We start from the raw sequence: 72,089 nt of genomic DNA on the forward strand, positions 1-72,089 counted from the left end.
TACCAAGGGTAAATCATGCTTGACTAATCTATTGGAGTTTTTCGAGGATGTAACCAGGAAGTTAGACAAGGGAGATCCAGTGGATGAAGTGTACCTCAATTTTCAGAAGGCATTTGATAGGGTCCCACATAGGAGATTGGTGGGTAAAATCAAAGCTCATGGCATTGGGAGGAAGACATTGACATGGATAGAAAACTGGTTGGCAGATAGAAAGCAAAGGGTAGCAGTGAATTGGTGTTTCTCGGAATGGCAGGTGGTGACTAGTGGGGTGCCACAGGGCTCAGTATTGGGACCACAGCTGTTTACAATTTACGTCAACGACTTAGATGAAGGCATTGAGAATAACATCAGCAAATTTGCTGATAATACTGAGCTGGGTGGCAGTGTGACGTGATGAGGATGTTCGGAGAATTCAGGGTGACTTGGATAGGCTGGATGAGTGGGCAGATACTTGGCAGATGACGTTTAATGTGAATAAGTGTGAGGTTATCCACTTCGGGAGTAAGAACAGGAAGGCAGATTATCTGAACGGTGTAAAGTTAGGTAAGGGAGAAATACAAAGAGATCTAGGAGTCCCGGTTCATCAGTCACTGAAGGTGAATGAGCAAGTGCAGCAGGCAGTGAAGAAGGCTAATGGAATGTTGGCCTTTATTACAAAGGGAATTGAGTACAAGAGCAAGGAAATCCTCTTGCATTTGTACAGAGCCCTGGTGAGACCACACCTGGAGTACTGTGTACAGTTTTGGTCTCCAGGCTTAAGGAAGGACATCCTGGCTGTAGAGGAAGTGCAGCGTAGATTCACAAGGTTAATTCCTGAGATGTCAGGACTATCTTATGCAGAGAGGTTAGAGAGACGCTGGAATTAAGGAGATTGAGAGGGGATCTGATTGCAACATATAAGATTATTAAGAGATTGGACAAGATAGAGGCAGGAAATATGTTCCAGATGCTGGGAGAGTCCAGTACCAGAGGGCATAGTTTGAGAATAAGGGGTAGGTCACTTAGGACAGAGTTAAGGAAAAACTTCTTCTCCCAGAGAGTTGTGGGGTTCTGGAATGCACTGCCTCGGAAGGCAGTGGAGGCCAATTCTCTGGATGCTTTCAAGAAGGAGCTGAATGGGTATCGTATGGATAGGGGAATCAAGGGATATGGGGACAAGGCAGGAACCGGGTATTGATAGTAGATGATCAGCCATGATCTCAAAATGGCGGTGCAGGCTCAAAGGGCCGAATGGTCTACTTCTGCATCTATTGCCTATTGTCTGAATGATTTCACTAAATCTCTGCCTTGAAGATGTACATTAGATTGTACGAAGTGTCCAAATGTTGCCCATGAAAACAGAACTAAAATATTTAAATACACATAAGAATTCTTAAAACCATATATTGTTAATCCAATTTTTTTCATGTAATTCATACAATATTACTTATTTAAATTAGCACTAATTCATTGGATTAAGAATAGGGAAAAGACTCAATTTCCTACTTGAGTACATCAGGAAAAGTTTCATAACTCTTTGGCATGAAGTTTGGTAATTCCACTTACGCTCTGGTGGACAGAAGCTGGCAGTTCTGCTTGAAACTGTGGACAGTATTCCACAAATTTGGTTCAACTGATTTTTAACCCTCCTTGATCTTCTTTGACTGTTAAGGCCCTAGTGTTTGCGGAAGCAGGAAAGCTGCCTGTGTTTTAGAGCACACGTTTTTCAGGAATCATAAGATGTTGGTTTAAGGATTTGGAGTATACTGCCTCAGAGCTATTAATTCCAATTTTTACTCAAAAATGTTTGTGACTCAATGTGAAAACACATTTCTTCTTTTAGCATATAAGAGGGGAACAAAGAGTCATAACATTATAATACCTATTTGGATTTTATGTCAGAAAAAGTAGTAACAGCTCTTATGGGGAAATAATTCTTCACGTTGTATATTGATTTTCAGGACTCATGGTGAATCTTCTAGAACAAAGGCTCAAAACAAAAAATTAACAAAAATAATAAATTTGTAGATTGAATCTGCAGGGCAAGTATGAAAAGGAAGATGAAAATAAATATGTGTTACATGTAATTTGAATCCATTGGCCATATTCTAGAGTTTCTCATGGCTACAATATAAATTCATAGTCATTTTATATTCTTGTAAAGAGTTTATTCTAGCATTAACATAGCTGATAGATTGCAACATTTTAGCCCTTTGTTTCTTCCTTGAGCCACCACTGAGTTCTTTAAGCTGTTGTGTACATCTTTGATTCCCCCTGTCAGCTGTGATACCAAGGCCTCTTTCTCCCCTCCCTGGTGCTTTCGTTTGCCTGCAAAACACAAGCAATTGCAAACAGAAATTAACAACATAATATAATATTTAAATATATGTTAAAAATAAATATGGAACTGATCAATATGATTGTCCTGAAGATTCCTTCAGGCTTTCTCCTGGCACACCTGAGATCCTGATGATGTATCTTCTGCTTCAGACAACCTTAAAGATTTTTAAGGAAAAGTAACATATTTTCAAAATTTGCGTCAAATCATGATAATTCCTCAAACTGACTTGGGTTAGTATTTGTTTATACTATTTAAAAAGAATAACAAATAATGTTTGAGATATTTTCCTGATATCAGTTTTGTTGTTGATCGATGGTATTTAACTTCCCGCCCACCATTCTCATCAAATCAACCCTCATTCGATACCCCAGTAAGTAGCTTGGTCCAGGCAGTGAGTTGTGCCAACATTCACCCCCTTGACTTTTCAAGAGTATGTAGGCAGTGAATCTTGCAGAACACCATAAGGAAGTAAAATGTAATGATTGCATGTTATGAAGGCAAATAATACTGCAGATGTTGAAATTTGGAGTAACAAACAAACTGCTGGAGAAACTCATGGACTAGAAGGGCTAAGACAGCCTGTTTCCGTGCTGTAATTGTTATATGGTAATATGATAGCTCTACGTCTAACCAGGCACTTCCGAACAAACCGGCTTCTTTTATCAATTCCTTTATGGTTGATTCTGTCGTTTCGGAAATTTGGAGATTTTTACATCCTAAGGATAAATTGCCAATATTTTATACCAAATATCTTAATGACTGTTGATGACTAAAATTCTTTGAGAAAACTGAAGTTTCATATAAGATTGCAGTTTTAGTGTAAGTATATCACTTGAAATCATACTGCAGGATTATCAAGGTGGCTTTAAAGCCTTGAAGGTGTGAAAACAGCTAATCTGCCTTCTAGTCATGAGTAGCATACCCTGATGAGCCTGTGTAAAGTAAATTGGCCTGAGAACCTGCAACATTGTGGTTTACGTACATAGACCTTCATCTTAAGCAGCCTCTCTATATCAAGAATGGCTCACTGCCACTCTAGTTCTCTGGGTTCTGAAGTGGCTGAACAGGACATTATCCTTCTGCAGATGACAGAGTTGGTGGATCTCAAGGTTGTCTGGGTAGTTGTTAGGTGAACTGCTCCTTCTACTGTTTAGGGAGGGCATCTTGATATCATGGGAATTGCTGGTCCTTGACCGATCAAAATGAAAAAGAAGTATCCAGGGTGATATCTGTATATGAGGGCTGGCTAACTACTTTAAAATTTAGAACTCATTTCAAAGAAACACATTACAATAAAACATTGTTCCAAGATATTTGATTAAAATGGTTTGAATTTATGAATGTTTGAAAATGTAAAAGAGAAATATGGGAAATTAAAATGTTACCTCTGTTCAAAGCTATCGTTCTTTTCAAAATTAAGAGGATTTATTTACAAGATGTCATTCTCTCAGGGCTTTAGTCTTAAGATAATGAACAGGCCAATTTCAAGAAGTATGCCAATGGCATAGGGAACAGGATTTCCAGAATAATTTATTTATTTCAACCGTCCAACTGATTCTCTCATCTGGTGTTGCCACCCTCCTGATTGTTTCTTTCAAGTAGAGCCTTTTGTTTATGCAAACAGAACAGTCACTTCAGTATGTCAAGTCTTTTCCTATCTGGCTTGCTCAAATAGAGCATCACCTCTTCAAATGAGCAATTTCCAAATCCCGCTCATGGCATCGGACTGTTAGAATGTAGAGTACAGAGCAGTACAGCATAGCACAAGGATGGGCCCTTTGCTCCATGGTGTCTGTGCTGATCATAATGCCAATTATTGCCACCTACCAGCACGTAGTCTATATTCTTCCATTCCTTGTGTTTCCCTGGGTTTTACGAAATGCCTCTTAAATGTTGCTATTGTATCTGCCTCCACCACTTCCTTTGCAATGCATTTCACTTTCTACCATTCCCTGTAACCATATAACCATATAACAATTACAGCAAGCAAACAGGCCATCTCGGCCCTTCTAGTCCATATGGAACACTTACTCTCACCTAGTCCCATCGACCTGCACTCAGCCCACAACCCTCCATTCCTTTCCTGTCCATATAACTATCCAATTTTACTTTAAATGACAATATCGAACCTGCCTCTACCACTTCTGCTGGAAGCTCATTCCACACAGCTACCACTCTCTGAGTAAAGAAATTCCCCCTCGTGTTACCCCTAAACTTTTGCCCCCTAACTCTCAACTCATGTCCTCTTGTTTGAATCTCCCCTACTCTCAATGGAAAAAGCCTATCCACATCAACTTTATCTATCCCCCCCATAATTTTAAATACCTCTATCGTTCCCCCTCAACCTTCTACGCTCCAAAGAATAAGACCTAACTTGTTCAACCTTTCTCTGTAACTTAGGTGCTGAAATCCAAGTAACATTCTAATAAATCTTCTCTGTACTCTCTCTATTTTGTTGACATCTTTCCTATAATTCGGAGACCAGAACTGTACACAGTACTCCAAATTTGGCCTTAACAATGCTTTGTACAATTTTAACATTACATCCCAACTCCTATAGTCAATGCTCTGATTTATAAAGGCCAGCATACCAAAAGCTTTTTTCACTACCCTATTCACATGAGATTCCACCTTCAGGGAACTATGCACCATTATTCCTAGATCACTCTGTTCTACTGCATTCTTCAATGCCCTACCATTTATCATATATGTCCAATTTTGATTATTCCTACCAAAATGTAACACCTCACAATTATCAGCATTAAACTCCATCTGTCATCTTTCATCCCACTCTTCTAACAGGACTAAATCTCTCTGCAAGCATTGAAAACCTACTTCATTATCCACAACATCACCTATCTTAGTATCATCTGCATACTTACTAATCCAATTTACCACCCCAACATCCAGATCATTAATTTATTTGGCAACCAACATTGAACCCAGTACAGATCCCTGAGGCACACCTCTAGTTACCGGCCTCCAACCTGACAAACAGTTATCCACCACTACTCTCTGGCATCTCCCATCCAGCCACTCCTCTGGCACCATCCCCGTTTCTAATGGCATTTGAAATATTTCTGTCAGAGCTCCCACTATTTCTACACTAACTTCCCTCAAGGTCCTAGGGATTATACTGTCAGGACCTGGAGATTTATCCACTTTTATATTCCTTAAAAGTGCCAGCACTTCCTCCTCTTTAATCATCATAGTTTCCATAACTTCCCTACTTGTTTCCCTTACCTTACACAATTCAATATCCTTCTCCTTAATGAATGCCGAAGAAAAGAAATTGTTCAAAATCTTCCCCCATCTCTTTTGGCTCCACACATAGCTGTCCACTCTGATTCTCTAAGGGACCAATTTTATCCCTCACTATCCTTTTGCTATTAATATAACTGTAGAAACCCTTTGGATTTATTTTCACCTTACTTGCAACCTCATATTTTCTTTTAGCTTTTCTAATTTTTTCTTAAGATTCTTTTTACATTCTTTACATTCTTCAAGCACCTCATTTACTCCATGCTGCCTATATTTATTGTAGATCTCTCTCTTTTTCTGACCAACTTTCCAATATCCCTTGAATACCGTGGCTCTCTCAAACTTTCCTTTCAACCTAACAGGAACATAAAAATTCTGTACCCTCAAAATTTCATCTTTAAATGACCTCCATTTCTCTATTACATCCTCCCCATAAAACAAATAGTCCCAATCCACTCCTTCTAAATCCTTTTGCATCTCCTCAAAGTAAGTTTCTTTCTACAATCAAAAATCTCAACCCTGGGACCAGTCCTGTCCTTCTCCATAATTACATTGAAGCTAATGACATTGTGGTCACTGGACCCGAAGTGTTCCCCAACACATACCTCCATCACCTGACCTATCTCATTCCCTAACAGGAGATCCAACACTGCCCCTTCTCTAGTCAGTACCTCTATGTATTGCTGCAAAAAACTATCTTGCACATATTTTACAAACCAAACCATCCAGCCCTTTTACAGAATGGGTTTCCCAGTCTATGTGTGGAAAATTAAAATCTTCCACAATCACAACCCTTGCTTACTACAAATATCTGCTATCTCCTTACACCTTTGCTCCTCCAATTCTCACTCCCCATTAGGTGATCTATAATACACCCCTATAAGTGTTACTACACCTTTCCCATTCCTCAATTCCACCCAAATAGTCTCCCTAGACGAGCCCTCTAATTTATCCTGCCAGCGCACCACTGTAATATTTTCTCTGTCAAGCAATGCAACACCTGCCCCTCTTGTCCCTCCGATTCTATCACACCTGAAGCAATGAAATCCAGGAATATTTAGTTGCCAATCACACCCCTCCTGCAACCATGTTTCACGAGTAGCTACAACGTCATATTTCCAGGTATCAATCCATGCTCTAAACTCATCCACCTTTCTTACAATGCTCCTAGCATTAAAATAAATGTATTTAAGAAATTCTCCACCTCTTACTCTCTGTTTATCTCTAACAGTGCAAACAACTTTACTGTCTTCTTTTTCTTCCTTCTCCCATACATCTGTCCCTACACTCTGGTTCCCCTCCCCACTTGTATCTAGTTTAAATCCACTGGAGCCTCTCTAGCAAACCTACCTGCAAGAATATTTGTCCCCCTCCAGACCAGATGTAAACCGTCCTGCCAGAACAGGTCCCATCATCCCTGGAAAACTGCCCAATTATCTATAAATCTGAAGCCCTCCCTCCTGCACCATATCTTCAGCTATCTTACTATTTCTTCCCGTATTAAACCTGTATTAAAAACACTTGCCTTGTAAATCTCCAGAACAAGAATACATAAAATATGGTTTCATGTAACAGTTACTTGTTGGCAGGAATGAATACTTCTTTTATTTTAATGAAAATATAATACAGTGATTTAGTGTACATGATCAAATAAGTTATTTTTTTTCTGGAGTAATATGGTTCATTTATTTGCTCATGAGTTGCAAATAAGGGTTTTATGTTCTTGACTTCGATTCTGCATTGATCAAGTAATGTTTATTTTAAAGAGAGTTCATTATTAAATAGAGTGCTCTTTATTTTTTGCTTTATCTCCTTGAATTCATGATGTTATGTTTCATTTGATGTCAGATTACAAAGAACTTGAGTGAGCTATTCATGAGCAAAAGTCAGCTTAGCTGTATTTTAATTACAATCTTAACATTTTAAAATGTTTTGGTTATTTAAATAATCTGAAGCACATCTTTCATCTACCACTCCAATGGTATTGAAAATGGTTTGGATGTAACAATTGTAGGGCACTTGATATATTAGATCTGAAAATAAGATAATTATTTTGAGGGTCCTGTGTTCACGTACCTTATGAATGTATTTTTCATGCCCAGCACATTCAGAATGCTTTTTAAATATTCAGCGATAAGTATAACACTGTTTAATTACATGAAATGGTATTTGAGGGTTAGGATTTTGAGATTGTAGAAAATGGTGATTACTGTGCCACAACTGCCAGGATCAGTGGCCACATTATTAAGTACTCACTTACACCTGTTTGCTAATCAGCTAATCATGTGGCAGCAGCTCAATACATTATAAACATGCAGACATGGTCAAGAGATTCATTTGTTGTTCAGACCACACTTCAGAATGTGGACAAAATGTGAGCTAAGTGACTGACCATGGAATGATTGGTGGTATCAGATGGTATGGTTTAACTATCTCACAAGCTGCTGATCTCCTGGGATTTTCCTACACAACAGTCTTCAGAGTTTACAGAGAATGGTCCAGGAAACCAAAAATAATATCCAGTGAGCAGTAGTTCTTTGGGCAAAAATGCTTCATTGATGAGTGAGGTCAGAGGAGAATGGCCAGACTGATTCAAGTTGACAGGAAGGCAGCAGTAACTCAATAACCACACATCATAGTGGTGGTGTTTAGAAGGTCACCTTTGAATGCACAACACATAGAACCTTGAAGTGGCTGGACTATAGCAGCATACCTGAAAACTGTGAGCACTTTGAAAATCAGCATTATTACCAAGACAGTGATAAAATGGGAAATATTAGAATGAAAGTAAACTAGAAAGAAATGCAAAAAGGAAAACATATGAATGTGAGAACTGGAGAACTGTGGAAGTGGTAGGGTGCCATTTCTGCAAAAAATGTTACTGTTTTGAAAAAGCATGCCAAATTTACCCAAGCATGTCGGACCGTGATGAAGAAACCACCAGGGAAACTTGTGCTAGTAACTTGTTAGATACGCATTCAGAGCAATGCAACTGAATTTATTCATATTTGGCATTGCATAGAGATCTTTCAGACCTTTCTGAAACTGGCCAGTGCAAGTATGGTGAATGCATGGCACATATTGCCCAGGCTGTGCTGTTGGCAATAAACATTTCAAACTCATAGCTCTCTTCTTTAATCTTTCTTTGTTGGAGTTGCATTGTTTGTTTTTTCCTTATTGAATATTTAGAGGAAGATTATGGAGAAATCACTATTGACTTGAAATATTTCTGACCAGCCCATTTGGTTTCTTGAAATTGAAGCATTCTACAATACCTTTAAATAAGAAATAATGCTTTATTAGCTTTCCTCATTAATCTTTGTATCTTTATAGTAGCCACATGATTTTTATATTTCTTTGTTAGAGCACTGCGAAATTTCACCATTTCAAGAATTATTTTCCGGATGAACAAAACAATTTACTCTTTTTCCAGATCCTTGCTCGCTGACATAACCTGTATTGCCTTAAACTATCCTTATATTCTGTTCAGAACTTATTTGCCTGCCTATCTTTATGACATCTTCATATTTAGCAACCATATTTTGGTGTCTTCAACCAAATCATGTATATAAATTGTAAATCTTGAAGCCCTTTTAAGATTGCTCAGACTTAGTTGTTCTTTTAAGTTTGTATGCATAGTTTTTGAGACCGAGAGGGGAGTTAGAGGTCAGGTTAGTGTTTAGGGACAGTGATGTGGAGGAATTAGCGGTCAGGTTAGAGTTTAGGGACAGGCATGTGAAGGATTTGGAGGTCAAGCTTTCATTCTGCACTCTACGATCAATGTCCAGCAACATGGATGAGTGACGAGGGACATCTGGATTCCAGGCCTTCGCTTCACACTCGAAAGCCAACAATGTAACAAAGAACATTGGTGGCTGTCGGGCTGTCCCAGGTCTGTGGGTTGCAGAGGCACAAGGGCTAGTGAGTTGTCACACCTGTAATTTGAGCTTGTCGCTCAGGGTCCTATCATTGCCTAACCTAGGGGCTGATACCAAAGATCAAATCCCGAATAGCAATCAGAAGTCCGGAATTTGGAACCTATTCACCAAAGCCTGGAGACTGGAGACTGAAGGCCTGTCCTGGGTTGGTGGTCTATCCATGTGTGTGGGTAAGTGGGAAAGAGAAAAGGGGCTTGCTTTGCTGTTTTTAATTTGTTGCTTGTTGTATTCAGTTTGTTTTGTGTTTGTTTTTGTTCTGCCAAGCAATGTAGGCATGCTCTGTTGGCAGCAGAATGTGTGACGACTACCACCAGCACATCCTCAGCTGTGTTGGTTGTAAATGCGAATGACACATTTCACTGTATATTTCAAAGTACATGTGATAAATAAATCTGTATCTAGTATCAATCACTGTGATACACCACTCTTTAAATCTTACCAATCAGCAAATCAATGATTATGACTATTCTGCTTCTAGTTAGCAAGTCAGTCTTGTAGACTCACCAATATGTTAACTCCTATACTCTGAGCTAGTATATTCTATAATAATTTTGATGCAGCTCCTTGCACACTTTCCATCCATACTGGGTTGAGCATTGAGCTATCAACTCAGCCTCGTAAAAAAACAGACACAAGTGCTAAAGAAAAGAAACAACAACAACTTGATGCACAAGATGGATAAAATCTGTCAACTTGAAGAAAGTTACTTTTCATTCTACAATATTATTATCTGATTTTTCTCTTAGTACTGATTGGTACTAAGGTGGAATCCCATATGGTCTTTGTTTCCAGCAGCTACCATTCTTTTTAAAAGAAATAGAGACAGTTTGCTGTTTCTTTCTCTAGTAGTGCTACCTGAGTACTGAATATTTCCAGCATTCCCCTTTATTTCAGACTTACAAAAACTGCTGTTAACTGCATCTTATATCTCATTACTATGTAGTTCATTTCTCCTTTGACTTCACTACATCCTTCTAAAAGCGCAGTGAGGTCATGGACTGTATCTGGATTGTGGAAGAGGTGGTGCTGGCTGGTTTGAGGTAAATTAGGGTGTATAAGTCCTCAAGACCTGCAAGGTGCCTGTTATATTGTAGGTGCAGTCATTCTGGTCACCAACCTACTGGAAAGATATCAATAAGTTTGAAAGAATTTGGATGTTGTCAGCACTTGATGAACTGAATTATAGGGGCAGTTTGAATAGGTTAGGACTTCATTCCCTGAAGTGCAGGAGAATGAGGAGAGATTTCTTAGAGGTATGGAGGGCTGTCAGAGGTTACAGCAGGATATTGATAGGAGGCAAATCGGTCAAATATGATGGTAGAATATAGCATTAATAGAAAAGACTTCTGGCAGTGTGGAGGATCATAAGGATCTTGGGGTCTGAATCCATAGCACATTCAAAGCTGCTGCGCAGTTTGTGTGGTTAAGGCATATGGTGCATTGGCATTCATCAACCATGGGATTGAGTTTAAGAGCAGAGAGGTAATGTTACTGCTATGTAGGACCCTGGTCAGACCCCATTTGGAGTACTGTGCTCAGTTCTGGTCACCTCACTACAGGATGGATGTGGAAACTATGAAAAGGGTGCAGAGGAAATTTACAAGGATGTTGTTTGGATTGGGAGCATATTTTATGAGAATAGGTCGAGTGAACTTGGCCTTTTCTCCTTGCAGGACGGAGGATGAGAGATGACCTGATAGAGGTGTATAAGATGATGAGAGGCATTGATCGTGTGGATAGTCAGAGTCTTTTTCCCCAGGGCTGAAATGGTTGCCACAAGAAGACACAGATTTAAGGTGCAGGGGAGTAGGTACAGAGGAGATGACAGGGGTAAGTTTTTCACACAGAGAGAGGTGATTGTGTGGAATGGGCTGCTGGCAACAGTGGTGGAGGCCGATACGATAGGGTCTTTTAAGAGACTCCTGGATAGGTACATGGAGCTTAGAAAAACAGAGGGCTATGGGTAACCCGAGGTAATTCTAAAGTAAGTACATGTTCCGCACAACATTGTGGGCCGAAGGGCCTGTACTGTTTTCGGTTTCTATGTATACAAAATTATGAGGGGAGAATGCCTTCCCCCCCCCGTCAGGTTTGTGGAGACTAAAATTAGAAATCATCATTTTATGGTAAAAGATGACATTTTCAGGACCTGTGAAGAGGAAACAGTCACACTCACTCGTTGCTGGGTGTCATCCCCGGTGCCTTTCCCACCACACACGGTTTGAACGCTGTATTTAAGGTATATATCTCCGCTTATTTTGTAATATTATTGTGACTGCATTGATTCATCTGTAGTGTGAAGTAAACGTGGTTGGATAGTAAAGATGGTCTGTCCTCATGTTTTAAAAACCCGACTCGCGCTCTGAGACGTCGAGCTCTGTTCACACTGGGGGAAAGAGCGTGGAGCTAATTATCGCATTTTTCTGGTAGATCTCTTTTATTTGTAAATATTGGCAGTCTTCTCCTCGGTATTTTCACAAATTGTTCTAAATTTGATTTCTGACGCACCGAATAAACACGAAAGTGCTAAGCACTGGCCGTTCCTTCTTTCCGGTGTTCCCGCCAACCCCGTGAGGGAAAAGGCACAATCTGAAATGTAATGTTTTAATTAATAGTGGGGAGGGATTAGTAATCAGACGATGAGTGATTTTTGTTTGCGTAAACTAGTCTCCTGTTTACTGATCACTAAAAATAACCCTTCGCATATTTTCAGTAACATACCATTCTGTGCCAATAATTCGGTGAAGCAAGGTTTAAAATGGAGCTGCGACTGGCGCGTTTAGCCAGAGAACGAGAAACCGTTCACGAGAAGTAACTTTTTATGGGAAAGTTTACCATACTCTAATCGCAACTACTACAGCCATATAGACTGTACTGATGCAAGAAGGTATATGCAAATATCTTGGCTTTGCTCTTGGCTCTAAAATATACGAAACTTCGTACGATGCAATTTTTTATGAAGTAAGTTTTCTGGATAGCAAAACGCTTTCGTTTTAACCAAGAAAGTCTAAATTATGTTATTAATCGCTTTAAAATCGTCCGCTTTAAAATTAGCACACGATTCCTTTTCGCGGTTAGTTCCAGAATGTGGGAATTAAAAGGCTGAAGGGTTCCACACACAATGACTGATTTTGCTTTTCTAATTTTATCCTGAAATGTGAAAACGGATGTTGCTCTAACAACTAAATCTGTTCGCCAGACCTTCCAAGTAGCAAATCAGAACTGGACTGTTGAACAAGCAAGGCGCTCCGTTATCCAACAAAACATCAGAGGATTTTGGTGTACCATCATCATTTACTAAGGTATGCACAGTATTATCTTAATGTTGTTAATTTTATCGTAAATTGTTCATGTAAACATCCCAGTCATTTAATTTAATATTAAAATGCAGCAATGATTGGAAATTATTTCAAAGTGTCTTTTTAAATAAAGACGCGTATGTAAATTAGCTACTTTTTCATATTACAGTTGCTGTACAGGTCTTTGTTCAGCAGAGTTGATCAAGGTATCTGATGCTTATGTGGCCGAAACAATATTTTGTGAAGAGAAAATAAACTTAAGTCCTTCATCTTAAGTTTAACTTTGATCACAAATGTTGATTCTGTAAAGTGAAACGTTAAGCTCAAATGCGTGTAAGTGAGCTATCTCTAGCTCATTGCCAAGTGGTACCGGATTTACGTGAGTCTTAGTCCACAAACAGTACACATAATATCAAATGTTACTTGAGACATTGGATCTCAGGCACTCTATAATATACAGGACACTCAGCAATTTCCTAAAATTACTCCAATGCAATGATTGAAATGTGGTCATTGCAAAGGCTCCCCCCCCCCCACGTTCAAAAATTATTAAATACTTTTATAAACAGTTAAAAAAAGGAATCATTAGATTTTAGATTGTTTCGCTTAACATTTCTCAGCGAAAACATGGAGTGGGTTCAAATCAATCAAGTTTAATTATCATTCATCCATACATAGATGCAGGTGAACAAAACTGCATTCCTCTGGGGCCAAAGTTAAAAAAAAAACATTAAAATTAGCAAGTAACATAATTCAAAATAGCTAGCAAAGACGTATATTCACTCAGGAAAAAAAGTACTGTATATATAAACAACACACACAGGTTTGCTCTGTATATATAATCCAAGGCCCTGAGCAACAATTCCAAGGTACCATCTCCTGGCAGTGCGCAGACGTCAATCCAGCCTGTCAATCCACCCCTTGAACACAGGAGGGCAGCACCTATGGGAGAGGCCAGGCCCCAGCCGAGCACAGATATTATGCTGTAATGCAGGGGTGGCCAACCTTTTACATTCCTTGTGGCAATTTTTTCACATGAGTTCAGGTGCACCATACAACTCTTGTACCCCCATTCAATTTGTGTAAAATTGTTAATATAGACATATTTAGCATTTTACATGATACATTGATATAATATAAAACCAAGATAAACATTACTTAAAATAATCAAACACGAGGAAATCTGCAGATGCTGGAAACTCAAGCAGCACACACAAAATGCCGGTGGAACACAGCAGGCCAGGCAGCATCTATAAGGGGAAGCGCTGTCGATGTTTCGGGTCGAGACTCTTCGTCAGGACTAACTGAAAGGAAAGATAGCAAGAGATTTGAAAGTAGGAGGGGGAGGGGGAAATGCAAAATGATATGAGAAGACTGGAGGGGGTGTATTGAAGCTGAGAGCCAGAAAGGCGACTGGCAAAAGGGATACAGAGCTGGAAAAGGGAAAGGATCATGGGACGGGAGGCCTAGGGAGAAAGAAAGGGGGAGTGGGACAGCACCAGAGGGAGATGGAGAACAGGCAGAGTGATGGGCAGAAAGAGAGAGAAAAAAAAGGAGGCGGAAGAAAACTAAATATATCAGGGATGGGATAAGAAGGGGAGGAGGGGCATTGACAGAAGTTAGAGAAGTCAATGTTCATGCCATCAGGTTGGAGGCTACCCAGCCGGTATATAAGGTGTTGTTCCTCCAACCTAAGTGTGGCTTCATCTTGACAGTAGAGGAGGCCATGGATAGACATATCAGAATGGGAATGGGACATTAAAATTCACCATTCAGGGCCCCAGACAGTCCTTCCAGGTGAGGCGACACTTCACCAATGAGTCGGCTGGTGTGGTATACTGCGTCTGGTTCTCCCGGTGTGGCCTTTTATATATTGGTGAGACCCGATGCAGACTAGGAGACCGGTTCGCTGAACACCTATACTCTGTCAGCCAGAGAAAGCAGGATCTCCCAGTGGCCACACATTTTAATTCCACGTCCCATTCCCATTCTGATATGTTTATCATTTTGCATTTTCCCCTCCGCTTCCTACTTTCAAAGCTCTTACTATCTTTCCTTTCAGTTAGTCCTGACAAAGAGTCTCAGCCTGAAACATCAACAGTACTTCTCCTTATAGATGTTGCCAGGCCTGCTGTGTTCCACCAGCATTTTGTGTGTGTTCTTTACCCTAATGAGACTTCTAACAAATATATTTTGTCTTCTTTTGATTTCTTCCTTTTTCTTATTTCACATATTCTTTCTGTAACTCAGACCTAAGCACTAGCTTCAGTTTTCCTTCTATTTCAGTCTGGTGTTGTGTTTTATAGTGTCTAGTAAGATCATGTCATCTATTATGTGAGAAATTGTTTTCACAAACAATGCACAAAGGTTTTCCTGATGGACCTGCTATAAATAAGAACTCATTTTCCCACTGTTCATTGAATCCACGCTTACTATCACTTTCTGCTTTTCTTTTGCACTGTGATGGGTAACTGAATGTAAAAATAAGGCTTAATTTTCAAAAAAGTACAAAACTGCAAAAGTTCACAAAGGAACACAACTCTGCACAACTCTAGCGCATGAGTGTCAATTGTATACTGACTGGCAGAAACCTGCGACGCACCACTGGTGCAGACACCTGGCGCCTCAGGATCAAACAAGTATTGAACAATTATGGAACAACTACAGAACAAAAGTCCTTTCCTAGTTTGACTCATTAGACTTTTTAAAATTGAAAACAGATTAATGTGAAAGAAGATAACATTCGCCAAAAGATGTGCACGAAATAATAAAATCGCTAAAAATAATTGCTGAGTTTTAGATTTATTCTCAGTAAAACCCATTTCTAGTCTTAAGCTACTTGAACTCCTATTATAGATTTTTTTCTACAAATTGGTTTTTGGTTAATACTTTTTGCATGAGTAGGCTTACTTTTTTATTACCACTGGGGTGCAAAGCGCCACTTCTAATGATCCAATGCGCCACAGGTTGGCCATCCCTGCTGAAATACATCCATGTCTTTGCCCCTGGTTTCAGCAGCAGGCAAGCCATAGGCTTGAGGCCTTGCTACAACCAAGGCTATGCAGCTCCCATATTGTCTGTCCCACCACCAGACAAGGGTAACAGGCCTGCAATAACTTGTATCATTACGGTCCAACAGATTATTGCAATTGCAAGTGAAATGGCCCAGACAGTCTCCCATGGTTATACTGCACCAACTTTGATGCTTCAAAGTAGCAACACAGCCTGCAGCCAGGTAAGCTTTCCCTGATATCCCAACTGGCTCCTTTTCCTGGTATCCTAACTGGCCCATTTGACACCATGGCCGGCTCCTTCCGCAACATCCTGGCCGATCCCTTTGATACCTCAGCCATCTCCGCCACTGACACCAGTTCACTGATGGAGTAGCCCTGCAGTGCCCAATGTTCTTGGAGTAGAATTGTCTGTCGATTGTAAAAAAAAACAAACTTTACAAAGAAAAATAACACCTTTGGTTTGCTCCCAAGAGGCCACTGCGTTCACATGCACTGCCATTTTACCAGAAGTCTATGTTAAACATGTTCTCTTTTAACAGATGATATATGAATGGTCTGTTGTATGCTGCATTGTGGCACAGTTGGCATTGTATTTATTTAAGCTAATTGGGTAAAATTTTCTGAATGCTACTGACCACAATGTCAATTCACCACTTAATTCCACTTCTCTCTTAAGCGAACCCCAAACAATTAGTAACTTCATTAAGGTAATTAATTAGTTTATTTAATATGTTTAAAGTGTCTCTCCAAAAGCAGTCAGATTCAAATACTTATTAGATATGTTAAGTAGTATAACATGTAGCATGTCCAAGATGCCAGGATTAATTAATTTCTTTCAGCATGTGGCCCTCTATAGTATGTTAGTGCAGAACAAATTACTGCTGGTCTCCACAAATGAACAGATTTAGAAATGAACAAATGTTAGAAAGTCTAAACTTATTTAATTCAACTTAACTTAAAACAGAGCACAAACTAAGTAAGTGGAAATAAGTGAGCTTGAGCTAGAGATACCTGTGGAAATAAAAGAAAACTTTAGTATTTTGGTTTGAAAGTCTGAAGACTTGGGATTCTCTGAATCAGAAACAGAGTCAGGTTTAATATCACCGGCACATGTTATGAAATTTGTTAACTTTAGGGCAGCAGTACAATGAAATACATGATAAGTATAGAGAAAAAAACTGAGTTACATTAAATATATATATTAATCAGTTAAAATAAGTAGTGCAAAATAACAGAAATAAAAAGTAGTGAGGCAGTGTTCATGGGATCAGTGGCCATTTAGAAATCAGATGGCAGAGGGGAAGAAGCAGAAGTAGAAAGGGTGAAGTTATACTAATATGTAGTATTAAAATATGAAGTGCTGGACAGGAGTACATTCATTGTAGAGGCACTTAAAATTAACTTAATAAACTTCAAGACAACATTCCTGTTGCAGCACAGCACCAGCAACTCCATTTCCTTTCCTTTGACTGCATGGGTTTCAACCAGGTGCTCCATATTGCAAAGCTGTGCTGGTTAATAGGTTCATTTTCTACTGTAAAGTTGCCTCTTGAATATGTATCTAGAAGAAGAATTATCAGGTATTATGGGACTGTGAGAGAGAATAGAGAATTTGAGGAATAGGATTGATGGGATTACTCTGAGATTTGACATAGACTCAATGAACTATATGGTCTCAGTACGTCATAAGAAATTACATGGGAAATTGGAAAATATGGGAAAGAGCTGAATGCAGTGTAGGTACTATATGAATTAGACACAAGATACTGCAGATGCTGGAAACCTAGAGCAATACATGCAATGTGCTGGAGGAGCTCAGCACAACAGGTAGCATATATTGTACAGATGGGAATAAACAGACATGTTTCGAGCTGAGGCCCTTCAGCATGACTGATGACGAAGGGTCTCAGTCCAAAACCTCAACTGTTTATTCCCATCCATAGATGCTGCCTGAACTACTGAGCTCCTCCAGCACATTACAGGTATGAATTAAGCTGAATGAACACAGAATTTTTTATACAGTATATACGGGTAGTCCCCGAGTTACAAACATCCGACTTGTGGACAACTCGTACTTGTGAACCAAGGAAGGAGAACGCAGTCCGCCATTTTAAGTCGTTGCCTTTGATACTGTGTTGAGTGTTTTAACTTTGCATTTGGCTTAAATTTTTCTTAGTAAGGTTCACCCTGACCCTGGCCCCCCCCCCACCTCCGTTCTAGTCAGCTGGTGGCGCAGTGAGATCAGCAAGTTCGATCCAGTGACAGACCGCTCCTGTGCCGGGTGGATGTCGATCCAGTGACTCCCATACCACCCATGCTGGGTTGATGTCGAGCTTGCAACTTAACCTCGTAAAAAAAAACACTGCCACTTCCAGTTTAAATACCCACGTGGAATATTGTGGAGGATCAAATACCCAAACCCAGCACAGCCCCCCCCCCTTGTCCCATTTAGCCTGTCTCAGTGCGGTGGAATTTAGGACCTGGGGAATTCAGTGTGGTTGTCCTTAGGACCCAGCGGACCTCGGGAGCCAGCAGAGGTTGGGACCCACCGCCTGCAGTGTTTCTGTTCCATTGACGGGAAGCAATCACGATTGAAAATAAAGTGGAAATAATAAAGCATTTGGAAAGAGGTGAAACACCTTTGGTCATTGGAAAAGTGTTAGGCTACAGTCGGTCAACGATCGGAACAATTTTAAAGGATAATGGATAAAGTGAGAATAATGGAGCATGTAAAACGCCCTGCCCCAATGAAAGCCACAATTATTACTAAGCAACGCAGCGGGTTAATTATTGGAATACATATATTTCTTAAGTGTTTTATATGCATAGAAAGGTAAAATATATACTATATAGTAAGACAAACGTTTGACAAACTGATGCTAGATAGTACCAGGTGTACTTGTTCTGACTTACCTACAAATCTGACTTAAAAACAGACTCAGGAACGGAACTCGTACGTAACCCGGGGACTGTCTGTATTTCCAGAACCAGAATCCCTTAGGGATTGTAGATTTTGAAGCAATTCATCAAACATTAAAGTTCACAAGGATTCTAATACTCTAGAACAAAATATTGAATGATATGATAAGATATCTATAGGAAGGATATCAATATCATGCTATAATAGATATCAGTGATAAATGTATCTTGAGTAGACATCAACCCAGTGCAGACAGTTCTTCTGTCTTTAAACTTGGATAAAATTTATTTTTGAGTAGTTTCAGTTTTCATTGCTTTGTCAATTATCCAAGCAATTTCCATTCAAAGTCATGAGTTGTTGCCTGATGAGATTCCTCAGAGCACAATATTTTGTGACTCTAGCAGACTGAAAAGTTTATTCAATAAGTCAGGAAAATATCTCAGCCATCATTAGATATTTTCATCGGTAAATTAAGTATCCATTCAACAATATGAATAGTTGCTTTGGTTGACATATAAACATATTTTTGTCAGCTATACAGAGAGTTTTTTACAACCTGGAATTATGTCCAAAGATAGACCTCCATTTGGGTAAATTCTTAACAGATTTAGGTAATATCTGTTGCTAAAAAACTTGAATAGTGGCTAATGGATTGGAAGTTACACCTACAAGGGTCAAGCACCTATTCTTGGAATCTATTGTCAATGGCAATCTCATTGCATTCTGGAAACCAATCACATTATGTCTATTGCAATGCACAAGTAAATACATAATTTTACTGTGATATTCGTTTTTCACTGATCCATCCGTGTAAATTATACCACCAATTCACAATCTCAATCTAAAGGTTTGCTGCATCAACAGTCAATCATTTGAAGAAAGAAAAACATTAGAAGTTAAACCATAAACTAACAGAACAATAGTACAATGTTCAGAATCATTTATGATCATTAGGTTACCTTTGCTTTGGCCACATAAAAATGTCCTTCTTGTTATTTGAAGCTACAGTGCCACCATGAATGATTTTCCAGTTTTGTTTGAGGTAAGTCTAATTTTATTATGTTAAGATGTGATTTAGAAACTACTTGTTGATAAAACAGTCTCTGAGCCATGAAGGAAGGAAATTCCTATGGTTTTGTGTAAACACTTTGCCAGAAAGAATAATAGAGTGGTGAACTTTAAAGGGAAATTTTACCTGGGACATTAAATAAAGGAAGAACCAAAAATATTAGATGTTTGTAAAGTGCAAGAGGATAGCAAAGAGTAGGGACCAAAGTAATCACCAATGTATCCCTTTTAAGTTACATTCTAAAATATACTTGCTGCTTTTTTTTAGTTTACAAGGGAAAGGGAAGATATAAATGTAGTAGTTAAAGAAGAAATATATAAAATATGGCTTTTGATGAGGTATCACATAACAGGGCTCTACAACTCATGTTCCAGATATTATTTGCTTACTTGCTTATTTATTTATTTATCTATTTATTTGTTTATTCATTCATTATTATCTTTTTCTCATTTTCTATTTGCACACTGTGCTGTCTTTTGCACATTGTTTGTCCTTCTTTGTTGTGAATGACTTTTCATTGATTCTATTGTATTACTTTGTCCTTACTATCAATGCCCACAAGAACATGAATCTCAGGATAGTATATGTTGACATATATGTACTTACATAATAAATTTACTTTGAACTTTGGGGAAGTGAAAGTGAGTGAAGTTCAGTGAAGTTATTCCTTTTGGTTCAGGGTCCTTTTGGTTGAGGGGAAATAACTGTCCCTGAACCTGGTGATGTGGGACCTGAGGCTCCAGAACCTCCTTCCTGATGGCTGCAGTGAGAAAAAAGCATGGCCTGGATAATGGGGGTTCTTGATGATAGATGCTGCTTTGCTGTGACAGTGATGGCTCTAGGCCTATACTCATTGGAGTTTAGAAGAATGAGGGGTAATCCCATTGAAGCCTATCAAATATAGAAAGGTATAGATAGAATGGAAGTGGAGAGGATGTTTCCTATAGTGGGGAATCTAGGGCCAGAAGGCACAGCCTCAGAATAGAGGGATGTCCATTTAGAACAAAGATGAGGAGGAGTTTCTTTTGCCAGAGGATAGTGCTGTGGAGGCCAAGTCATTGGGTATATTTAAAGTGGACATTGATAGCTCCTTCATTAGTAAGGGCATTGATGGTTACGGGGAATGGGCTGAAAGCGATAATAAATCAGCCAAGATGGAATGGCAGTGCAGACTAGATGAGCTGAATGGTGCAATTCTGCTCCTATGTCTTAAGGTCTTATGCGCTCAGTGGTGGGAAGAGCTCCATCCATGGTGAACTGGGCTGTATCCATTATGTTTTGTAGGCTTTTCTGTTCAGGGGCATTGGTGTTTTCATTCCAGGCTATGATGCATCCAGGTAATATACTCTGCACAGTGTACCTATAGAAGTTTGTCAAAGTTTTAGATGAAATTCTGAATCTTTACAAACTTCAAAGAAATAGTAGGTTCTGCTGTGCCTTCTTTGTAATGGCAGTAATGAGGAATATTCTGATGTATGCATTTTCACTATCCAGATGTTCCAGGGTTGAGCAAAGAGCCAATGAAATTACACTTGATATTGAGCTATTGTGTTGGTAGGCAAATGCACAGTCACTCCTCAGGCATATGTTTCATCACCAACCTCTGAAAGCAGTTCATCACAGTGGATGTAATTGCTACTAGATGACAGTCATTGAGGCAGGTTACACATTCTTCTTGTGCATGGGTATAATTAAAGCCTGCTTAAAGCAGGTGGGTACCACAGACTTCTGAAATGAGAGTTTAAAGATATCAATGAACACTCCAGCACAGGTCTTTAGTACTGAGCCAGGTACTCCATCTGGTCTGGATGCTTTCTGTGGGTTCACTCTTCCGATGGATGCTCTCACACCAGCCTGAGACATTGAAATCACAGGGTCATTAGGCTGTAGGAATTTGTGAAGGTGCCTCCATGTTTTGGCAGTCAAAGCAAGCATAAAATGCATTAAACTCCTCTGGGAACAAAACCTTACTGTCACGTGTCACTTGGCTCTACTTTGTAGGAAGTGATAATATTCAACCCTGCCACAGCTGTTGATGATCCTTCTATGATTCAAGTTTGGTCCAGAATTGCTATTTTGCATGTGATATGACTTTCTGGATGTTGTACTTGGACCTCTTATATTTTACGTGGTCACTGGATTTGAACTCTACTGATCTGGTTCTCAGAAAATTGCAGATCTTTTCATTCATCTAGGGCTTGTGGTTGGGGAATACCCTGAATATTTTGTGGGGGCACACTTGTTCACAATTGACTTTATATAGTGTTCATTGTTATAAAATTCAAAAAGGAGCCTTCAGTCCACTATGTCCACATTGAACACTAACTACCCATCCAAAATAATACTATTTACCAGCATTTGGCCCATTGCTATACCATGGCAATTCAATTGCTCCTCTAGATATTTCTTAAATATATTGATATTTCCTATTTCTCGAGCCTTTGTTCAGCAACTTAAAGCAGCGTACCCTTGCATACATAAATAGCCAAAATAAGGCTTATTTAGATCTGCTTGCTGAAATTTTAAGGAGCAATAAGTAGAGAATGATCTATTCTGGTCATCATACTTGAAATAATGCAGTCCACATGGTGAGAAAGCTAATTTTTTTTATACTGTACCCAATATTTTGCAAGACGCCTTAAGAAAGAATAAAGGGACCACTTCTGATTCCATGGCGGTTCTACTTGTACCACATTAACCATTCTCCAGAATAACATTTCTGGATGTTGCTGGTGATATTGGTCACTCATAAATCAGCACTATGTGTGCAAAATGCCAGTGGAGGTAGTACAGGTGCTTCATTTCAAGCAGAATGTATCAATAAGGCTTGAAACTCCTTTTATGTTTTGTCGCAGCTTGATTTTCTGCTATTCCTGATTCTTGGTTGAAAAATGTTTCATATGCATCATTCCATGTTCAGCACAGCTTTGTGGGCTGAAGGGCCTGTATTGTGCTGTAGGTTTTCTATTCCAATTACTACTTAATATTATATTACCATCAATATATGTCTTTGCATCATAATGCCTCGAGTTTTTCCATATATTGCTTAACTCCTACCATGATGATTGAATCATCTAACAAGCACGAGTTGACAAAGAAACATTTTAGTGTTGCACGTTTATTTCTGTTGATATTACCACATTTATAAATCTATATTACAGAGAAATACACATTTTGTGGATTTCTTCTTTGGACCATTTAGGTTGTCATCTACTCTTCAGCGCTCTAGAAGGAAATGAAAATTGTTTAATTAGTGCAATAACTTGTGCGCCTTTGAAATTTACTTACACAATATTTACTGACAGAATTTATAAAAGCAATTTGAGTAAGTATTATAGTAGCTCAATGTTAAACAACAATTTGAGTAATTTTTACCATACCTTCAAAGTAATGTCCCGGGTTTTAGTTCTGAGTTTGTTGACTTGAGACTCTGCAATGTCAGCACGTTCCTCAGCTTCCTCCAGCTCATGCTGCACCTTCCTGAACTTGGACAGGTGAATGTTGGCCTGTTCCTCCTACAGGAATATAATATGAGAAATCATCAGATTGCATTCTAGAACATTGGAGAATATAATTTATCACTACAAAAGGAATGAAGTAATTCTTAAGAAGACTATTGCTGAAGGCTATTATGTGAGGACTAATTATTAGGGTAGTAAAGGAATTTAAAGTTTTTCAGGTTTATTTGATCCTTAAGGTGCAACAGTTTTGTTTTTCAAGAAAGAAGAGTGAATATTGGACAAACTACTTCAAGATTTGCATGTATGAGTTTAATCAAGCCTAGTTTTGAGGAAAGTTTCTGCTGATACATTCTGTGCTTTGTATGGAACCTTTTTTGGGGGAGTCATTTTTTTTGAAGAAGTGTCTTTCAGATCAGAGCCCTCTAGCCAGTAGTGTGCCAATGGAAATGTGCTGGTTCACTTGTTTGTCATAAGTGATTTGAATGAGAATATATGAAGTTTGGTGTCAATCAATGTGTTATAGACAGTGAAAAGGTTTGTCTAAAGTTACAATAGGATCTATATCTATTGGAAAAATGGGTAAAGCCAAATGTGAAGTGTTGTATTTTATGACCGCAGAGTAGGACATACACAGAATAGCAAGCCCCAGGGGATTATGATGACTTAGTTATAGGTCAAGGAGTATATCCAAGTTTTGTCCTGGTGACTTTCAGACACTCAGGGAAATTAGGTAGAAAAATGGAAAATCTGATTTCATCCTATTGAATCAAAATAGTGAAGCCAACTTGCCAACAACTGATCTGACATTCAGTGCTCTTATTCTCTAAGTGAAGTGAATCTATAAAATTGACCTGTAATGACAATGAGCTTTGTGTTATGACAAATAATCAGTGAGTTTACGTGTATTCATAGAGATAGAATAATTTTTTCTATGTTCTTTGGAGATAAGAGCAATGGGAGATAATCTCATTGAAACATTCATAAGGGATTTTAGGATCTACACTGATTAGTTGCATGGATTGCAATGCAAAAAAGATTACTATAAATAAAACAAAGCAGATTTGATTTTTAATGACACTTCCAGCTCAACTTGGCAATTAAAAGAACTAAAAAATGCAATCTTAAATTATAATTTGTACTCTAACCTTGTGTGGATGATGACTACATATTATAAACCTCTGTGTAATTTCTATTTGTCTTATTTCCAAAAATGCTTCTGTACTTGTTCAGTTAAGTAAAAAATCAAAGATTCTTCAATTTTGGTTTTCATCCTAAATTATTACTGGGAACTTTAAAATCAGGTACACTGAGCGGGATTGAATTTACTGAACAGTGAATGGAGATAGCCTTATAAACTAAATAATTCAGCGCTCTGTGCTCATTAATTTAGGAAGTTCTTAACGTCCAGGTAAAGCAGGTAATGTTATAAATGCTAACAATTATTCTTTATACTACAGAAGAATCTTAAAATGCAGTGAGTTAAATACAACTTTTTTTTGAAAAAGTGCAATTATAATTTATCATTACTTACAGTCTCCTCACATTGTCTCTTGTAGGCCTTAACCTTCATCTGCAGCTTGTCAACCAAGTCCTGTAGTCTCAGAACATTCTTTCTGTCTTCTTCTGACTGTGAATGTAAAAGAAGCAATATTTGTAATGATCTCTTAATGTTCTTGTCCCACTTGGTGTTGTAATAATATCAGCGCTGGACTCTGGAGCGAAGGTTCCCGAGTTCGAATCCAAGTCGGGTTGAGCGTCGAGCTAGCAACTTGGCCCCGTAAAAACAAGAATAGCTTGCTATCGAAACACTGTCATGATGGTGCCCCGATAACTCCACTGCTGAGTTAAGGGCTATTCTTCTTCTTTAGTGTTCTTGTATTCTTATGTCACATATAAGGATAAATCCCATTGGTTTTGCTGGTCAACTTATGTAATGTATTGCCTCTATGATGTTACATTACTTGTCTCCTCACTGCTTCACTCAGTTTATCACCTCCAGGCTTTCTTGCTCCACTCATTGCCTTTAATGAACATTACTAGCTTGCCAGTTTCTTTAAGGCCTCTATGCTCTTCTTAAAACCACAAGCCTCCCTCTGATTGGTGATAAGAAATATTTTTTTAATTGGAATGATTCATATCAAAAATCAATAGTTGCAGGATCCTAAAATGCCCTTGATGCAAGTCTTGTGCTGTCCCCACCAGATAGCTGGTATTAAAGTCTTCTGCTACCTAGACCATGCAAATGAAAACACATGCTTTACTCAATCAAAATTACTATGTTAGTAATGCAATCAGGACCTCAGGGACCATGGATCAGTCTTGAAGGACACAACAAACCTTGCAAGACTGTCAGGACAGTCAGTACGCTGAGTATAGGGTCAGAAGCTCCTTACAGATCATTAGATGAGATGAGTGCAGCCTGCAGGCCATAGGATGCGCTCTGTACGATTACAATACCTGATATGTCAGTTCCTTGACTCTTCTCTCATACTTGCGAACACCCTTAATGGCATCAGCACCTCGTTTCTGCTCAGCTTCCAGCTCATTTTCCAGCTCACGTACCTAAACCCAGCACAAAATGAGATTTAATTGTTAATATTCATTTCATACACAAAGGGGTCAGTGTGTAGCATGTCATAAGATAATCTCATTGTTTACCCTGGCCTCCAGTTTCTGGAGCTGCTTCTTTCCTCCTTTCATTGCCAACTGCTCAGCCTCATCCAGGCGATGCTGCAGATCCTTCACCGTCTGGTCAAGGTTCTTCTTCATTCTCTCCAGGTGAGCACTGGTGTCCTGTTCCTTCTTCAGCTCTTCAGCCATCATGGCAGCCTTGCAATTTGAGGCAATTGGACAAATCATTATTCAAGTTCAAAATCAAAATCATATCAATAAGATAGTTAAAATAAAAATCAGTATTTATATTTAAAAATATTCTGATTTACATCAGTGATAGCCTTCTTGGCTTTCTCTTCAGCATTTCTTGACTCCTGGATAGTTTCTTCCATTTCAGCCTGAAGATGGTTCAGGTCGGCATCCAGCTTCTTCTTAGTATTGATGAGGCTAGTGTTCTGCAGGGAAAAAAAAAAGAATTCCTCATTAGTTTTACAGGAGTAAAGATTACTGCACTCTCAGTTTCAATTACACAAAGAAGATGTGGGGCTGGTGGAAGAATAGTGAATGATGAGGTAAAAAGCAAAACTCAGTGGGAAAGGTATCAGTCTAACAGAGCTGCCCATGTGCCAACAGATACTGAATGCCTGAAGACATATTGTGGAGAGATGGGCCACTCAGTGAAATTGTTTCAATTGCCCTTCACCAACATTGGTTGCTGTTCTGAATTCCTAAGATTGGAATTCCACTGTGAATTTAGTCATAAACTGCATCCTTCTATCACTGGAGTTACCTTTTTGTGAACTTGTTTGGCAACCAAGCAAAAGCATACATGAGGTTCCTCCTTTAAGTTCATAATTTACAGGACCTGCATGCTTACACAGTGCAATATTGATGTGCAGACAAACCTGAGTATGCAGTAGCTGAACCCTCTCAGTGACATCAACAAGTTCTTGTTCAGCAATTTTGCGAGATCTGTCTGTCTGTTCCAGAGCTGCTCTCATTTCTTCAATCTCAGCCTGTTGCAAGCTGCTTCTGCGCTCCACCATGGCCAGTTGCTCCTTCAAGTCTTCCTGGCTTCTGCAAGCATCATCCAGCTGTAACTGGGTGTCCTGTTTAAAACAAATGATTGCTTTGTTACCAGATATTACAGTATATTGCAAAACTCAAATTTAACTGAATCAGCTTATACTTGTCAATAATAAGTTAATTTTTTTAATTAAAAAGCAGCTTGAAAAATGTAAGCCTTCTTGCACTTAAATAATCCTGTATTATGCACTAATTTCTATTTTAGGGAAATCAGTTATATTTACTTAATTGATTCATTTAATTAACTTACTTAACTTCACAGCATTTAGAAATAACTATAACCTAGAGTTCAATACAGTGGGTTCTGGTTAGTTGAGCTATCGGTTAATAAAGGTAGCTGTTTATTTTAGACAACTCAAAGAAACTTCCAACTAATTGTAGCAGCCACTTAATTGGGATAAAATACACTGCTCCCAATATGTCCCACTTAAAAGGAATTCAATGTATCCCATCATACAGACCTTTAGTTGACCCTGAACATTTCTGAGATGTTTCTGAGCTTCTGAAGCCTGACGATTGGCGTGTCCCAGCTGAATCTCCATTTCATTTAGATCGCCCTCCATTTTCTTTTTGATTCTAAGGGCATCATTTCTGCTCCTGACTTCAGCCTCCAAAGCACTTTGCATCGTGTCCACAACTCTCTGATGGTTCCTCTTCACTTGATCAATTTCCTCATCTTTCTCTGCAATCTTCCTGTCAACTTCAGATTTCACTTGGTTCAGTTCCAGCTGAATACGAAGGATCTTGCTCTCCTCATGTTCCAGAGAGGCCTACAAGAGGGGTCAAGTGAATTTGAGTATGGCCACACATTGTTATCATAAAGGTTGCTTTGACACTAGTGGATTAAATTCAAGTATCTTTCTAGAATACTACATTATAAAAGTATTTAATGCACAGTAATCTATGTAATAACTCCATAGATTTTGTCATCCTACACTTACAAAAATTATTAGAACCAGAGCAGTTTGTAGAATGCTGAATTGAGGAAGTCTCCAAGCAAGAGATGTTTTGCTGCCATCAAGTCTTATTGGAAACTTAGCTAATGCAGTTTTCCTGAACCTCATGCGTGGGTCTGCTTTCAAACTATTATCATTTTCCTATTTACAAATGATCAATGAGTTGTAAGAGTTTGTTTTATTTTGAGTTTGACTTCCTGTCATTCCTATCTTCTAAGGTAGAATTTTGTGAGGGGTTGCAAATTCATTAAGTAGATATCATAGCAGAAGTATATAGAAAGAGATTGAATTTAAGCATATGCTTAAAAGAGGAAGAAGGAATTGCAGTTGGGGATAACTCATTTAACCTTATAACAATTGCAGTTGTCAATAAGCTTAAATGCCCTCACTGTGATACAACATTTAAATGTTTGCCCTAGTTCAGCTTCGCTGCTGCTGGAACTATTATCCATATGGTTTTGTAATATGGTAATGAGATTTTTAAAATAATTTTATTTGTATCAGACACACTTGAACAATTTCAAGTTGTGCAAATAATGTTAACCTCATTCTAACAAACACACACAGGTTCTGTTAATTGTCATATCTTTTCACTGGCATACAATATATCAGCTTCTAGTCATGTAACCCTTTTCAACCTGAAGTAATTTGTTTCTTCTCTTCCCCAGTTCTGATGAAACATCTTTGACCAGATTTTTTAACTCTGGCTTTGTTTCTATGGATGCTGTCTGGCTTGCTGAGTGTTTCCAGCATCTTCTGTTTTATTTTCCTTCAGTCAGTATTTAATCATCCACTTATTGTTAATAGAATATTAATGTAGGATAATACGTGCTAATATAATCTGTGCCAGTTTGTGATGACATTTAGTCTGTGTTATACCTTGATAGATTCACAATAAGCCATGTGACTTTTTCAAAATATTATTTCCATAGGTGGCCAGATATATTTGAAACCTTGGTTATCCAAATCTATGGAAAGGGGCAGTGATTTAATATTAGATTCTTTTTGTGAATGTATAAGATAAGAATAATTGTAGTTTTTAAGTTTTATCAGATTATTGTTTTGTTTTGCAAATAAGTAATCTCAATATAACGATGATTGTCAACTTGAAACTTTAACCATTGTATTTATTAAGTTATTCACTCCACTAACTGTCATTTATGCAGGTATGGCTCCCATTTGCTATTTATATTTTAGATTCATAAGATCCAGAATATGTTGAATTTGCACCCATCAATTTGATTCAAACCATCATTAATCTAATAAATATGATGTTAAATGTTTCCAGCGGTTTATCTTTCCCTGTAATGCAATCCATGCTTTAAAAAGAACATCCCTTAATTACTCTCAATGTCATTTCATCTATTTGTTCCTTCCCTAATGAAACCTTTAGAGTTTCAGTTTTTGTTAATGCTGCTCAATGCTGTGTTATTGCATTTTTACTGTATTTGACAACTAATATAATTCCAATTTTCTATTTCCAACAGGTGTTATTATAATAATTGTGAATTTTACCTCTGCCTCCTCCAATGCCGACTGAATTTCACTCTTCTCCATCTCAGCTGTCTTCTTTGCCTTTTCCATCTCATGGAGAGCCTTACTACTTTCACCCAGTTGCTCAGTCAGATCAGAAATCTCCTCTTTTTTTGAAAGGTATTGTTAATTAGACACATACGGTATTGTACTCATGAAACCAAGTTTACAGAAGAAATACAAGGATATGATATTATTAAAGTGAAATTAATTCTCAAGAGAATGAAGGTTAATGAGCCAGAATGGAGTCTATAATTTAATTGCAAGATAAACAGGTCTCTATTTCATAACATCAATACTTTAAAATGCTTAAATAAGATTTATACTTACGCTGCAGGTTTTTGTTCTCTCGTTTAAGAGTTTCAAGATGATCCAGAGACTCCTCATATGCATTTTTCATCTTGAAGATTTCTGTACTCAGACTGCGAGATTCCTTCAGAGCTGCTTCCAGTTCTGCCTGGCTTTCTTCGTATTTCTGTTTCCAGTCAGCCAGAACCTTAATTGTGCAATTACAAATGTTAGAAATGAAATTTGAGGCTACATGTTCATCTCAGTAACAATGAGATATTATAGCTGGAGAGCATGAAATTCACAGTTCAATATAAAAACTGGGAATTATAGTTTGCCAATTTTCAAGGTGTTGGATAATATCACATATACATATGTAACATATGAGAAAAGACTGTTTCCAAAAAGATGTATCTGCTCAGGATGAACAACCTTTGTTATTGCACAGCTTTAAAAGATCTTAGTCTTTTGCACAATGTAGTACTTGTACATTTCACATTTAGGCAGACCATTGAACCCCTAAAACTGACTTTATATTATATCATTATCTGATTTTCATCTTGATTCCAATTAACACTGTTGCTCCTTATGGCCTGCTAATTTTACTAAACAATCATTTATTGATGCCAAATCTCTTGCCTTTATTGACAGAATGATTTTTGCCTGAAATCATTATCGCGTAAAATGTTCAGTTTTATCAATTCAGTTCTAATGAGAAACTTTGATTGAATGGATTTTATCAACTCATTAACAAGGTCAAATCCTCACATAAAATGAACCTGCTTCTTTCTCTAACTAAAACTGATGAATATGGTAACTTCTTTTAAAATGACACCGAAGGAAAGGGAAGTGATGAGATAATCTTCTTACCTTGTCAAAGTTCTTTTGTTTTTTGTCTAGAGCTGCTGCTGCTGAATTTGCCCTCTCAACATCCACCATTAGATCCTCAACTTCACCCTGCAATCTCTGCTTCGTCTTTTCCAATGAAGCACATTTGGAGTTCACAGCCTCAATGTGCTCTTCTGCATCCTGCAGGCGTTGAGCAAGTTTTTTCCTGAATAGTGGAAAAGTAGCATAATAATAGTGTTGCAAGAATACAAAAAATCATTGACAGAATGTGGTGGGAGAACCCAGGTTGCTTTTATTACATACTTGGCTTCTTCCAGTTCCTCTGTCCGCTGAATTGCATCAGTTTCATATTTTGTTCTCCACTGAGCCACTTCGCTGTTGGCCTTAGACATTCCACGTTGGAGCTCAGCCTTTGCCTCCATTTCCTCTTCATATTGTTCACGGAGGAGATCACAGTCATGGCGGGCAGATTGCAGAGCATGTGCCAGAGCACCCTTGGCCTGAAATCATTACCATGTATAATGTTGAAATGATACTGATTATCTTTGGGATTATTGGCAGGTAACTAGATGTTTGTACATGTTCCAATTTTGTACCTTAGTTTCTTCCTCCAGATGCCTCTTCAGTTCCTCAATCTGTTGAGTGTATCCTTGTTTCCCTCTTGTTAGCTGAGATACCAAAGCCTCTTTCTCCTCCACCTGGCGGTTCAGTTCACCTGAAGATGACAGAGATTGTGAATGAAAATTCAGAAAACATTGTACACGATGAAGAACAAATACAGAAATGATCAGTACCGTTTTCTGTTGCAAGTCGTGCTTTATGAGTTGATAAGTCATTGATCAAACGTTGATGTTCATCATATTTAGTCTTCATTTCACTGACCTGGTCCTCCAGGGTTCTGGACACCTTCTCAAGGTTTGCCTGAAACCAGAATACCAAACTTTTAGAAAATGAAACCAACGTGACAATAGATACAATTGCAAATTAATTCTGCAGGTGTAGTACTTAGTGTCCACTGTCGCTATACCTTAGCTTTTGACACTGACTCCATGTTGCTAGCAAGGTCATCAATTTCCATCTTCAGCTCACTCTTTTCCTTCTCGAGTTTCTGCTTCACACGTTGCAGATTGTCAATTTGTTCCCCAAGTTCTGCAACACTGTCAGCCTGCTTCTTGCGAAGAGCAGCAGCTGTAGCTTCATGCTGGAGGGTAGATTCTTCCAGGTCACGGCGCATTTTCTGAAATTCTGCCTCTCGTTTCTTGTTCATTTCAATCTGAGCTGCAGTTGCTCCACCCGCTTCTTCCAGTCGCTCACTGATCTCTTCAAGTTCCCGAGAAAGATCAGCTCTCAGTTTCTCAGTCTTAGCACGAGCAGCACGTTCAGCTTCAATCTCTTCCTCAAGCTCCTCAATACGAGCCTTAAGATAAACATGCATTGATTATGATGGTGGAACCAGTAATATGAGTTCAAACTCATGGCCTTTATTAAGTGGCGTTGATAAATTCACTAGACATATACATCACCTGTAATTCTTTAATCTTTTTCTGCAGCTGGGAAGCCATTGCCTGCTCATCTTCAACTTTGCTTTGAAGCTGGCTGATTTCAAACTCTTTCCTTTAATAAAAAAGAATGATGAATTAATTAATTAATATAAAATATTTAGGTAACTTACAAAAAAGTATCCTATTCCCACTGGCCAAGAAATAGTTATGTATTAGTAAGTAGATTCCTAACATATACAAAAGTGATAAAATTTCTTTGAAGTAGATGTCCATTCATATAATTGCAATGCAGTCCAGTCACAGCAGTTCAGTGCATGCAACTTAATTTAAGTTCTCCATAAATGTAATGGCAATGTCTAGAATGTTATGCATGAAATTAGCAAGACAGGTGGTTTTGCAAAAACAGATCTATTTTCCTTGTAAATGAAATACTGACTTCTTTAGTTTCTCATCCAGTTGTTGCTTGTCATTCTCCAAATCCATTGTTACTTCTTGTGACAGCTTCAGGTCACCTTCAAGCTTTCTCTTAGCACGTTCAAGATCCATGCGGAGTTTCTTCTCCTGCTCCAGAGAACCTTCAAGCTTTTTAAGAAAAAGGACATTTTATCAGAATGATAATGACTTCAAACATTGATAGTTTGTCAAAATTTGAATGAATTGTTCTCGTTTAGATCATCAACTTACATCATCAACTTGTTGTTCCAATTTAGTCTTTGTTTTGGTCAGAGTGTTGACTTTGTCTTCCTCAGCCTGGAGGTCATCCAGGGTCTGCTGATGGGCCTCCTGGAGGGCTTTCTTTTCCTTTGTTAACTTAGCGATGCTTTCATCAAGACTGGCCATCTCTTCAGTGAGATTTTTAACCTACAATCAGCAAATAAAAAATGGACAGAACAAGTCAAAATAAATTTATGACATGTAATCATCACCGTTGGGAGTATTCTGTATGTTCTATATTAGTTGGACATCAAAACCACCCATTGATACCTTGTTCTCAGTGGCATGTTTCTCTTTTTCAACTTTGGCTAAGGTCAGCTCCAAGTCATCAATATCTTTCTTCAGTTCTGAACACTCATCCTCCAGTTTCCTTTTCTTAGCTGTTAGCTCAGCATTTATCTCCTCTTCATCTTCCAGTCTTTCATTAGCTTCCTTCAATTTAGCCTCCAGCTGAATTTTATTTTTAATCAGTCCCTCACATCTTTCTTCTGCATCTGCCAGAGTTTCACTTTCCTGTCATAAAATGATACAATGAATTATACCAGGCCATGTGTTTTGTAACGTGTACACATGCATAACAATACAAAAGTGGTCAATGTAGATACCGATTGGACTTGAAGATGGAGATCATTCTTTTCCTGTACAAGTGCCACCATTTTCTCTTCTAATTCCTTCCTCCGGGCTTCAGATTTGGCAAGCGCTTCCTTAGTTTTCTCAAACTCCTCTTTCATATTTGCCATTTCCTTTTCAGTTTCAGCACTCTTCAGAAGAGGTTTGATCTTGAAGTACAGTTGCATCCAAGGCCAATGTTTGACATTTGTGAATGCGCGGATGTTGTACTGCAGAGTATACAGTGCTTCTCTAAAGGAGAGAGTAAAATGAACAGAGATTACAACATTCTGTTTAAGGAATAAAACGTGTAAATATAGAAAATATTTTTACTGGTAAACATATCTTCAGAGATTTGACAAGCAATATTTACCTCCTTTCCATCATTCTCTTAAATTCAACTCTCATCAAGAAGCCACGACATATAGCCTGAGTACGGGTAACAAGCTGTGATAACTTTTCATCTCTCATCTCTTCAAGTAAACCCAAGAGACCAGCCTTGAAGAACACCTTAAACAAAGTGAGTGATTGCTTTTAATATCCAGTTCTCAAAATACACTACATTTTAGAAGAAGTCTAAACCGCTTCAATGATCATTAGAATACCTGAAAATTAGCCAAACACTCACATTTTCCACAACTGACCATAATGGAGTAGTTCTGACTGGGACTTAACTTGTTCCATATATACAGTTACATATGACCATAATAGTATTTTTGTTCCCTTTTTTCTGGTTACATTTGGCACTAAATTCACAATTCATCATCTTGATATTTTACTTGAAGAGACTTCTTATTTCAAGATAATTACCTTGGTGTGTCCAAACTTGTACTGGGTGTGATCTACATCAATGGATCCCAATAACTTCTCAGATGCCTTCTTGCTATCAATGAACTGACCTTCGGGAATGGCACTTGCATTTAGAATTCTGTATCTGTTGAATTAGAGTTTTATATAAGTGATTGCAGATTTTCTTCAGGAGCAATTACATTGAACAACTGACTTGGGTGGAAAAGGGAAATGGAGATATTAACATATTTTTAACCTTTGCTTGAAGTCACCATAGATGATTCTGCTTGGGAATCCTTTTCTGCAAATTCTGATACCTTCCAGCACACCATTGCACCTCAGCTGGTGTATGACAAGGAAATTATCCATGGCACCTGGGATTTACAACGTGAAAATTATTATTAAATTTGAACACAATTTTTTTCTTTGATAATGTGTTAGAAGTAGAAGATTGTTGCTGTTAGTCAATGTATTAATAATACATGCCTTTATAGTGGAGTTTGACAATTGAAATACAATTTACCTGGTGTCTTTGTCTCGTTGGGGATGATACAACGCACAAAATGTGGATGTGTGGTTCTCAGGTTAGCCATCAGCTTGCCCAAGTTTTCCTGTGAGACAAATAATAAACAAACAGAGGCAATTATAAAACTGTTAATTAGTTTGAAACAAGATTATTAAAACTTTGTTCAGTACATAGTGCAAAATGAACATGCAAAAATATCTTACCCTAAACAGAGCAGATACTGTCTGGAAGGAACCACCCTTCTTTTTGCCTCCTTTCTTGGCACCACCTTCACCTATATATAAAAAAAACATAGTTGTTTGTTCTAAACACCAGGAAAGGGAAGGAAGAAATGCTGGCAAAGTAATTGTTGCTAATGACTGTCCGTATCAGACTTTACCTTCGGGAGGTGCAGCATAGAGATGAGCCAAGAGTTTCATTGATGATTTCTGGAACAGCCCAGTTACAGTTTCATTCAGTGGATCCTTGTTCTTATCAAGCCAGCCGTTAACATTGTAGTCAACAGTGCCAGCATAATGGACCAGTGAGAAGTGGGCTTCAGCCTTTCCTTTGGCAGGTTTGGGCTTCAGAAAGTTATTTGACTTACCAAGATGCTGATCATACAGTTTATTCTTGAAGGTATTGTCTGTGGCCTTGGGGACAATACACTCCTCTTCAAGGATTGAGAAGATGCCCATAGGCTGTGGGAATCCCAATGTTTACTTTGGTGAGTGTTTCCATCAGCATAATGCACGATAAATATTAAACTTTCATGAATGTCTTACACATCATTACCCACCTTCTCAATAAGTTCAATGCAAGCAGCCAGGTCCATCCCAAAGTCAATAAATTCCCATTCAATTCCTTCCTTCTTGTATTCCTCTTGTTCCAGAACAAACATGTGGTGGTTGAAGAACTGTTGCAGTTTCTCATTAGTGAAGTTGATACATAACTGCTCCAGGCTGTTGAACTGCACACGTAGAAAGATAAGTGGGATATTTAGTAACATTTAATTGTTATTAATTTAAAATATAACTCAAATCAATGTTTATGTTTCTGATACTTACATCAAAAATTTCAAAACCAGCAATATCCAGCACACCAATGAAATACTGTCTGGCCTGCTTTGTGTCCAGTTGTTGATTAATACGGACGACCATCCATAAGAACATCTTCTCAAAAATGGATTTGGAAAGAGCACCAACTGCATTATACACCTGAAAGAATATAATATGATCAATACTTGAAAAATCATCTACATATCAATTGTTCTAATTACAGTGGGTTCTGGTTATTTAGGTCATCATTTACTCGGGGTAGCTGCATATTTGTTGTAACTCTTAAAGTACAAAAACTAATTGAGAAAGTAGCCAGAATTCCTTTTATTTATTTGGGACACTATTTTCCTTAACTGGGACAGGAGACTATTGCCAAATTGATTTCTAACGTCTTCTAACTAGTGAAGTTTTTTTGGTTGTTGGGACACTAAACCATGCTTAGACTAAACAGTTGCATGTGGTTGTGTTAAAACAGCAATATTTGTCACTGATAGTTGTCGAGAAATAAGCAGTAAGGTAATTCAGAATTGTTTGCTCACTGCGGTTTCAAGCATTCAGGCTTGATGCCTGAAACAGCCAGCAGTGATAATGAAACTATTTTGCTCATTTAACAAGTTAGGAACTACCAAGAGTTTTAAGATATCCACAATTATCTTGAATGGTAAAATGCAAATAATGACTTGGAGGATGTAATCATCAAAACCTTTTATGGAGACAGTCCATTATCTGCATTAGGTGTTTACACTGATTTTATTCACTTATAGTCAATCAAAAGTACAGAGCAGCGTACATTGGATGAGTTACTCCTTCAATAACTACTGAATAAGGAACTAATTCTGTTTCATAGTACTGTCATGTTTTTAGTGTTGTAGTTGTCTGCTTTTCATTTAAATACATAACTTGTCACTCAGTTAAAAGGTAGTTTTTCTTTTTTTATACTTTTTTAAACTATTTCCTTGAAGCTTCAGCTAATTGGGGAGCTGTTTATTTGAGCAAAAATGTACTGGTCTCCACGTGTCCCTATTAACCAGAATCCATTGTAGAATACACAAACATTTTACTTGAAGTTTTCATAACCGTACCTGACGAACAGTTTGACCTTTGGTCACAAATTCATTGCCAACCTTTACTCGTGGAAAGCACAATGCCTTTAGTAAATCTGCTGAGTTCAGACCCGTCAAGTAAGCAACTTTGTCAGCATCTAACACAAAGTAAGAAGTAATCAAGTGTATTAGAAATACTAAAGATATGAATCAATGTTACTACTGTGGCTGATCACCAAATTCTCTAAGCAAAAATACTGAGTATGCAATCAGTATTTAAAACAAGTTCTCTGGTTTAAGATGTGCATTACCTGAACAAAAACAAATTGTACAACAAAGCACCAACACAAACACAAAGAATACTTTCCAGAATATTTCCCAAAAATAAAGCTGCAAATCACTTTGACACAAGTTCATTTCATTTACTCTTTAGACTTTAAAAGAACTTTAATGTTAACTATTTTAGTTTGATTTCAAATATGTTAAATTTAGTAAAGAATAAAATTCATTGAGTTTCTTGAAAGTGTTACCTTCTGTGCCATCAGGTTCTGCCTGCTCTTCACGTTGCTTTTGCTTGAATTTCATGTTTCCAAAGTGTATTACTGCTCCAGTGAGTTTGTAGATGCCCCACTTCTCATCATTGTTGAAGCCCAGGACATCAATGGCAGTCTGTACACCAAACAACAGATTTAGTATCCAATAGAATTATTAACATAATGAATTAGTTTCTCAGATTTGTTCCCAAAGCTTGGGAAATTTGGAAAAAACCCTCTGTGTTTTAGCTCAAAATGTTAAAAGTTCATAATTTTTTAATTGAGAATGCTGATAAACTATGATTATTGCAAATTTTCGCCTTTTTTGCATCTTCTGGATCAACTTCAATCCGAATCCTTTATTGCTTAATAAAATGGATTACAAATAAAATGTATCTGGAAAAATGTGAACAACTAAGGGTGTACTAATCAAGTAATACAGTAAATGAAGCAATGTTGTAATACTCACATCAGTTGCCACTAATTCTTCTTTATCATCAATACTGGGAACAGTAATCTCACCCTGGCTGACGAATGGATAGTCATAGGGGTTGGTGGTAATGAGACAAGATTCTGCCAAAAACAAATACTTTTTTGGTGAAATTGTAATGAACCAAATGAAAGACAGCATGTAATCTGACAGTATCATTTGATTTTGTCTCTTCCATTCAATCAACTTGTTGAGTTGTGTTTAAACAACTGGAGAATATTTGGAAGTTTTGTAAATGAGGTGATATCAAATTAAAATCTAATCAATTGCAATGAAAGGAGGAAATAACAAGTTACACTACCATGTCACTTAAAGTCAGAGATGAAACTTAATATTGCAAACAGTAGTGTATTGAAATCTGTTAGGAATATTTTTCCCACGTTAACAGAAAATGGAAAACTGAAGATGTCAACGTTCCAAAACATTGAACCTTACCAACAATTTCTGGTTTGTGATTGGTCATCATCTGGTAGAAAATGTGGTAACTCCTTTCAGCTTTCAGCTGGAATGTAACTCTGGATTTTTCCAGTAGATCTGGAGAGTTATGAGTAAATGTAGATTTAGTATTGAACAGACCAACATGATAGCAATTTGATTTACAACCGATATTTGCATTTCCATTTCCACTGCACTTACAAGTTTCAATGTCAGCAGAAGCCAGTTTCCCCGTGGTACCGAAGTGGATTCTGATAAATTTACCCTTGATGTGAAAGATAATCAAGTCAGTGATAAAACAACATCAGAGAACATGTACAATATAATGTTATTGAAACCTTTATTGTTAAACTGGACAGTTAATAAATTTCACATTGTGTGGTGTATTGGCTGCAACAGTTGGAAAGTTTGAAGACACTTACAAAGCGAGACGAATTGTCATTTCTCACAGTCTTGGCATTACCGAAGGCTTCCAACAGCGGGTTGGCCTGAATGATTTGATCCTCCAGCGTCCCCTGTAAAAATAGTTTTGGTTACCAGGAGTTGGAGCATTTACTGAGTGACGAAGGAGATTGCAACTAAGCAATGGAAAGTTTCCGATGTTAGTGAAAGTGTTTCTAACGGTACCTTGCCAGTTGGTTCCTTCTTCTTGCCAGGTTCACCAGCAGCTGCGACCAATGCGAAGTACTGGATGACACGTTTCGTGTTCACAGTCTTGCCGGCACCGGATTCTCCGCTGAAGACAAGAGCATAGCGTGAAGAACTCAACAACTGTGGCACAAATAATAGTGATTTCAAAAGGCAGCTAGAAACTACAAAACTTACGTAATCAAGATCGACTGGTTTTCCCGATCTGTAAGAGAAGGAATCAAAAGATGGATGAATTTGTGTCATTGTTTTGATTTTAGGAAAAACACAGTAGTATACTGGAAAAAGGGATTAATTACCGGTCAACATGAACTGATAAGCGTTATCAGAGATGGAGAAGATGTGGGGAGGAGCTTCCTGACGCTTCTTTCCCCTGTACCCGGTCACAACCTCAACGTTGTATACAGGCAACCACTTGTAGGGGTTCACAGTGACACAGAACAATCCGGAGTAGGTCTAAAGCAGAGAAGATTCTTATAATCAACAATTAACCTTTTTTTCATTTTTCTTTAAATTTAAAGGCTTCGCAAGAACAATGCTTTTCATTTTCTCATAGAAGCTGGCAATTACACGGCATTACTGTGTACCAGTCTCTGGATCAGGGTTCAATAGTAATCCTGAATACTGTCTCTGTGAAGTTTGAAAATTCTCCACATGACTGAATGTGGTTCCCCAAATACTCCAGTTTCATTCTACAGCCCAAGTATGTGTTGGCAATTTTCCAGGTAAATGATCCTTGATGTAGTTGGGTGTCTGAAGAATCGGGAATGTTGATGTGTATTCGAGAGTAGAATATGTAACGGTAAAATTACTTTGAATGGGATTATTCTAGGAGCCAACATGTATTTGATCTAGTCAATGTTTCCCATCTATGTTGTAGAAAATGTGATAAAAAGGTATTTATCTAAAATCAAAATATATGCAGTCATTGGCTTTGTAAGTAAAGCAAGAACATTATCGTATGTGTTGAAACGCTATAAATAACGAGATCCAACAAGCTACAGTTTTTGGGATTGAACGAAAAAAAGACTAATGGGGGTCCCTGGATCAATCGGTACTTGTGGAGTCAAATGAACAGTCGATGTTTCGAGTCAAAGCCCAGATGCAGAAATGTCGACTATCCCTTTCCCCACAAATAATAATTTGGCTCGTCTAGTTCCTCCAGCATTTTTAATTTGCTTTATAAATCACGTATTGTGATTTATGCTGAAAATCCTTTCAACGGAGGGTGCAGGTAAGTTTTCTTCAATGAATATGTATGTGACCAAAAAATTGGAGAGACCAGGTCATGTTAGAATAGATAAAGATTACCTAGGTGGGCAGAAGGCTAGATTACCAAAGAACCCGGATTTATTGGAGATGGCCAGAATCGAATAATTAAGTTACTTTTTGCACCGGGATTTAGTTGCATAAAGAATGCATTATTCGATAGTTGAAGAAATCACATTCAGTTATACTTCTTTTAAAAAAAGTTTCACTAATATAAAGAACAATATTGCAGGGAGTTGGGAAAATGTATGGAGAATGGAACTAATTAGACGGCCGTGTCACAGAATGACCGCCTTCTATGGGTTATGATCATCTAACAGTATTGTACTTACGTAGATCATCCAGGCTGCATAACGCTCTTTGAGGTTAAACAACACGGATGCCTCGTTCAGGTGAGTCAGCATAGCCATGTCTTCGATTTTATCAAATTTTGGAGGGTTCATTGGCAGGACTTCATCCTCTTTAACGGTTATGGTCTGAAAGTAATCAACGGGTACATGTAAACAAATATGGCAACGGCACAGACTCGATGGGCAAAACTGCCAAATTCTGATCATGTTTTATGGCTCGGACAGCCATGTTGTATGTAAGAAAAGTTGAGCCATCTGAAGTCAACAAGACCTTTAAGTATGATTTAACATTAACTGACCCGCTTGTCTTTTTCGGCCTCCACAATGGCTTTGCCACCCTCCTTGCTCTTGAGCGTGCCTTTCACATACAATTCTTTGGGATCGGGGACGTAGCAGGCCGTTTTAGCATCGAACGGTCGGTTCTGCGCCTCGAGTCTTTCTTTATCCGACTTCCGTAAATACGACGCCGCCTCCCCAAACACCGCCATTTCTGCATCCCCCATGGCTTCGGTCTATTGCTGGAATAGACAACGAACATTTAAATTATTTGATCTTGCATAATATCAGCATACTGCAGGTATTGCCTGTAGAAAGCAATAAATTCTGTTTTTAATGCAGCATAATACTAAACCATGATTTAGAGAAAAGCATATTTTTCTCTTTTATTTCTGAGTTTTAATGAATTTTGATTATTTTTGTGCCCTATCGTAGTGATTGATAAAGTACAATCCATTTATAGCAATTAGATGAACATTTTATTTAAATGAGTTGTATTAAATGAGTATCCTTCACTCTTCAATGCGTTTAGATCCCTGAAATAATCGTGTTTGTGATCCGATTGACACCATATTAAAATACAATTTCTACCTTGACTATTAAAGAACCTCCATATCTAGTTTTTGGCTGTGCATTCAGCTTGAACTGTTATTCATTAGAAATCTTTTCTAACGCACATACTATAATGGATATAGTTGCTTTAAGGATAATAAAATGAGGAGACCATTCGGAAGTTTCGTGTTGCACATCTTTATCATTATTAATTTGTTTGGCATGTTCAGAGTGGTAAGTAAGTGATCCTAATGATAGTATTTTTTCAATTACGTTATTATTAAAACGTCTGGTTTGGGAAGAATGAGTAACTGCCACAGTTGCTTAAAGTATGAATATTTATATTTCATTAAATTGATCTACAATACAGTACTTCTGGATAGGAACAGCTGCATGGGTTGCGGCTTAGATTAACAACTGATGTAGAATGATTGAAGTGTTTAGCATACCACTAAATTGGACGTTAGTGGTTGATGAAACAAGAAATTCAACAAAACATAATACGTATAATTGAACTTTGCTTATTAGCTTTATGTTTAACAAAAGTAGTTCACACTTGTTTGATTTTAATGTATTACCTTTGTCAGTCCCCGGCAAGATCCTCTACGCCAATTCACGGCAATTCTACCAAAAGAAAAACAAAACACAGTGGGTAAATTCACTTCTCTTTCTTTCTCTGTGATTTAAGTACGCTGATTACATTTACGTCGTAGGGTACTCATTAATAATTTCCTGGATTATTCTGTTGTGAGGAATATATTTTACACAGCTTTATGAGATCTGCCTGTCAATTACTTCATCGGAGAGAGGAAAAAATATCTATTTAAGATGAAGTTAATGAGAAACTTACGCAGATGGTTGGACACCAGCAGTTTTTTCTGTTCTCTGCACCACTTATATATACCGTTTTTTGTCAGCACAGCAGGTTCAGTTCCCGTATTTAGTATACAAACACCTGATCATTTCATCAGCTGGTATTCTAATATCAGGATATAATTAGAGAAGCGCAGTCAGTAATTTGATTTGGAATTCTTTCCCATTCATTTATTCATCATTCCTGTGTGTCCATATAAGAGGAACATACAAAACTGACACATGATAAGTCCAGAGTTTAAATTCTTCTCTCAGTGAACCTCTAAAATAAGTCTCTGCTTAACTGCTAGTGCTTTCTTGATGGGAACAAACTGTCTACAATTCAGAAATCCATTGAGCAGTTCTATTGATAAACATTTTTAAACTATGGGAATATCATATCCAATATTTAACTGAAGCTTTAATTTTGATGCAAATTCTAAATCTCTCGATAGATATTTGTTAATATTGTACAGAACAAAGTGGATCCAGTGAAATCCAGATTGGGTTTCTATGAGCAGGAAAGAACAGACCATGGCACTTCCCAGCATTTTGCTGATGGTTGATAAGAATCTAATTGAGCAGTATTTGGCAAATACAGATTGGATCCCTTGTGCTTGATGTGCACATGTCTGAATGGATCTCAAAGCTCTAGCTACTGAAATGGTGTTGCCATTCTTTATGATCATGTCTTTAGCTTTACTATTGAGATATCGTTGGGTCTAAAGGTTTGGCTACATTCACTGCACATGTAAATGCAGTTTCCTTATCTTTGTCTTTTAGGTGCATATGTCCTATGAGATTGCATCTGCTTTAAACCTATTGTAGCTATAAGCAAATTGCAGCCGGTCCAGCTCCTTGCTTAGGCTGGAGTTGATTTTAGCCATAATAAACCTCTCAAAGCAGCACATCACAGTAGATGTGATTGCAACTAGACAAAAATCATTAAAGCAGATCACCCTGCTCTTTTTGGGCACTGGTACAACTGTTATCCTTTTGAAATAGGTGGGAATGTCTGAATGTAGCAGTGAGGTTGAACATGTCCTTGGAACACTTCCACCAGTTGGTTGGCACGGGTTTTCATAGCCTTACTAGGTACATCATCAGGGCTTGACACCTTGCAAGGATTAACCCTCTTGAAAAGATGTTCTGACGCTGGCCTCCAAGACAGAAATCACAGTGTTGCCAGATGCTGCAGGAATCTGCGTGGGAGTAGTTTTATTTTCCTTTTCAAAGTATACATAAAAAGGCATTGGACTCATCTGGGAGTGAAGCATCAGAGTGATTCATGAATGTTAGGTTTTGCTTTGTAGGAAGTAAAGTCCTGCAAAACCTGCCAAAGATGACATACATCCAATTCCCTAACCTCAGTTGGAATTGCTTTCCCATCCTTAAAATAGTGTTTCCATGCCAAGCCATAATGTGACCAGTCAGGATACTCTCCATCACACATGTATGGAAGTTATTCAAAGTTTTAGATGATATGCCAAATCTTCACAAACTTCAAAGAAAGTGGAGGTGCTGCCATGCCTTCTTTAGTAGTGACACTTACAGGACAGATACTTTCAAATGATAATGCTGTGGAATTTAAGATTGCTGACTCTCTCCACTTCTGATCCACCAATGAGGATCTCTGGTTTCCTCCTCCTGTGGTCAGTAATCAATAAACTGGTTACACCACTTTCTGTTATAGAGGGGTCACTGTATGGGACTGGAAAAAGAAGTGGTATACCTCTTGTATAATTCTGGACCACCGGTCTTGAATGCCACAGATCTAGCCCTCAGCAAACTATGAATTTCCTGGTTCATCCACAGTTATTAGTTTGTGTATAGTATGTTCTGAAAGATACACAATCATTCACACAGTTCCTAATGAAGTTGGTGGCAAATGTAGTGCACTGATTTGGGCTTGAAGATGAATCCCTGAATATTGTAGGTCCACCAAGTTAAATCTGTCCTGTCTTTTGTAATAGTGAGTGTGAGATGTTAAGCATTCCTGATGGTAGTGTAACAATGGTCTAACCTGTTAGCTCCTCTGGTTCCACAGATGATATGTTGGTGATAGTTATTCATACTTTTTCAAGCTGTCCTGGATGAAATTACCCACAATGATAGGTAAGGCATCAGTGTGTTCAGATTCATTGTTGTTGATAACATTGCTCTGCTCCTCCAGTGCCTGACTAATGCCGACCAGAGGTGGACCATAGCTGCCAGGAAATCTCCCTCAGCAGATAAAATGGATGACATTTGACCACTAGATGTTCCATGTTGAGTGAACAGGACTGAGATATAAACCAAGTTTTTGCACCATCATGAGTTAATCATAAATCATATTCCACTTTTTCTGCCTATAAAAGATTGAGATGCCCTGACTTTGAAGGGAATGGTGAAGCAAATGGGCTACAGCACTGCATTCAAAATGGCAGAGGAGAGTCATGTTTCCATGAAGCAAGATATACAGCAGTCCCTGATGTCCCTTTTATACAACAGTCTTGCTCTAGGGTCTTTAATTTTATTTTTCAGAGGTGGTACATTCACCAACAGGATCGTTGGGAGTGGAAGTCTAAGGCCTCTCTATTTCATTTGTAGCTGTAGACCACTATGGTGTCCCTGCTTCCATTTTCTTAAAGAAAATTTGCTGTTCAAGGTTCATTGATTTTGAGTATCAATATTTTTTAAGCATCTTAAAATGATGCTGCTTACTAAAGTACCCATGGCTGTGACTGTAGATTTCAGTTGCAGTAGTCCTAAATTGGAATATTTGATGATTCCTATTGGAGCTGCACACAAACTGCTGTGTCTTATCAACACCATTTTACCGGATATGAATTACCCTCCCAATTTAGGTAAATGTTTGAGAGAAGATCTTTGGAGAATTGATTAATCAGTATCTGCTTTTAAAATCAATAAATCTAGTGGCTAGATTGATGATAGGTACTTCATCATCTTGTTACATTTCATTTGTTTGAAATAAGGTAGAAGGGCTAAAGTGTGTGTACTTCAATACAAGAAGCATCAGGAACAAAGGTGATGAACTGAGAGCTTGGATACATACATGGAATTATGATGTAGTGGCCATTACGGAGATTTGGCTGGCACCAGAGCAGGAATGGATTCTCAATATTCCTGGATTTCAGTGCTTTAAAAGGGATAGAGAAGGGGGGAAGGGGGAGGAGGAGTGGCATTACTGGTCAAGGATACTATTACAGCTGCAGAAAGGGTGGGTAATGTAGCAGGATCCTCTTTTGAATTAGTATGGGTGGAAGTCAGGAACAGGTAGGGAACAGTTACTCTACTGAGGGTATTCTGTAGGCCCCCTGGTAGCAGCAGAGATACCGAGGAGCAGATTGGGAGGCAGATTTTGGAAAGATGCAAAAATAACAGTGTTGTTATCATGGGTGACTTTAACTTCCCTGCTATTGATTGGCACTTGATTAGTTCCAAGGGTTTAGATGGGGCAGAATTTGTTAAGCGTGTCCAGGATGGATTCCTGTCACAGTATGTTGACAGGCTAACTAGGGGGAATGCCATACTAGATCTAGTATTAGGTAACAAACCGGGTCAGTTCACAGATCCGTCAGTGGGTGAGCATCTGGGGGACAGTGATCACCACTCTCTGACCTTAGCATTATCATGGAAAAGGATTGAATCAGAGAGGACAGGAAAATTTTTGATTGGGGATGGGCAAATTATGAGGCTATAAGGCTAGAACTTGCGGATGTGAATTGGGATGATGTTTTTGCAGGAAAATGTACTATGTGCATGTGGTTGATGTTTAAGGATCTCTTGCAGGATGTTAGGGATAAATTTGTCCTGGTGAGGAAGATAGAGAATGGTAGGGTGAAGGAACCATGGATAACAAGTGAAGTGGAAAATCTGGTCAGGAGGAAGAAGGCTTAGGAAGCAAGGATCAGATGGGTCTATTGACGAACATAGGGTAGCAAGAAAGGAGCTTAAGAAGGGGGTACGAGAAGGCCTTGGCGAGTAGGGTAAAGGAAAACCCCAAGGCATTCTTCAATTATGTGAAGAACAAAAGGATGACAAGAGTGAAGGTAGGACCGATTAGAGATAAAATTGGGAAGATGCGCCTGGGGGCTGTGGAAGTGAGCGAGATCCTCAATGAATACTTCTCTTCGGTATTCACCACTGAGAGGGAACTTGATGACGGTGAGGACAATATGAGTGAGGTTGATGTTCTGGAGCGTGTTGATATTAAGGAAGAGGAGGTGTTGGAATTGCTAAAATACATTAGGATGGGTAAAGTCCCCGGGGCCTGACAGAATATTCCCCAGGCTGCTCCACAAGGCAAGGGAAGAGATTGCTGAACCACTGGCTAGGATCTTTATGTCCTCGTTGTCCATGGGAATGGTACCGGACGATTGGAGGGAGGCAAATGTTGTCCCCTTGTTCAAAAAAGGTAGTAGGGATAGTCCAGGTAGTTATAGACCAGTGAGCCTTACGTCTGTGGTGGGAAAGCTGTTGAAAAAGATTCTTAGAGATAGGATCTGTGGGCATTTAGAGAATCATGGTCTGATCAGGGACAGTCAGCATGGGTTTGTGAAGGGCATATCGTGCCTAACAAGCCTGATAGAGTTCTTTGAGGAGGTGACCAGGCATATAGATGAGGGTAGTGCAGTGGATATGATCTACATGGATTTTAGTAAGGCATTTGACAAGGTTCCAAACAGTAGGCTTATTCAGAAAGTCAGAAGGCATGGGATCCAGGGAAGTTTGTCCAGGTGGATTCAGAATTGGCTTGCCTTCAGAAGGTAGAGTGTCACGGTGGAGGGAGTTCATTCAGATTGGAGGGTTGTGACTTGTGGTGTCCCACAAGGATCTGTTCTGGGACCTCTACTTTTTGTGATTTTTATTAACGACCTGGATGTGGGGTAGAAGGGTGGGTTTGCAGATGGCACAAAGGTTGGTGGTGTTGTGTAGAGGATTGTTGAAGATTGCAGAGAGACATTGATAGGATGCAGAAGTGGCAGATGGAGTTCAACCTGGAGAAGTGTGAGGTGGTACACTTTGGAAGGACAAACTCCAAGGCAGAGTACAAAGTAAATGGCAGGATGCTTGGTAGTGTGGAGGAGCAGAGGGATCTGGGGGTACATGTCCACAGATCCCTGAAAATTGCCTCACAGGTAGATAGGGTAGTTAAGAAAGCTTATGGGGTGTTAACTTTCATAAATTGAGGGATAGAGTTTAAAAAATGCGATGTAATGATGCAGCTCTATAAATCTCTAGTTAGGCCACACTTGGAGTACTGTGTCCAGTTCTGGTCACCTCAGTATAGGAAGGATGTGGAAGCATTGGAAAGGATACAGAGGAGATTTACCAGGATGCTGCTTGGTTTAGAGAGTATGGATTATGATCAGAGATTAAGGGAGCTAGGGCTTTACTCTTTGGAGAGAAGGAGGACGAGAGGAGACATGATAGAGGTATACAAGATATTAAGAGAAATAGACAGAGTGGACAGCCAGCAGCTCTTCCCCAGGGCACCACTGCTCAGTACATGGCTTTAAGGTAAGGGGAGGGAAGTTCAAAGGGGATATTAGAGGAAGGTTTTTCAGTCAGAGAGTGGTTGGTGCGTGGAATGCACTGCCTGAGTCAGTGGTGGAGACAGACACACCAGTGAAGTTCAAGAGACTACTAGACAGGTATATGGAGGAACTGAAGGTGGGGGGTTATATGGGAGGCAGTGTTTGAGGGTCGGCGCAACATTGTGGGCCAAAGGGCCTATAATGTGCTGTACTATTCTAAGTTCAATTTTCAAAGTAGTTTGATGAAAGAACACTTAACAGTGCAATATGAAGAGGTCTTTATTCTGCGGTTAAGTTATATCATGGCTAGTTCTCTTCCCTGGGGCAAATTTCCATATTCTTTTCTCACCAAAATCTACCGATATCTCCCTTTTAAATACTCAGTGACAAAGCATGTATTGCCCATTGAGATAGAGTCTAAGAAAGGAGTCATAGATATCTGAGTAATGAAAGTTCTTTACATCTCAGTCATAATTGCCAAGCCCTTATCTTGAAAATGTGCTCTTCAACTACAAATCTTACACACAGGAAAAATCATACTCTCATTATTTAGCATGGCAAATCCTGTAAGTATATTATGTTTCAATGACAATTGTGAACTTCAATAAAATAGGTCTATCCTACACAGTCTCTTCAATGCTTATCTCTGACTTCTAGGTGCATATGGCATTATTCCAGGAGTGTTCAAAATTATGGCAAATGTTCATTCCTCTGGTACACTAAATCCTTGCAGCAAAAGCCAACATACCATTTGCCTTCATGACTGCTGGATATACCCATATTTTTTTCTGTGATTTGTGTTTTGCGTTCCCGATCACATGCAATAGTAATGCTTACTGATTTTCATTGAGTTAAAAAAATTGTTTTGTGACTCTTGTCATTCAAAATGAATTATTCCACATCTTCCTCATTAGATTCCATGTGTTATCTTCTTTCTTACTCATCTTCCTAAATCCTTCTGTAAACTCTGCATTGAGTCTGCTTCAGGTTTCTTTTCCATCAACTTTAATATCTTCAGCTAACATAGCTATATAATTCTCTGATCTTTCATGATAGCCATTTATGCAGATAAGGTCCACCACTGACTCCTACCCAAAGGTAACAACAATGCAAACAGAAAAGTTTTGATTTATTTCTGTTCTAGTTTCTGGTCTATAACTAATCCTTTATGTATGCTAATTCATTGCATCAACATGAAACCTATTCCACATTCTTAATAACCAGTTTGAGCATTTCCTTGATATTTGGTGTTGCCTTAGCTGGTACTTTGACCTTAATTTTCCCTCTTCCTTCTTTCAATTTAATCTAAGAACTTCCAAATCTAATGAGAATATTTCGGAATCTGGAGTCTTTGAAGAGTACCATAACAGTATCCAAGCATTCTGCACCATCACCTACCAATTTTGGAATGTAGATCCAAACCTGTTAGGCTCTTTATAAGACCATAAGACATAAGAGCAGAGTTAAGCCTTTCAGCCCATTGAGTCTGCTCCACCATTCCATCACGGCTGATAGTGACTTGTCTTCCATAGTCACCAATGAACTCCATAGATTCACAATCCTCTGGCGGAAGAAATTCCTCCTCATCTCATTCTCAAGAGACATCCTTCTAATCAGAGGCTGTGCACTCTAGTTCTAAACTCTCCCAATAATGGACACATCCTCTCCATATCTACTCTATCTAAGCCTTTCAACATTCAGTGAGATCCCCACCTCATAATTCCAAACTCCAGTGAGTTCAGACCAAACAGTCTGCTTAATGCTTTCATTCCTCCAGCATTCTCATAAGCATCCTCCGGGTCCTCTCTAGTGCCAGCACGACGATTTTTTGTAATGAAACCCAAAACTGCTCAGAGTACACCAAATGTGGTCTGACCAATGTACTATAAATCCTCAGCATTACATCCTTGCTTTTAACCTATAACCTTCCCAAAATGAATACTAACTTTGCATTTGCCTTCCTTACTACTGACTCAACCTTCAAGTTACTTTCTAGGGAATGCAACACTTGGGTTTGCTAGTCCCTTTATAGCTTTGATTTCTGAATCCACTGCTCATTTAGAAAATAGTCATTGCCTTTATTCCTATTAACAAAAGGACCGGATGAGGTGTACCCCAGGTTACTGTGGGAGACGAGGGAGGAGATTGCTGAGCCTCTGGCAATGATCTTTGCAATATCAATGGGGACAAGAGAGGTTCTGGAGGATTGGAGGGTTGCGGATATTGTTTCCTTATTCAAGAAAGGGAGTAGATGTAGCCCAGGAAATTATAAACCTTTGAGCCTTACTTCAGTGGTTGGTAAGTTGATGGAGATGATCCTGAGAGGCAGGATTTATGAACATTTGGAGAGGCATAATATGATTAGGAATAGTCAGCATGGCTTTGTCAAAGGCAGGTCGGGCCTTATGAGCCTGATCGAATTTTTTGAGGATGTGACTAAATACATTGATGAAGGTAGAGCAGTAGATATAGTGTATATGGATTTCTCTTTTATATTATTGGCTAGCTTACCTTCACATTTCATTGTTTCTTGGGGTTTTTTTTGGTGCCTTCTGTTTTTTTTTTGAAGTGCCCAATTCTCCAGCTTCCCACTAAATTTTGTTATATGCCTTCCCTTTTGCATTTACGTTACCATTGACTTTTTTGCCTGCAATGGTTGCCTCATTCTCTCTTTAGAATGCTTCTTCTTTGGGATGATGCAATCCTGCATTTTATTAATTACTCCCTGAAATGCCAGCCATTGTTGTTTTACTGTCATCCCCTCTAGCATCCCCTTCCAATCAACTTTGGTCGGTCCCTTTCATGCCTCTGTAATTACTGCAACACCTTTTTAAATTTGATGTGTTTGACCTTATCTTCTTCCTATCAAATGGCAGGGTGAATTCTATCATGTTATAATCATTGCCTCCAAAAGGTTCCTTTACCTTAAGTTCCGTAATCAAATCTGCTTCAATGCACAATACCCAGCTCATCATTGCCTTTTCCCTAGTGGGCTCAACCACACACTTCTCTAAAAAGCCATCTCATAGACATTATACAAATTCCTTCTCTTGGGATTCTCCACCAACTTGATTTTCAAAATGTATCTACATATTGAAATTCCCCCATGATGATCATCACATTGTCCTTTTTACTCTTGCAATTTCTTATCTTTACCACAAGGATTCTACATCTTCTGATCCTATGTCACTTCTTTCTAAAGATTTTATTACCTTTTTTGCCAGCAAAGCTACCCCATCTCTGACAATCAGCTGGTCCTTTCGATACCTTGCATATCTTTGGATGTTAAGTTCCCTTCTGTAATATTCTTACACTGATGACTGTAATGCCCACAACTTCATTAGCTGTCAATTTCTAACTGTGATACAAGGTTATCTAGCTTATTCTGTATTCTAATATAACACCTTCAGTTCAGTATTCACCATACTTCTTTTCAATTTTGACCCCAATGTTGCCTGAAATTAAATTCCTATCCTTTTCTACACATTTGTAAAATTTCTGTCTTATTTCTTATTCTGGAGACTTTTGTAATCTCTCTTGCACTCACCTTCCCTTTTAGTTTATCTTTGCTTTTCCAAGCTGTTGAACCCAATCCCCTGCTATTTAGTTTAGACTTCATCCATAGACTTATTTATGTGATTTGCAGGAACCTGGTCTCAGCATGTTTTAGTTGGAGCCCATTCTATCAGAACAGCTCCCTCTTTCAATAGACAATAGACAAAAGGTGCAGAAGTAGACCATTCTGCCCTTCGAGCCTGCACCGCCATTTTGAAATCATGGCTGATCACCTACTATCAATACCTGGTTCCTGCCTTGTCCCCATATCCCTTGATTCCCCCATCCATAAGATACCTATCTAGCTCCTTCTTGAAAACATCCAGAGAATTGGCTTCCACTGCCTTCCGAGGCAGTGCATTCCAGACCCCCACAACTCTCTGGGAGAAGAAGTTTTTCCTTAACTCTGTCCTAAGTGACCTACCCCTTATTCTCAAACCATGCTCTCTGGTACTGGACTCTCCCAGCATCTGGAACATATTTCCTGCCTCTATCTTGTCCAATCCCTTAATAATCTTATATGTTGCAAACAGATGCCCTCTCAATCTCCTTAATTCCAGCGTGTACAAGCCCAGTCTCTCAAACCTCTCTGCATAAGACAGTCCTGACATCTCAGGAATTAATTGATTGCAACATTTTGACTGATAGTCTTTATGTTCAAGGCACATTGATTTTCAAGTGTGAATCAATTCCCAGTGCGATTGATTACATTACCCTGTCCTCCAAATTACTACTGGCAAGAAACAAAATGCTGGAGAAACTCAACTGGTCAAGCACCATCTGTAAGTGCAAAGGAGTTGTCCACATCTTTGGTCATGAATCTGCTTTAAGACAGATAGAACTTACAGATGACACCAGCACTGTTCCCTCTCCTACCGAACCATCCCCATACTACACCCAAACATCATTAACTTTTTACATCTGCTTTTTAAATGTAAGTTACCCTGAAATATTTAGTCCTAGGTATCAGTAAAATACAGTCACACAAAAAAAAAGTCCAAGACCCTGAGTCCACGAATGTTGCAAAAGTCTGCAGTAGAAAATAATACACCTGAGTGAACTCTGGGGTCAGCACTGACTTCAGCTCGGACACTGCACCACACCAGACCTAGTGCTCCAGTGGAGTGCACCAACTGCAATGCCTCTCTCCTGGATGTCTGTAAATAGGTGACAACGCGGCTTGAGGCCTAGTCCTCATCACAACCGACACCACTCATCTCCTCGCTGTCTGTCTGCCAATAAATCAGGGAATCAGACTTGCAGCATTTCAACAGGGTCTTGCAATCGCAAGAGAAATGACTTAAGACAGTCATGCGTTGTCTTTGCGCACCAACTCCTTTGATGCAGGTAGCAGCACGATCTGCACTGTCTAGCTCCTTCAGTTTCCCTGCTAATGAGCAACTCACTAATGAGGTAAACCAGCAGTACTTTACATTCTTAATGCCCAGCAGTATCTTGTGATTGTAAAAAAATGTTTAAAGACAATTACATCTTAGGTTGGCTCCATAGAAGCTGCTATGTCCAAGCACGCTGCCATCTTAGTGGAAATAACTTGAATTTAAAATCCCACACTGCCATGGTGAGTTTTGAACTATTTCTTCTGAACCTTTTATTCTAATTATCTAAATTGAGGTATTTGTGGATGAAACATCTAAGACATTAGTGTGTAAATTGGAGAATATCCAGTGGTTGTTCACATTCACATAAATGCAGAATTGGCTTACTTGATTTACAATGGTATCTCAGAGATTCGGCATTGAGTTACATGGAGCAGCATGAAGCTGCTGAACTTAGCTTCAGGTAAAGCTGCCAGAAATATTTCCATAGCATAATAAACCCTAATCACTGTCCGGCAGCATTTCAGGCACTGCAAGTTTTTTTTTGGCACGTGTAGAGACCAATTCATTCAGACTGTGTATCTCATTGGAAATTTAAAAACATACACAATTAATCCTTTTGTGTCTTAAGTGTCATTCTTTTTCTTTTTCTTTTGGTTTAGTAAATGATTTGAGATTGAATTAAATACTCACATACCTGATATATGAACTTGCATTGCTGACCAATGATTTTTCAACTAGATCAGTGAAAGGAATAAATTTTATTTACCTTGTTTTCTGCAGCACTTCTTATTGTTACTGGCTGACAGAACCACACATCATAGTGAGCTCATTGAAAAAAAAACTACAAAGAAGAGTTGTTAAAATTGAATTGATACAGATCACAAGCTTCAGCCAATTATTGATGGAACACTGTAGCCAAGTTGCATAGAAGGTTGAGGGAGTGAATGCATGGGATGTGGTGGGGGAGAAGCATTTGCTACTAATGAAGTGCAGTGAACTGTTGATAAGCTTGAATATTGGTACATGGGTAAGTGTGTCTTGCAGATGGTTTGGAACTGGAGAGTGAGTGATGAGTCTCTCCCTGCAGTCTCTGATGTGTTCTTATAGCCATAGTATTTATGAATTTTATCATATTTATGAAATTTATCAGTGCTGACTCAGTATCATACTGGAGTCTCATCAATGGTAATACTACTGAATGTCAAGGGAAGGTTGTTAGAAACTATCTCTGTCTGTAACTTAGATAGCACAATTGCTACCATTCACTAAACAGTTCATATCTATGTTTCCCTGGTCTTGCTGGGTGCTGGCAAGGATTGTTTCATTTTGTAAGGATCTGGCAGCAGTATCCTCAAGTCATAATGACTGGCCTCCATCAGCAAATATTATTTATTTAAGGTATGACTGCAGTCAGAAAGGAATTTTGCTCTTGATTTTCAATAATTTCAGGTTTACCAAGAATTCTTAAGGGTGGACTTAGACAAATACTGTAATGTTGTTAAGGGCAGATGCTCTCACTGTTCAGCATCAATAACTGTCATTGGACAATGACTGTATGAAGGTCTGAATCTTACTCTGCCTTGCTATCTAGAGTGACTTGCTTGGTTCTAGTTCTATGAGTTCTGAAGAAGCTGATAGGCCTGACATTGGAACTGCAGACACTGCCACAGAAGTAGAAGCTGCTTGACGGGGTGGTTGAATGGATATTTTGGGTGGAAGTACACTCTTTCCACAGTTTGTGAAACTGTGGAAACCTATTTACTCCAGATTAATATCTTCCAATTCTTTCTTTTTCCTTTCAAGAGAAACATTTTTTCCAAGGAGGCTTTAAAAACAATCCTTGAATTGACTCCTGTGCCACCTGCTAAAGTAAGATAAATCCTGGAAGAAACTGACAGTTTCAAGAGTCTGATATCAGCAATGTGAACACCCGTTCTGTATAAGTTGAAGGAGATGTTGAAGTATAAGAGAATGCTGACATGTTACTTATCCTAAGTAAGTAATTTATTTATTTCACAAATAAATTTGGAAGATCTTGTGAAGATGGTGTTGATATTTCTCATAGAAACATAGAAAACTTACAGCACAGTACAGGCCCTTCAGCCCACAAAGCTGTGCCAAACATGTACTTACTTTAGAAATTACCTAGGGTTACCCCTAGCCCTCTATTTTTCTAAGCTCCATGTACCTGTCCAGGAGTCTCTTAAAAGACCCTATCGTATCTGCCTCCACCACCCTGCAGCCCCATGACAGCCCATTCCACACACTCACCACTCTCTGTGGAAAAAAACTTTCCCCGACATCTCCTCTGTACCTACTTCAAAGCACCTTAAAACTATGCTCTCTCATTCTAGTCATTTCAGGCCTTGGAAAAAGCCTCTGACTATCCACACAATCAATGCCCCTCATCATCTTACACACCTCTATCAGGTCACCTCTCAACCTCCGTAGCTCCAAGGAAAAAAGACCGAGTTCACTAAACCTATTCTCATAAGGCATGCTCCCCAATCCAGGCAACATCCTTGTAAATCTCTGCACACTTTCTATAGTTTCTGCATCCTTCCTGTAGTGAGGTGACTAGAACTGAACACAGTACTCCAAGTGGGGTCTGAATAGGGTCCTATATAACTGTAACATTACCTCTTGGCTCATAAACTCAGTCCCACAGCTGATGAAGGCCAATGCACCATATGCCATCTTATCCACAGAGACAACCTGCTCCTGTGCTTTTAGATGACAGTTGTAAATAGTCCATGTATCAGAAGCATGCAGAAAGGCAAGAATCACTGTTGCCCTGTGGACCTTGAGATTTGTGCTAAGTTTGAGATAAAGGCTCTTTAAGCAGTCAAAGACTGTCCTAACAGTGGTGAATTTCATCATCTATGCCTTAATTTAAACAGTGGCTTCCAAGATTTGAGAAGTGCTCCCCATTTTCCATGCTCAATTTCTAGTGAAGTTTGTTAGAGGGCACTGCACTATATACAGCAAGGACATGTTGGTAAAGAACCTGAGTGTAGAATATTCAAAAGTTCAAAGTAAAATGTTGTATAAAATGTTGCATAAATGTTGTATAATATGTCAGCATCTGCAATCCTGAGGTTTGTGTTTGTGGGCATGCACAGTAAATACAAGAAACACAATACAATCAATGAAAGACCACACCCAACAGGATGGACAAACAACTAATGTGCAAAGGACAACAAACTGCAAATATGAAAGAGAAAATAAAGAAAATAAAAAATAATATTAATAAAGAAGTTCTGACCAGTAAACTCAGAAAAAATGAAGAAAATATCACTATAGAAGAATTGCTTTCATCCATGGAAGACATTCCCATGATCTGAGCAGACTAGATATCAACAAGGAAGCACTGAACACCTGGTTCAGTGATAAAGACCTCTGTATTCCTTGTGGCAATACAGAAGCAGGTGGTTAACACAAAAAAAAAACAAACATACATAATTAAAGACCAACGAATTCAAGACCATAAATGCAGAAAATGCCAAGAGAAATCAAAAATGATCCAACACATTACAGGATCCTGCAGTAACTTAACTCAATCTTATTACTTAGCACAGGTACAATCCAGTGGCAAACATCATACACCAGAACCTTGCTTGAAAATACAAATTTGTAAAAGACACCATATCTTACTGTAAATACAAGCCTGAGTCAGTTTTAGAGTTGGAGTCCTACAAATTATATTACAACCGATTTTTTATTATTATAGATAGGTCAATCCATAATAACTGTCCAGATATAATATTACAGGATAAACAAGCAAGAACAACTTACTTAATAGATATTGATATTCAGAACATACATGACATACAAAAATCACTAACTGAAAAACACCAGAAATATGCTGAATTAAAGGAAGAAATTGAAAGATTATGGAACATGAACAGGATATACATTCTATTGTTCCAATAGAATTGAATTGAAAATACACATGGACTAAGATGTTAACTGTGCTGTGCTATCACCAGTGGGATCATCAGTTGATCTGCCACCTGTCTTCAGGATTTTCAGCTCCCTTATGATCAAGACTCCCTCAAGGTGGTGGGCCAGCAATGCTAAAGCACCACCTCCCAGTGGTGAGCTTAAAAACTTGGCATCTGCCTCTATCAGAGTTGTTAGTTGCTTCCATCCAACAGATAGTCTACTGTTCAGGTGCCTATGCAACTACTGAAGGGTTTGCAAAAGATGGATGCACTGTCTGACTATCTGCCCCTCTGGATGTACTTGGTCCACACCCATGATGATCCTATCTCTGCTGCCTCAGCTACAGTTCTGCTGGTTGACTTGATCTCTCTTGTAGTGAAGCCAAGATCACGCACCCACTTCTGGAAAGTGAACGCATGGCAACCTACTTCGAATGGATAGCATGAGACCTTCCACCCTCTGTCTCTGCACTCTGATCTTTATTCTGCATACTTGCTTAACTTGTGCTCATGGGCTTCATCGATGTTGTCTTCCCAGGGGACTGGGAGTTCATGAATAACCACTTCTCTACTGGTGTCAGACCATACGATTATATCTAGACACAATGTGGTGAAAGCTATTTGCTCCGGGGAACTGCCTTCCTATCCAGTTCAGTCTTGACACACCAATCATTGGCTGAAGAAAGTATGCTTGATCGTGGCTTGGCACTGTACACCCTTGATTTGGAGCTTTCTTTTACAAATTATGTGTGATGCTCTGTGCAGCATAGCATGGGGCATGAGATAAGTTGTGCTGCAGTACTCTCTGCTCAACTGCTTCTGTTACAACTTTGAGAACATTGTTATGTCTCCAAATGTACATGTACATGATAGCTACAGCTGCTATCATCCCAAAGTCACTATACAATGGGAATAGCATTAAACAATTATGCCTACACAGCAATATTTATGTAAATCTTAAAAAAGGCACAATATTAAACACCATTTGAACAGTCCAAATGTTCCTAGCAATTGAGAAGTGATTGTGTTTGGGTATGTCTGCACCTCAGGTTTTACTGGCTTAAGCTGAGGAAAAATTAAAAGTATAATATATAAGCAATAAGTATTGAAAACATGAGAAGAAGGGTCCTTGAAATTGAGTCTATAGGTCGTGGGAACAGCTCTGATGGGGTGAGTGGAGTTGAATGAAATAAACCTCTCTGGTTCAAGAGCCTGATCAGAACCTGGTATTGTGAGTCCTGAGTCTCCTGTATCTTCTTCCTGATTGTAGCAGTGAGAAGATAGGATGGCCTGGGTTGGGTGAAAGGGGTCCATGGAGATGGGTGCTGCTTTCTTGCAATGGCGCTCCATGTGTAGAAGTGCTCAAAGTCTTCATCAACTTCTAGGGAAGTAGAGGTGCTGCCATGTTTCCTTTGTAATTGCACATACGTGCTAGGCCCAGGGGAGATCCTCTGAAATGATAACAGATGTTAAGTGTTAGACCCATTCTTCAATATTCTTCAAGGAACAAATAAGTGATGACTGGGAGATTGGCCTCTGAACATGCGCATACAAGTGGACTTGTACATGCTGCTCTTTGAGGGTCAAAGCAGGGCTGTCATTGGTTCTGGTATGGAGGTTGAAATTTCCTGTTTGCCCAATGGTGAATAAACACCTCTTGATAGCACTGCTGACAACTTTCTTCAGTGAAGTGATGGCTGAGTGGTGCAGTAATTAGCTGATTAAAGTTTGTCCAGCGTTTTATGGACAGCACATACTGAAGTAAATGTCAGAAGGTCAACAACAACATTTAAAAATACCTCAGGCATACAGTCATAGAAAAAAGTCTTTCAGCCCATCTTGTCCGTGATAATCATCAAGAATACATTTAAACTAATTCCATTCACCAGCACTTGATCTGTAGCCTTATGTGCACTGGCAATTCCAGTGCTTTTCTATCTACTTATTAAATGTTGTGAAGGTATAGGCTTCCATGATCCTCTCAAAAAGTATGTTCCAGATTCCAACCATCTTTGGGTAAAAAATTCTTCTCAATTCTCTTTTACCTCTTAAACTCTTACCCCTCACTCTAAACCTCTGCCCTCTGGATTTTCACTCCTTTATTATGTGGAAAGGTTTCCTACTACCACTTTAGTCTATGCTTCTCAGTAAGATTCCGCCTCAGCCTCTTTCACTCCTTTTTCCTGATGAAGAGTCTCAGCCTGAAAAGCTGACAGTTCATTTCCTTCCTTCGATGCCATCTTATCTGTTGAGTTCCTTCACCATTTTGATACTTTGCGTCACATTTCCAACATCTGCAGTCAATCTTGAATCTCCCCTGGCTTAGACTCCACTTCCCTCGAATAAAGACTGTGAGCATTTACTTAACCTATTCACTACATGATTTTACATAAATTTGTCAGCCCTAACCCTCCTGTTCTGCAGGGAAAAATTGTCCAAGCCTAGCCGCCTTTTCATTCCATCTCAAGCCTTCCAGTCCAAGTGTCATCCTCACGAATCACTCCTGCACTCTCACCAGCTTAATGATGTCTGTCATATTGCTGGACAACTCTGCACAAACCTGCAAATGTGGCCTCACTGCTGACTTGTACAGTGCTCAATAACTGATGAGGGCAATTGTGCCAAATACCTTCAAACACTATCCAGAGGCTTGTTATTTACTGTGTAAGCCCTGCCCATGTTTATCTTACCAAATGCAACGTCTCTCATGTGCCCTAGTTAAGTTATATTTGCCTATCCTTGGCCCACTAGATCCCGTTGTGATCTCAGATTACATTCTTTCTGTTGATTACATCAGCAATTTTGCTATCATTGACAAACATACTATGTGAACAATATTGCCATAGGTTCTTAGAGAAACAGACCATTCAGCCCAATTTGTCCAAGCCTACCAAAGTTCCCACCTAAGTTAGTCACTTTTGCCTGTGTTTGGTCTTATATCTCTGTAAATTTTTCCTATCCAAGTGTCTTTTAAGTATTGTTATTGTGCTGGCCTTATCTATTTCTGTAGCAGCACGTAGGCAGCATTTTCTGTGTGAACAAGTTTTTCCTCGGTTCCCGTTTAAATCTTTCCCCCTTACCATAAGCCTGCTGTGTGCCCTCTAATATTTTTGTTCCCTTTCACTGGGAAAAAGATTTATATGTATTCACCCTGCCTCTGTCCCTCATTATGTTTTGCACTTCTATATTGTCACTGTTAAATCTCCTACATTCCAAGATATAAAGCCCTTGTCTCCCAACACCTCCCTATAATTGCTAAAGTCCACATAGACCACAAGACATATGTGTAGAATTAGGCCATTCAGTCCATCAAGTCTACTCCACCATTCAATTATGGCTGATTTATTATCCCTCTTAACCCCATTCTCCTGCCTTCTCCCCATAACATGGAAACATAGAAAACCTACAGCACAAATAACCTCTGACATCATTACTAATCAAGAACCTATCAACTTCCACTTTAAAACTACCCAATGACTTGGCCCCCACACCCATCCATGGCAATCAATTTCCCAAATTCACCATGCTAAACTAAACTTGACTCTGGTTAAAGAAATTCCTTCTTATCTCTGTTCTAACTGTATATGCTGTAACAAGAGAGCTATGGATGGTGGTACACCCAAGTGCAGAGTAAGGTTTAGAATAGACTCAGACTTGAAATAACAAGACAACGCAAATGAAATCCAAAGGCAAAAGCACTAACAGTAGTACTAGAATCACAAGCAAGTGAAAACCTACAGATGCTGGAAATCCAAGCCACAAACGCAAAATGTTGGAGGAACTCAGCAGGCCAGATAACATCTTTGGAAAAGAGTACAGTCGATGTAGGGGGGAGGGGAGAGAGAAACACAAGGTGATAGGTGAAACCTGAAGGAGGAGAGATGAAGTAAAAAGCTGGGAAGTTGATTGGTGAAAGAGATACAACACTGGAGAAGGGGGAGTCTGATAGAAGAGGATTGAAGGCCATAGAAGAAGGAAAAGGGGGGAGTTCCACCAGAGGGAGGTGATGGGTAGGCACAGAGATAAGGTGAGAGACAGATAAGGAGATGGGGAATGGTGAAAGAGGGGGTGGGCTTACCTGAAGTTTGAGAAATCTTTGTTTATGCCATGAGGTTGGAGTCTACCCAAACGGAATATAGTGTTGTTTCTCCAACCTGAATTGGGCCTAATCATGACAGTGAAGGAGGCCATGGATAGATATTTCAGAACGGGAATGGGAAGTGGAATTAAAACGGGTGGCCACTGAGATATCCCACTTTTTCTGGCGGATGGATTGTAGGTGCTTGGCAAAGTGGTGTCCGGTCTCACAGGCCACACCAGGAGCACCCAGACTCAGTGTCTGACCCCAACAGACTCATAGGTGAAGTGTCACCTCACCTAGAAGGACTGTTTAGGGCCTTGAATGGTAGTGAAGGAGGAGGTGTGGGGGCAGGTGTAGCACTTGTTCCACTTGTAAGTATAAGTGCCAGGAGGAAGATCAGTGGAGAGAGACGAATGGAGAAGGGGATCCTTGCAGAAAGCAGTGTGGGGGAGGGAAAGATGTGCTTAGTGGTGGGAGCTCATTGGAGATGACGTAGTACTACAAATGAAATTCTTATAATTGAGCACTGAGCATTCAGCACAAGGCCTTTAAGTATAGAGTTTCCATGAAGGAATGTGGCAGACAATAATTGGCAGTCTGAGTCTTGAAGGGACAGCTGCAGCTAACCATGCTCCGGGAAATTGGAGTGCTGAAATCTGGATGCCTTCTGCTGTTCATTCATGACCATGATAGAACCATCTCTCCTATGGCTGACTCCTGATGTCCCAGGGCGATCAGGATGGTGCTGGTGAAAGTCCCCTATCAAGGTAGGGTCCAAGATGTCCTGTGAAGGAATCCTGCTTTCATCCAGACCATATCCCTTCCATTCCACAACGTACTGTCTTTTACTTTGAACAATGCAGGTATCCAAAAGTCACTGGATTGTGTAGGTGGGTTGTCCCTCAGCAATTCTCCAAGACTGAGGAGGTTTAGGAACTGTAGACAAGGGGTTGGCACACAAGGGCTTAGGGGGGATATGTGGAATGTGGGGTGATCAGCAGGGTGCTCACAGCTGGAAAGGATAGGTAACTAGGTAGACACATCACAGGACCAACGTAACATGGAGCTTAGAAACACTAGAAAAATAGAGGGCAATGATAACCCTAAGTAATTTTTATAGTAAGTACATGTTCGTCAAAGTATTGTGGGCCGAAGGGCCTGTATTGTGCTGTAGTTTTTCTATATTTCTATGTTAACAAGGGGTCAATTTTCTGGATTCAGAAATTTTCCGGGAACATCACTAGCTGAGTGCCAGACCTGCTGACTGGCAAAAGGTGCTGGTCCCTCCCGTCCCCAGTGATTGGCTTAGTCTTGTTGTTAACATGAATTGGCCAACAATGTCTCTCTCATCTTAATCCATTTCTGAACCCCCACTTCTGCTGCTTGTTCCAGGTACAGTGGAGGATGGTACCCAAATTGCATTCAAAAGGGGATATGCTGATAGATGAATGTTGAGGTGTGTAGTGCACAAGCTCTACCTAGATCAGGTTGTCACTCCAGGTCATATGGTTCATCGAGGCTAGACATCTGAGTGTTCTCTCTAGGTCCTGGTTGACTCTCTGTGTCCATTGATCTGTGGATGGAACCCAACAGAAATTGGCAGTGGCCTTAATGAGCTCACAAAAGGCCTTCCAAATCCTAGAGGCAAACATGATCAGAGATGATACTATAGGGGGAACCATGAATCCTGAAGACGTGCTATAACATGAGCTTGGTGCCTCCTGGTGCAGTCCCCTATATATCTCTTGTATATCTTCGGCCCAATGTAGATTGGGAGACCGTTCCACCAAGCACCTATGCTCCATCCGCCAGAAGAGTGGGATCTCCCAGAGACCACACAATTTAATTCCACTTCCCAATCCCTTTCTGATGTGTCAATCAATGGCTTCTTGTACAGTTGTGATGAGGCCACGCTCAGACTGGAGGAACAACACCTTATATCCCGTCTAGGTATCCTTCAACCTGATGGCATGAACATCAATTTCTCAAACTTCCAGTAGTGTCCTCCCGCCTTCTCCTTCAGCAGTCCCCATCCCCTTTTTCCTCTGTCACTTTATCTCATTGCCTGCCCATCTCCTCCCTCTGGTGCTCCTCTGCCCTTTTCTTTTTTCCATGGCCTTCTATCCTCACCTATCAGACTCCCCATTCACCAGCCCTGTATCTCTTTTACCAATCAACTTCCCAGCTATTTACTTCATCCCTCCCCCTCCCAGTTTCACCTATCACCTTGTGTTTCCCTCTCTCCTCCCCCACCATTTAAATCTACTCCTCATCTTTTTTTCTCCAGACCTGCCAAAGGGTGTCACCCTGAAACGTCAACTGTACCCATTTCTATAGATGCTTCCTGGCCTGCTGAGTTTCTTTAGCATTTTGTGTCTGACTATCCTGTATTTGTCCTTGTCTTAAAAAATGCTAATGTAACTTTTCCCTCCACTAACTTTGATTCTTAAACGGACCTATTTTCACAAGTTACTCTTCTGTTCTTTAATAGCTTATAATTAGCTTTAGGATTTCCCTTAACCTTGACATTTAGTGATGTTTCATGTCCATTCTCTGCTGCTTTGATCTACGTAAGTATTGCCCTGCAATATATTTCTATATCTGAAGTGCCTGCCCATCTTCAGTTCTCTATAACCAATCATATGCCTGCATTCTTTTCAATCCTGCCCTTAATATCCTTTGACACTCTCGATTCCCTGGGCTCACTAATTTGCTTTCCCTTTATAAGAACACATTTTTCCTGAGTGCTAATGATTACACAGTTAAATGCTTTACACTTGTGGAGCTACCTGCAAGTAGCTGCCCACACAATAGCTTTCCCACAATATGAGATCCTAATTTAAGGACCAACATTGTTTCTTTCCAAACTCTCTTGTAACTCACAGAGTTATGGTCACTATCTCTGAAATGTTCTTCCCTGCTGCTATAACCACTTGCTTGGCTACATTCCCTAACATTAAGTCCAGTACTGGTGCTTCTCTAGTGGGATTATCGATGTACGTATTCAAAACACTTTCCCGTATGCATTTTAAAAATTCCCCCCTGCTGACTGACACTTCCATGTTAAAGTATTCCCAGACTAGATTGGTGAAGTTGGAATCCTCTACTAATATAACTAACCCTGCTGATTTTAAGTAGCACACACGAAATGCTGAAGGAACTCAGCAGGTCAGGCAGTATCTATGGAAAGGAATAAAGAAGGTAAAATCTGCAGATTCTGGAAATCGAAGCAACACACACAAAATGCAGGACCAACTCAATGGACCAGGCAGCATCTATGGAAAAAAGAACAGTCAACGTTTCAATCTGACTGCCAAAAGGTCTCAGCCTAAAACATTGACTGTGTTTTTTTCCATAAATACTGCCTGGCCTTCTGAGTTGCTCCAGCACTTTGTGTGTGTTGAAAGGAATAAAGAGTTGATGTTTTGGCTGAATTCCTTCACAAGAAGGTGGTGGGAGTGGAAAGCTGGAAATGAACAGGTGAAGCCATGTGAGAGGGATGGTAGGTGGGTGAGGTTTGAACTGAGAAGCTGTTAGGTGATAGATGGAAAAGGCAGAGGGCTGGGGAAGAAAGAATCCAATAGAAGAGGGGAAATGATAATGAGAGAAAGGGAAGGAGGAGAAGCACCAGATGCAGGCAATAGGCAGGTTAGGAGAAGAGGCCAGAATGGAACATAGAAGAGAGAAGAGGGAGGGGGAAGAAATAACCAAAAGTTAGAAAAACAGATGTTCGCACCTGGCTGGAGGCTACCCAGAGAGAATGTCAGGTGTTGCTCCTCCAAAATGAGAGTTGTCTCATCTTGGCAGTAGAGGAGGCCATGGACCCATATGTTGAAATGGGAATGATTGGCTACCAGGAGATCCTGCTTATTGCAAAGCTGCTTTACAAAGTAGTTCCCTAATCTGTTGGGTCTCACCAATGTAGAAGGGCTGCATCGGGAGTACCAGATACAGTAGATGACCCCGACAGACTCATAAATGATATGTTGCCTCACTTGCAAGGACTGCTTGGGGCCCTGAATGTCAGTGAGGGAGGAGGTGAATGGACATTAGTAGCACTTCTTCTGCTTGCAGGGATAAGTGCAAGGGGGGAGTTCAGTGGGGAGGGAGGAATAGACATCGGAATCACAGAGCGAGTGATCCCAGTGGAAAGTGGAGAGTGGGGAGGGGGTAAGGTGGTAGTAGGATTCCATTTAAGATGGTAGAAGTTGTGGAGAATGATGTGCTGGTTCCAGAAGCTCATGGAGTGGTAAGTAAGGATGAGAGGAACTCTATCCCTGTTAAGGCAACAGGAAGATCGGGTGAGGACGTAAGTCCAGGAAATGGAAGAGTTGCAGTTGAGGGTAGCATTAATGGTGGAGGAAGGGACACCCCATTCTTTGAAGGAGGATATCTCTGATTTCCTGAAAAGGAAAGCCTCATCCTGGGAACAGATGTGATGGAGCTGGAGAAAAGGAAATGGCATTTTCACAAGTGACAGAATGGAAAGAAGTATAGTCGAGATAGTTGTGAGAGTCAGTAAACTTATAAAAATATCACTAGACAATCTGTCTCCATAGATGGTAACAGAGAGTTTGAGAGATGTCAGAAATGGACTTAAGTGAATTTGAGGACAAGGTGGAAGTTGGAGGAAAAGTTGGTACACTCAGCAAGGGTGCATGAAGCAGCACCAATGTAGTCATCAATGTAACATCGAAAGAGTTGGGGAGCATTACCAGTGAAAGCTTGGAACATGGACTGTTCCATGTAGTCAATGAAAAGGCAGGCGTAGCTGGGGCCCATGTAGGTTCCCATGGCTACACCTTGGATTTGTAGAAGGTGGGAAGAATCGAAAGAGAAATTTTTGAGTGTGACGCCTACTCCTACCAGATGGAGGAGGTTGGTGGTGAAAAGCAACTGATTCGGTCTTTTATCTATGAAGAAACAGAGAGCTTAAAGGCTTTCCTAATGGGAGATAGAGGCATATAAGAATTGGATATCCATGGTGAAAATGGGCAATCAGGGCCATAGAATTGAAAGTTATTGAAGTGATCGAAAGCATGTGTGTGTTACTCTGGATTTCCAGTAACTTCAGAATCTCTCATGCCTATTACTTTTAAATCATTTTGTGATTTGTCTTTCTATCTGATCCTCTATCTCTTGCTGTTAGCATACCCAGTAGTATACCCAGTACGGATCACCTCCATTAAGAAAGGGGTTGGAGAAGTAACATATGTTTTCTGTTTATTCACTTTTTTTGTCCTTTAAACAAGGTACGTCTGCTGATCCACCAGTTGCCGCTATTTTGGCCATATTTGAATTGTGTGCTAATTCTGATATTCCACCAAATATTCCGCCTGTTTCATGTCCCCATGCACACAAGTTATTAACTATACTTGCTAAGCCTTATCCCTACAATTTTTCAGATAATCCTGACTGACACCAGCAAACTCCTTAGAGAGCTATTTATAACAGAGCAAATGTAGCAAAATGAAGATGTGTTGGTAGCTTAGTTGCCCACTGCAAATATGTTGGGTAAAATGATTTCAGACATAAAACAATATAGCACAGGAACAGACCATTCAATCCACAAGATTTGTGTTGAACACAATTAAACTAAATCCCATCTGCCTGTAACCTGATTTATATCACTCAATTTCTTGCATAATGTTGTATCTACCTAATGATCTCTTAAGCACCACTATTATATCTTCTTCCACCACTACTCCTGGCAGCCCATTCCAGGCACCTACCAGTCACTGTGTTCTTTCTTTCTTTCTTTCTAAATCTTTTTATTAATATTAATAATATGGACAGAATACAGATAAAGAAATTACCAACATACACATTCCATTACATATGAAAAAAAAACATACATAATAGTTACAATATAAATGAGTTTACCAAGACATAAGCTATAAGATATATGTATGGACATAGTAAATCTAAATATTTCATAATGTATAATATAAAAAAAACAGAAAAAAGAAAGAAAAAAAAACAAAAAAAAATTTATATAATGCAAAATTAACTAATCTAATCTAATAACTATAACTAATAAGTAATATAAAAGAAAAAAAAACAAACAAAAGAGAAGGAAAAAAAAAAAGTGGGCTGTTTATAATATCTCACAAAAATAAGTATTCATCAATGCCGTCACTTCCGGTCCTCTCAAAATACACTGTGTTCTAAAACAACACCCCCACAATACTTCTCCTTTAACATTTCCCCCGTCACCTCAAATGCATGTCTTCTAGTACTGGGTATTTCTTACCTGGCAAGATAGATTCTGGCTAACTATGCCTCTCATAATTTTATCAACTTCTGTCAGGTCTCCCCGCAGCCTCTAATGCTGAGGGAATGCAATCCAAGTTTGTTCCAAGTTTCTCCAGGCAACAACTTGGATTAGAGAGTATCCTATCTGCCATCAAATTTCTCCTCACTATTCCACTTTCACTCTATCTATTTACTTTTACTTGTAAGTAAAAATAACTTTTTGTCTAAAACTGTATTGCTGCCTCATAGAACCATAGAACATTACAGCACAGAAACAGGCCTTTTGGCCCTTCTTGGCTGTGCCGAAAAATTTTTCTGCCTTGTTCCACTGACCTGCACCTGACCCATATCCCTCCATACACATCTCATCCATGTATCTGTCCAAGTTTTTCTTAAATGTTAAAAGTGAGCCCGCATTTACCACTTCATCTGGCAGCTCATTCCACACTCCCACCACTCTCTGTGTGAAGAAGCCCCCCCCCCATGTTCCCTTTAAACTTTTCTCCCTTCACCTTTAACCCACGTCCTCTGTTTTTTTTTCTCCCCTAGCCTCAGTGGAAAAAGCCTGCTTGCATTCACTCTATCTATACCCATCATAATTTTATATAACTCTATCAAGTCTCCCCTCATTCTTCTACACTCCAGGGAATAAAGTCCTAACCTATTCAACCTTTCTCTGTAACTCAGTTTCACAAGTCCCGGCAACATCCTTGTAGACCTTCTCTGCACTCTTTCAACCTTATTAATATCCTTCCTGTAATTCGGTGACCATAATAGCAAATTTCATGATATATGTCAGAGATAATAATTCTCATTCTGATTCTAAACTCTTAAGAAAAGTTGGACCTCTGCCCACTTTCCAAAGCCTCCACATCCTTTTTGTAATGGGGCAAACAGAAATTAATACAATTCTCCAAATACAGCCTATCCAAAGTTTTATATAGCTGCAACATGACTTCCTAACTGATATACTCAGTGTCCTGACAAATGAAGGCAAGTGTATCATATGCCTTCTTTAACATACTATCCACTTCCATGCCCACTTTTACTGAGCTAAGGACTTGGATGTTAATGGCAGAATATGGGGTATAGAATGGGAATAGAGGAAAAATAAAATATATGACAATGAATACTTGATGGTCTGTGTGAATTCGGTGGGCTGAAGGGCCTGTTTCTTTGCACATTTCTATGACTGGTGATTATGTGAATATTTATTCATGGTATATTGTATCAATTGACTAGATTAATTGATAATTAATTATCAAAAATATGTTTTTTCTCCTGATTAATCTCGGATACTCAATGGAATGTCAAAGCACAGATGTATAGAGTTATTGCTGCTGTGAAAAAGTTGAAATAGGAAATTCACATTAATGCACTATTCTTTCCTAGAGAAAGATAGTTCCCTAAGAAAATATCAAGTAATTAAACTAACTAATGCTGAACTCTGTTTATACTAACTACGAACAACAGCTCTTAATTTTTAATTACATTATTTTACCCAGTAAAAGATCATATCAGCTATAAAGGTTGTTCACATTTTCTTACAGAGATCTTCTTGCTCAGGGATTGCTTAGTGAAAGAAAGTAAGGGGTGATAGATTATTCAATTTAAAAATATATTTTTATTAACTCCCAACTATCTGAATCAGAGGCAAGCATACCAACTAACAAGTCTTTTGCAGCAAATATTTTAATTTGGCCCTCAGTTTTATAAAAGTATTAACACATGTTTCTGAAGTAAATGCATGCATTTCAAAATCTATAAATAGGTCTTGTATGTTAATGTTATATATGCTTCAAAAATGCAGATGATGCAAATATTAGGATCAGAGTCAAGATTAGCAGCCCTTATTTACATTGCAGGCTGAAATATAACTCCACTTTAAGCTAGTGATATCCAGTAACTATGTAATGTAATACTTAAATGTAAATACCACATGCAAAGTATTTCTGCCTTACTGGAAAGGCATGTGCAATGAAATGAAAGACTGTCAATGAAATATATAATTGCCCATCAGATTAATTTTTATTGGCAGTTTTTCCACTGCACCGTAATCAGTGCAATAAGAGCAATGTAATTTCTTGTACATTTCTTGTACCAGCTAGGTCAGATGTAGATGTTTAAATAGTAACCTTAAACCACACGGACATAACTTCATGACTACAAGTGACTGGGATTGATTTCATGCACAGAATTTTATGTAACTAATTTCCCTTTCTTGTTTTTCTTTTGACTGCTGATAGTATAAGACCATAAGACCACAAGACATAGGAGCAGAATTTGGTCATTTGGCCCATCAAGTCTGCTCCACTATTCAACTATGGCTGATCCTTCCCCCCCCCCCCCTCCTCAACCCCATTCTCAGCCTTCTCCCTATAAACTTTGACACCGTGTTCAATCAAGAATCTATCAAGCTCTGCCTTAAATACACCCAACGACCTGACTTCCACAGCAGCATGTGATAACAAATTCCACAAATTCACCACCCTCTGGCTAAAGAAGTTTCTCCGCATCTCTGTTTTAAATGGTTGCCTCTCTATTCTGAGGCTGTGCCCTCTTGACTTAGGCTCTCCCACCACGGGAAACATCCTTTCCACATCTACTCTGTCTAGGCCTTTCAACATTTGAAAGGTTTCAATGAGATCCTCCCTCATCCTTCTAAATTCCAGCAAGTACAGACCCAGAGCCATCAAACATTCCTCGTATGAATACCCTTTCATTCCCAGAATCATCCTTGTGAACCTGTTCTGAACCCTCTCCAATGCCAGCGTATCTTAGATAGGAGCCCAAAACTGTTCACTTTGCTCAAGGTGAGGCCTCATCAGTGCCTTACAAAGCCTCAGCATTTAATCCATGCTTTTGTATTCTAGACCTCTTGAAATGAATGCTAACATTGCATTTGCCTTCCTCACCACCAACTCAACCCACTAGTTAACCTTTAGGGTGTTCTGTACAAGGACTCTCAAGTCCCTTTGCATCTCAGATTTTTGGATTTTCTTTCCATTTAGAAACTAGTCTGCTCATTTATTTCTACTGTCAAAGTGCTGGACTATGCATTTTCCAACTGATGCTATGTACCTGTGTTGCTGCTGGAAGTTCTAAATTGCACTTGTGCATGTGATAGTAAACTCAACTTTGACTTTTGACTTTGACTTTGAAATGAAGCTGCTGTAGTTCAAATCGCATTATGCATTAAAGGTAATTAATTGATTTTGCTTTCTGTACAAATATATAGACTGTTTAATGTTTGTCATATCCTTGGCCCACTCCAAACTTTGTTGCTGTAGCGAAGCTGTGTAATCAGGAATACTATATTGGTTATCTTTTTTTTGTGTGCAGATCACAGACTTAAGTCAAGAGTTATTGATTTCCTCACAGATCTTTCCATGGATTTTTTTAAAATTCTTGTAGCTACATACATATAAAATAAAAATACCTTAAAGAATGCTTGCGGCATTTTTAACATGCTGATGAGATTGCGGCACAAATAGATATAAATGAGTGTGATTGTTAGCTATTAAAAATATGATTAGGAGTGTATGACTAGGAGCTCAATATTCAATGCTTTTGACATTCTAAAATGGGGTAGTGCAGTGCACACCAGGATACCAACATGCAGAATATTCAATTCAACTTTATTGCGAACTGCGCTTGCATGGTATGTGAACTTCTTCCTTGTCGGAAGGCTGGGGGTGGTGTGGAGGACTGTTAGAAGTTACAGCAGGACATCGATAGGATGCAAAACTGGGCTGAGAACTGGCAGATGGAGTTCAACCCAGATAAGTGTGAGGTGGTTCATTTTGGTAGGTCAAATATGATGGCAGAGTATAGTATTAATGGTAAGACTCTTGGCAGTGTGGAGGATCAGAGGGATCTTGGGGTCCGTGTCCATAGGACATTCAGAGCTGCTGTGCAGGTTGACTGTGTAGTTAAGAAAGCATCAACTGAGGGGTGGAGCTCAAGAGCCGAGAGGTAATACTACAGCTGTATAGGACCCTGGTCAGATCCTACTTGGAGTACTGTGCTCAGTTCTAGTCACTTCACTACAGGAAAGATGTAGTGTAGAACTATAGAAAGGGTGCAGAGGAGATTTACGAGGATATTGCCTGGATTGGAGAGCATGTCTTACAAGAATAGGTTGAGTGAACTTGACCTTTTCTCCTTGAGCGATGGAAGATCAGAGGTAACCTGACAGAGGTGTATAAGATGATGAGAGGCATTGATCATGTGGATAGTCAGAGTCTTTTTCCTGGAGCTGAAATGGCTAACACGAGAGGGCACAGTTTTAAGGTGCTTGGAAGCATGTACGGAGGGGATGTCAGGGGTAAGTTTGTTACACAGAGATTGGTGAGTGCATGGAATGGGCTGCTGGCGACTGTGGTGGAGGTGGATATGGTGGGGTCTTTTAAGAGGCTCCTGGATAGGTACATGGAGCTTAGAAAAATAGAGGATACCCAAGGCAGTTTTTAAAGTTCGTACATGTATGGCATAGCATTGTGGGCCAAAGGGCCTGTATTGTGCTCTACTTTTTCTATGATTCTAGGAGTGGCATAGGAATAACCTTATTATGATCATAAGAAGAAGGAACAGAACGAAGCTATTTAGTCCATTGTTTCTGCTCTGCCATTTCATCATGGTTGATCCATTATTTCTCTGCCCCAATTTCCTGCCTTCTCCCATTATCCCTTCATGCCTTGACCAATCAATTGTCTATTTACCTCTGCCTTAAATATTCATAAAAGATTTCACCTGTACAGCTGCCTGTGACAACAAATTCCACAGATCCACCCTCTTGGGATAAAGAAATTTCCCCTCATCTCTGTTCTAAAATGATGCCCCTCTGTTCTGAGACTGTGTCCTCTGTTCCTCGGTCTTCTACAATAGGAAATATCCTCTCCACATCTACATTATCAAGGCCTTTCACTATTTGATACATTTCAATTAAGCCCCTCTTCATTCTTCTGAATTCTAGTGAATACAGACCCAGAGTCATCAAATGCTCTTCATATAACAAGCCATTCAAACCTGGAATGAGTTTCGTGAATCTATTTTGTAACCTCTCCAGTGTCAGCACATCTTTTCTAAAATATGGGGCCCAAAACTGCTCAAAACTGCTCATAACTGCTTGAAATGAATGCT

The 72,089-nt window shown here is 39.2% G+C and overlaps 1 protein-coding gene across 1 annotated transcript; it reads right to left on the bottom strand.

Annotated features, from left to right (window-relative positions):
• Positions 1–23,012: 23,012 nt before the first annotated feature.
• On the bottom strand, positions 23,013–41,420 carry LOC132380169 (myosin-4-like). The gene is made up of 39 exons (XM_059948826.1): positions 40,852–41,420; positions 40,535–40,678; positions 39,233–39,389; positions 39,111–39,138; positions 38,913–39,021; positions 38,708–38,800; positions 38,487–38,550; positions 38,286–38,384; positions 37,830–37,933; positions 37,358–37,496; positions 36,867–36,985; positions 35,794–35,943; positions 35,526–35,696; positions 35,127–35,427; positions 34,951–35,015; positions 34,745–34,832; positions 34,478–34,595; positions 34,243–34,366; positions 33,806–33,942; positions 33,429–33,684; positions 33,094–33,336; positions 32,794–32,970; positions 32,546–32,691; positions 32,131–32,221; positions 31,635–32,024; positions 31,402–31,528; positions 31,204–31,322; positions 30,911–31,107; positions 30,629–30,812; positions 29,801–29,966; positions 29,453–29,577; positions 27,443–27,751; positions 26,801–27,004; positions 26,225–26,350; positions 25,941–26,111; positions 25,740–25,844; positions 24,814–24,909; positions 23,202–23,336; positions 23,013–23,046 (listed from the first exon to the last, which is right to left on the bottom strand). The coding sequence occupies exons 1-39, from the start codon at positions 41,053–41,055 to the stop codon at positions 23,032–23,034; spliced, it is 5,796 nt and encodes a 1,931-aa protein (XP_059804809.1). The 5' UTR covers positions 41,056–41,420; the 3' UTR covers positions 23,013–23,031.
• Positions 41,421–72,089: the final 30,669 nt, after the last annotated feature.

This window comes from Hypanus sabinus, chromosome 23 (assembly GCF_030144855.1).
Source record: "Hypanus sabinus isolate sHypSab1 chromosome 23, sHypSab1.hap1, whole genome shotgun sequence".
In the NCBI taxonomy this organism is placed as follows: Eukaryota; Metazoa; Chordata; class Chondrichthyes; order Myliobatiformes; family Dasyatidae; genus Hypanus; species Hypanus sabinus.

Bases quoted from the DNA above. Each gene is read 5' to 3' on its own strand.
- LOC132380169 (XM_059948826.1), bottom strand. From the start codon at position 41,055: ATGGGGGATGCAGAAATGGCGGTGTTTGGGGAGGCGGCGTCGTATTTA. The intron at 25,845-25,940 runs GTAAACAATGAG...TGCTGGGTTTAG, and splicing joins TCCAGAAACTGGAGGCCAGG to GTACGTGAGCTGGAAAATGA. The intron at 24,910-25,739 runs GTATTGTAATCG...TTACATTCACAG, and splicing joins TCAAGGAACTGACATATCAG to TCAGAAGAAGACAGAAAGAA.